The 72,089-nt window shown below is 43.1% G+C and overlaps 1 protein-coding gene and 1 long non-coding RNA gene across 3 annotated transcripts; one reads left to right on the top strand and one right to left on the bottom strand.

The window, feature by feature from the left end:
- Positions 1-17,071: 17,071 nt before the first annotated feature.
- On the bottom strand, positions 17,072-38,440 carry LOC130281966 (uncharacterized). Its single transcript, XR_008846182.1, has 3 exons — positions 38,160-38,440; positions 37,451-37,478; positions 17,072-17,090 (listed from the first exon to the last, which is right to left on the bottom strand). It is a non-coding gene; the product is annotated as an uncharacterized LOC130281966 (long non-coding RNA).
- Positions 20,636-69,437, top strand: KAZALD1 (Kazal type serine peptidase inhibitor domain 1). 2 transcript variants are annotated; one of them, XM_056529768.1, is made up of 5 exons: positions 20,636-20,844; positions 41,381-41,990; positions 52,544-52,704; positions 63,793-63,940; positions 67,895-69,435. In XM_056529768.1, exons 2-5 carry the CDS (start codon positions 41,489-41,491, stop codon positions 67,984-67,986), a joined length of 903 nt encoding a protein of 300 aa, XP_056385743.1. In that variant the 5' UTR covers positions 20,636-20,844; positions 41,381-41,488; the 3' UTR covers positions 67,987-69,435. The 2 variants fall into 2 exon arrangements, with proteins under 2 accessions (XP_056385743.1, XP_056385744.1); XM_056529769.1 differs by lacking the exon at positions 20,636-20,844 and adding an exon at positions 21,867-21,990 and having other exon boundaries at positions 67,895-69,437.
- The last annotated feature ends 2,652 nt before the right edge of the window (positions 69,438-72,089 follow it).

The raw sequence follows: 72,089 nt of genomic DNA, 5'->3' as shown, positions 1-72,089 counted from the left end.
AGTCAAACGTGGGTTTTGAATTGCTTTTCTCACAATCCTGTGAGCTTTTCTTGGTCTTCCAGATCTTGCTTTAACTTCCACTGTTCCTGATGACTGCCATTTCTTAATGACATTTCGAACAGAGGATATTGAATGTTTTGCTATCTTCTTATAGTCTTCTCCAGCTTTGTGAGCATCAACTATTTTCAGTTTCAGATTTCTAGACAACTGTTTAGAAGAACCCATGGTGCTGATTGTTGGGGCAAGGTCAGATGAGTCTGGGCATTTAAAACCTTTGAGATTGACATCAATTGGTCTTCCCAGATGATGATTGAGAACAATCCATGACACTGGCAGGTCTCAGCTTTGCAAAGGGGGCAGTGCATGCTATAAATTCTGCAGGGTGCCCAAACTTTTGCAGACGCCATTTTTTTTGTTTTCTGTTATTTTGAAGTGTAAATGATGGAAATAAAATCAACTTTTGTTGACATATTATAAGAATGTCTAATCTGTAATTTGATGCCTTTTGGAGATTTTTCCATCTTTCCTTGACTTCTTTATGCACATTAATACAAATTTTTACCTGAGGTGCCCAAACTTTTAATCCCCACTGTATGGTGGTGACGATTCCAATTTTTATTATTTACTAATTTATGTTTTACAGTGTTCAATTTATTTCCTTTGTTTTCCTACGGAATCAAATGTGTTTAAGAATGATGGATCTGAATGCCTTAGGGTCAGTCATATGACAACATAGTCCTCTGTGGTCTGTTGGAATAATACATTATGTGTTAACCAGCAGAGAATTATGCATACTTAGGTGGTGTTGCATAACCACACTAGGAATTCTAAGTGGAAGTTTCTTTGGTGTTGTAGGCTTCCTCCTGATTGTGTGAGGTACCTTTAAATTAGGAACAGATTGTCATCTGTCACAATAGTGTATACACAGCTTACTAGAAGAAATACATTACAGTAATATTAGTCACCAACCCATAGCTATTCTTCTGTCTCATAGGATGTAGAAGCTATATATTGTAGGTGCAAGGTCACAGGCAGGATTCAGTAAAGTACATCATCATCTGAAAGAAACATTTTCCAGGATGATTCAGAGTACATATAGCCTTGGAAGAATACCAAATACATACCTCTGCTCCCTATTTCATAAGCCTAAAGACATCATGAGGACCCCAGCACTCAGCAGCTGTCACCCCTGCAGAGAATGGTCAAGATCATCATATTTATGGGTAGGCAAGCTGAAAGAGGGATAACGTTACAAACATAGACATAACTGTTGTATGCAATAGAGTTCTTGTACTTTAGTTGTATGGAATCATATACTGTATATATATATAGTATACTGTATATACTGTACACTGAAAGACAATAGCCTATTGTAATAGGATCTAAGAATAGAGCTGAGTAAACATTTAAAAAGTTAGGTTTGTTAGGTTCAGAGAACTTTTAGTTTTAATCCAACCTGCAATGCAATACGCCTCAAAACATGTGCAAAACACTGCCTAAGAGCTCTATAGCCATGTATAAGGCTGGGTTCACATATGTCCGGTGTCCGGAACAGTTTCCCTCCGGTGTGCACTGGAGGGAAACTGATGCTAGAACTTATCCCATTTATTTGAATGGGACAGTTCACAATCCTCCAGCATCTCAATTTTGACGCTGGATGGTTGGACATGCCAGAGAGCACTGGACCGTTGCCCAGAAACAATGGACACCGGATTAGGGATCAACCGAATATTGGTTTGGCCGATATTATCGGCCGATATTCACGATTTTGGAAATTATCGGTATCGGCAATTATCTTGCCGATATGCCGATAATGCCCCACCTCCCTGGCCAGAGACCGCCGCTGCCCAATTGCCTCCCCCATCCTTGGTTTTATAATTACCTGTTCCCGGGGTCCGTGCTACTTCTGGGGGGAAATAGCCGAAAACTTATACCGGTATATCGGTATAAGTTATCGGCTATCGGCCTGAAAGGTCGCAGATTATCGGTATCGGCCCTAAAAAATCAATTTGTCATCAAGTTGTCATCAGTTGTGCAATCAGTTGCATCGAGATTTAGGCTGAGTTCACCTATGCTGGATGCCAGACATATGTGAACCCATTCTAACACTGCTAGAGTCGCCTAGGAATTTATTCAATTAGTTTTTAAGTAGTGATTTTGCGAACATAAAATTTTCGGTTCGCAAATGGCGAACTTCCGCAAATGTTCGAGAACAGGCCAAAACGCCATTGACTTCAATGGGCAGGCGAATTTCTGGCCACAATAGTGATTTAAAAGTTGTTTAATACCTGGACTGTGGCGTGCCTTGCGGGATCCATAGTGGGATTTGAACCCAAGGCCCCAGCGCTGCAAGGCAGCAGTGCTAACCTCTGAGCCACCATGCTACCCTTTCCATACATCTAATATGCACGGTTGCTAACATGGACAGAGATGTCAGCAGAGAGTACCAGAAAAATTAGGCATGTACACATGGCTCAAAAAGTTGGTATTTTTGCAGCCGCTGCTGTAGCAGCGACCAGAAAAATTGCAGCAGCAGAAAAAGTGCAGCACCAGAGGCCAGAAAAATTAGGCATGTACACTTGGCTGAAAAATAAGAACAAGCGCATATCCAAGAGTCCAGAAGACTCTAAAATGCAGGACGGAGAAACACACAAAGAAATTATTTTCTAAATAAAATTTTTCATCAAATAAAGAAACAGAGTTCTTCCCTGTCTGTATTTTACTCTTGAAAATTTAAGTTAAAAAAATCACACGCAACAAGCGTTCCTTTGTGTAATGGTTAGTACTCTTGAAAATTCAAGTTTAAATTATTATGAAGTCCAGAAGACTCTATAATGCAGGACGGTGAAAAACACAAAGAAATCCTTTTCAAAATAAAAGGGTCCCTCAACAGGCACGACAGCATGAAATACCCCATTTGCTCAAAGTTGGATGCCGAGCTACTCATGTCCCGTTCCTCGTCCTCAGTGATGTCAGGGAAGGTATCATCTTCTTCCCCCCAGCCACGTACAACACCACGGGAACCAGATAGGTGACAATGAGAACCCTGGGATGCCTGTTGTGTTTGGTCTTCCTCCTCCTCTTCAAAGCCACATTCCTCCTCTGACTCCTCTTCCTCACAATCCTCTTCCAGCGTTGCTGCAGGTCCAACAAGCGATGCTGATAAGGCTGTTTCTGGTGGTGATGGTGACCACAACTCTTCCTCTTCATGCTCATCTACTGCCTGATCCAGCACTCTTCGCAGGGCACGCTCCAGGAGGAAAACAAATGGTCTGATGGTGCCTTCGGTGCGACTGACTAGGTTTATCACCTCCTTAAAAGGACGCATGAGCGTCCAGTAACGTGGCAAAAAAAATCCCAGCTCCGCAGATGATGTCCTAGCACCTCGGTCATAAAAAATATTCGTTAACGGCTTTTTCTTGTTGGAGCAGGCGGTCGAACATTAGGAGTGTTGAATTCCAACGTGTTGGGCTGTCGCAAATCAAGCGCCTCACTGGCATGATGGACAGAGATGTCAGCAGAGAGTATCAGAAAAATTAGGCATGTACACATAGCTGAAAAATTTGGTATTGTTGCAGCCGCTGCTGTAGCAGCAGACAGAAAAAGTTTCTGTTTGTTTCCCAGCCAGAAAGTGCCCTAAAACATTGCGGCTTGAACCATAGTTGGTGGCGGATAAGTCATGCAAGTCATCCTTGGTCGCCACCTTACCCAGACGGAACATGATTGGTCGGATTCTTCAAAAAAGAGTTGCCGCCAATGCCTCTTGGGATCCTCCAAAGAGGAAATACACGTCTCATCCCTGATTGGTCACCGCCCGGACCTGCCCAGCAACGATTGGTCGAATTCTTCAAAAAAGATTTGCCGCCGATGCCTCTAGGAATCCCCCAAAGAGGAATTATACGTCTTTAACCTGATTGGTCGCCGCCCGGACCTGCCCAGCAGTGATTGGCTGAAAGATTTGAAAGACATCCTGCCGCCACTAGCAGCAAAGACTTGCAACCTGAACTCATTCGTCCCCTCTCTGATTGGCTCACTCGACATGCCGAACAGCCAATCAGAGTTAAGCCTACCATCCCCATGCCCATGTTTGGATGACATCCCCTCACCGACTTTTTCCTATGACAGCATAACTGTACACAGCCATGTAGAAATGACACCTTATTTTTATTCTGTACGCCCATACGATTAAAATGATACCCTACATATATATAGGTTTGAGTTTGTTTTACTTCTGGCAAAAATCATAACTACATGCATGAAAATTTCTATGTTTAAAAAGGTAATCTTCTGATCCCTATAACTTTTTTATTTTTCCACATACGGGGCAGTATGAGGGCTCATTTTTTGTGCCGTGATCTGAAGTTTTTATCGGTACCATTTTTGTTTTGATGAGAATTTTTGATCTCCTTTTATTGAATTTTTTTTACGTGTACGCCATTGACCGTGAAGTTAATTAAAGGGGTACTCCGCCCCTAGACATCTTATCCCCTATCCAAAGGATAGGGGATAAGATGTCTGATGGTAGGGGTCCCGCTGCTGGTGTGATGGCCCCCACACCCCCTCCCATAGACTTGTATTAAGGGGGCGGTCCATGACATCACGAGGGGGCGGAGCCGTGGCGTCATGATGCCTGGCCCCTGTATTGCCCGTCATTATGCACAGTGAGTTTGCGCTGTGCAGTAATGACAGAGGGGTGCTGCAGCTGAGATCCCGGGGGTCCCCCGCGGCGGTACCCCCGCGATCAGACCTCTTATCCCCTATGGATAGGGGATAAGATGTCTAGGGGCGGCATGCCCCTTTAATTATATATTTTTATAGTTCAGACATTTACACACGCGGTGATACCACATATGCTTATATATATTTTTATTTACATTGATTTTTTATGGGAAAAAGGGGGTGATTCAAACTTTTATTAGGGAAGGGGTTAAATCACATTTATTTACTTTTTTTTACACTGTTATAGCACCCATAGGGGACTATAATATGCAATGCATTGATTGCATACACTGATCAATGCTATGCCATAGCATCGCATTGATCAGTGTTTTCAGCGCTCGATTGCTCCAACCTGGATCTCAGTCATGGAGCAATCAATCAACGATCGGATGGCGAGGAGAAAGGTAGGGACCCTCCTTGTGTGTCCTCAGCTATTCAGGACACCGCGGTTTCACGGCGGTGGTCCCGATCAGCCTGATTGAGTTGCCAGGAAGCATTTTTTTACATTTTAGACGCGGTGATCAACTTTGATCGTCACGTCTAAGGGGTTAATACCGGACATCACCACGATCAGTGATGTCCGATATTAGCCATGGGTTCCGGCCGTTGCTCGGTGCCCGGACCGATCCTATATGACACAGGGTCAGCCCGTGACCCCGCATTATATCGCAGTAGCGGACGCAGGTTGCATAGGTACGCCCTGCGTCCTTAACAGGTCAACCTACATGGTTTGAGGTTATGACAGCTTCTCCTGGACCAGGTGCAGGATAATAAATACACCGATGCCAGGTTACAGATAATTGTCTCTTTACTTTGCTGGAGGTAGCAAAACTCAAACAATACAGACTTTGGTTGCAGAGGGATGGGCAGAGTGGAACCCAGGGAGCCTGTGGCCTTGCTGGGAGTTGTAGTGGCTGTTGAATGCAGCTTTAAGATTAGTAGCAACACACGCTGACTTGAAAGACTTAACTTGACTGACTAACTGAAGTAAGAGCTTTGCTTACCACCAGACTTTGACAATTCACCTGACGTAAGAGATTTGGAGTGGCTTTGGAATTTAATAGACTTCTTCTCCCTAGGCTTCTCCTCAGCCTGCTAGCTGGAACATACTCTCCTTATCCTCACTGCAGCTCACACTCCAACTGTACTCCAACTCACAACTGAACTCTCCTCCCCCTACACTACATTAAAGGAAAACTGTCAGCTTTTTCCCCCCGCACTAACCAGCGGTACTGGCTGGTAGTGCGGGGGATGCTGATCAGTTTGATGCTTACCGTGCCTGGATCCGCCGCTGTAATCTTCGATTTTCGGTATATGCTAATGATGGGCTAACTGGCGCTCTGACGTCAGCGCCGCTGGCCGCAGCGCCGCCCAGCTCATCGATATTCCTCCCCTCCCTCCGCCTCTCCCTCTTCATTACAGAGCGGGGGAAAGAGGGAGAGGGAGGGGAGGGAGGAATATTGATGAGCTGGGCGGCGCTGCGGCCAGCGGCGCTGACGTCAGAGTGCCAGTTAGCCTGGCCTGTGCCAGTAGGCACCTCATTAGCATATACCGAAAATCGAATATTATGGCCAAACGGTGCAGTGGATCCGGGCATGGTAAGCATGAAACTGATCAGCGTCCCCTGCACAACCAGCCAGTACCACTGGTTAGTGCGGGGGGAGCAAGCTGACAGTTTTCCTTTAAGGGCTTGGTTTGGGGGTCTACCATTGGGTGTCAGGGTCACCTTGTCCCTCTGCCACAATCCCTTTAAGATACAGAGCATAAATTAACACGTAACATGACACAGCAATAAATCAGATTACAACAGGTTAGACACTGGAGAAGTGGGCCCAACATATCGCCAGCAGGGATACCCAAGGCAATCTTTAGCCCACAGGACAGCATTTAGTGTTGCACGGTGTATACTGCTGAATTTCTGTGGTGGAAAAAGTCATAGCGCCAGCTTATTTAGTCCCCCAAAGCAGATGGAATCTCCACAAAGAGTTTTTCCAGGACGAGATTCCGTAGTATAAATGTACCTTTTAAGCCCCAATAAGATCTCAGCAGTCTCTATACATGATATGAAAGGTCGATTGAATCCTAGGAGTCCCCATATATCACCATATAACATGACATACACTTCTTTCTGCTTCATTCTCATCTTTATAAAGGTAATAGCTCTGATTTACGGTGTATATATAGAATTTATTCCGGTGGGGGTTAGGCATTCTACTACTTATCCCCTCTACAGGATAGGGGATAAATGTCTGATTACAGGGGGCCCGACCCCTGGGTCTCCCAAAACTGGGCTCCCTCTCTCTGCATTGAGCGGTGTGTCGGCTTTTTTCTTGATGTACACAATACACCTGTCAGTCCACAATCAAGAAAGCATACAGCCAGACATTCTTGCCAGCTTTTCCGAGAGCCCGCACTTGTTCCACCTCTGTCCTGCCCTGACTGTGACCCTCCTCTAGAAGGTTTTTTACTTAAGCCTACAGATGCAGCAGCATTGCTGTCACCTGCTACTGAGCTAATCATACCGACAGGCCTACGCCTGATACTTTTGACAGATGTTTTGGCCTTACGTTTGCTCCACTCCTCTTTGCTGACGGTAGCACTACCTCCTGCTCTGAACATGTCATCTCTTCATTTCCTGGTCTCATCCAGTCCTGTCCAAAACTGCATTGTCATCATCAAACTCCCCCTCATTGTCACCACCACTTCTATCACTATGGATTTTTGATGTCTGATCATAGGCTCATTGCTCCCCTCAGCATATCCACCATGATGCCTTACAATATCACCACTATGCCTACAAGCACCCCCTCTGAAACACAACACAACCCCAGAAAGAAGTGGACAACTTTGCTTGATATGCTACTACCACCACCAGGCACCTGGCTGCTGCTGGTACCGGCACTGTGCCTGGGCAAATGAGTGGTACCCACAGTGCTGGTACTGCCACCAACATGCTTACTGAGGACATGGCCGGTGTGCTCTTTCCTCTACCCCATCCTTGTCCAACCATTCCTTTACTATTCCTGTTTTCATTTAAACCCAGAAAATACAGGTAACATGGCATAAAAGGCCTAGTCAAATTTCACTTTCACAGCTAGAAATGCTGCTTTTTGTTAAATCTAACTAGAAATGCTCAGTTTTTGCTAAAACTCATAAATACAGGTAACATGGTGTAAAAGGCCTAATCAAATGTCACTGAGCATACATGTGTATGGGGAGACAAGAGAGATAGCTGCCAGCCGAGCAAGCTTGTCTGAAATGTATGGCCAGCTTTGGGCCCTTCTAGAACTAATGAAGACTACAGACCACAAAGATTTTTAAATGTAAGTTTCTGGGGAAATTTGTGCTTTATAACCAAGCAAGCACTGACCCCAAATATCCAGCATTAAAAAAAAAAAAAAGAAAAATGCATCATATAAATGAACGGTAAAATTCGTGCAAATTATTTAATTAGTATTATAAACTAGTTTTGCAATAGCTGGAGACATACTATTTGGAAAACACTGACATAGTAGAAACAATAACGAACTATGAAACTTGGAATCCACATATAAGATCACGTCACCTTTTCTTGTTTAGAATCTTGCCCTCTACATGGAGAGAAACCTGATTATTTATTTATTAAATTCTTTTTTTGTTTTCTTTTCTGTTATTCTAGGCAGCCCCCATGTGTTCCTGAATGTTTGCCTAATAAATTACGTAATAAATACCTCCCAGGTCGTAGTAAGATGTATGGTCACCACCAGTCTCCAAAATACCTCAACAGGATCATGTATATATATATATATATATATATATATATATATATATATATATATTAACATAGACTGTACCTTTTAATGTGTGCTAGTTGTAAAAAAATCATGCTTTAATGGCACCTCAGAAGAGCGATGAATGGAGGCCTGTACACCCATAGACCATGACGTTTCTTTCGTATGCATTCAGTGTTGCTTCTATGCATGTACCTTAACCTTTCCTATATTTATCTAGCACTCAAATATTCTCAGCCATGTAAACAGTATGACTTCACTTATTTAGTTTAAATAAAATTGTGAAAGGCCCTGGAGGAGCTGGATTTACAGTTGGAATCCAACAAGCACTTAGCTCTTCTAGCGTGACCATGTGGTGTTCCTCTCTATAATGCAGAGGGGCATTTAGCACATATTTATAATGCTTGCACACAGCAATGGCTTTTGGCCCGATCGGTAATGCCCGTCATTAACTTTGGGTCCTGGCTGCTGATAGCAATCGGGACCCACCGGGTTTAACGCATGCTCAGCCCGTGATTGTGTTTTAATTGCCGGTATCAGTACCAGGGCGTACATGTATGCCCTGTGTCCTTAAGGACTCAAGTGCAAAGGCGTACCTGTACGCCCTGCATCTGCAACAGGTTAAATCCATTGTTTATTCCCAGAGTTAGGCTTGTAAACAGCTTTATTTCTAATGTGCTCCCGAGTGCATTGGAGGTGGGGAGCCGGCTGGCCAAGCTCCCCTGTCTTCTCCATATTCCCCCATCAGCCCACCCCTTCAAGGTAAATTCTAGCAACTGGAATTTGACTTTTCTTGAAGCAGGCTTTAGCTTGAACAAGATGATGATCAGTTTGTGAGCATTCTTTATAGACCCGGACCATGACCATGTACAAGTTTGCCTTGTGTTCTTATGGGGTTAAAAAGAGTTGCAGTTATAGCAATTGAACATTCTCTAGAAAATAATAAATAAGTACGCGCTTGTGTCCTAGAGATTTTTAACTCTTTTAACAGCTGCTTTTGGCAATCAAACTCTCATTCAATGTTTTCATGGGGACACTATGGTTACATCCTCTAGGGATCATTGGTTTGTTCCTTCTTTAAACATTTGTGGAGTTCCTCTTCCTTGGTTTGTTTCATGTCCTCCATGTATGTTTTTCTTCCACAATCCAAAAATATTCTGCTTGACCGACTAGCTTCCAATTTACATGAAAGCAGCCCTTGGTCTGTGAATGTCTGTCATAGGGACTTTACATGGTAACCTGAGCTGCACGAGCTACCTTTGGGAGGAGTAAAGTCTCAATGTGACATAGTAATTGTGATGAGCATCAGCAAAAGCCAATGTTTTCTAGTTCCTCAAAAGAAAAATGTAAATATGTCACTATAAATAAATGCCATGAAGCATATCAATCTGGGCTTGCCACTTACAGTCATAATACTCCTATCATCTCTTCTTTTCCATTGACAGTTCCCAAACATGAACCATTATGTTGTGGATTTGTTTGCCTTATTATCTAATACATAAGGGGTAAAAAAAATGTTTTAAATCAACTGGTGCCAGAAAGTTAAGAAGATTTGTAAATTACTTCTTTAAAAAATCTTAATCCTTCCAGTACTTATCAGCTGCTGTATGATCCACAGGAAGTTCTTTTCTTTTTGAATTTACTTTCTGTTTGACTACAGTGCTCTCTGCTGACACCTCTGTCCACGTCAAGAACTGTCCAGAGCAGGAGAGGTTTGCTATTGGGATTTGCTTCTACTCTGGACAGTTCCTAAAATGGACAGAGGTGTCAGCAGAGAGCACTGTGGTCAGACAGAAAGGAAATTAAAAGAAAAGAACTTCCTGTGGAGCATATAGCAGCTGATAAGTACTGGAAGGGTTAAGATTTTTAAATAGTGTGGTATGGCGGGGTGTGAGGTGCAGGGCAGATGTTGTTACCCTAGGGGCAGATGGTATTAACCCCTTGTGTTCATGAACCCTGGGTGTGGTTTAGCCTTAACCATCCGATGGTATCCCGCTGGATCCTGAGCTAGGCACAGGGGCAATGAAGACACCGATGCCAAGTTACGGACAATGGTAGCTTTACTGAGGGTAGACAGTTGGAACAGTCTAGGGCCCAAGGAGGTGTCCAGTGACACAGAGGCCTCGCAGGCTTGCTGGGACTTGTAGTTGGATGGGAGAATTTAGTGCAGGCCACACTAGATAGACAGATGACTTGACTGACTTGTGACTGAAAGGACGGTGACTTTATCTTACTTGCACTTGACTTGTGGCTCCAGGACTTGACTTGAGGCCTCCACTACTCTGGACACACACACTAGGCACGACTTTACTGGACCTCAGCAGGAAGCAAGAGAGAGAAGTTAGCTCCACCCAGGGTTTATTTGGGGGAGACTAGCAGGGAGCCTATAGGTTACCTTTGAGGTCAGCAGGTCACTGGTACCTTCTGGGTAACAATCACATGCTACATTTTATTAAATTCTTAACACATCTTTTAACATACAACATATATACAAATGGGGAAACAACTACAGGGGGCCCTGGGACACTGAGGGACACTGCCTGACAGGGCAGCAAAGGTATGGGGCAACACCATCCCGTACTGGGCCACCACAATAGAAGTAATTCAAAAATCTGTTTAACTTTCTGGCACCAGTTGATTTAGAAAAATGAAATGTTTTCTGGTGGAGTACCCCTTTAAAGGAGTTGTCCCATCAAGATGATTCATGATCATATTCCAATCTGGAGCACCTCTTTGAGACAAAACAGGTACCCAGCTGACCAACTCAAGATGTCTATGTCATACATGGATGCAATTCATGTAAATCACTTCCGAGTAATGTTGCATTTCCTTGTAGTGGCCTTTCCAGAGGAAATGTCTGTCTGGTTGCAGCTTCCCTGAGTAAAATCAGCTATTTGCCTGGGGTCTAAGGAAATAGATAATCAGTTGATTGCCCTGGCAGAACCCACATTAAAGGAAATGTCTATGAGGAGATTACCCTTTTTAAGGACATGTTTATCTATTCTATTTCTATGTTTTGCTGCAAAATATTCAAATTAAACTAAATGTTTTGGTAGTATATTAGCAACTTAAAAATAGTGGTGCTATATGAATGATAATAATGTATAATTTCTTATTGGATAAAAGGGATATTAAAAAAAGTATATCTCAATTAGCAGCAGGCGGGATGTACAGTAGTCAATGGTGCTTCAAGTATTACACATGAGGTAGCCATAAAAGGAATAAAAAGGTATATGAAAATTTTTGAATGTGTATAGGGATTACATATGTCTATATGCCGATTATGGAGGCTCGTATTACATACCTATTTAGGTGACGGGCTTGTAATTCTGTGCATGTCCCTAGTTGGGTGGCTGCAGGCAGAAAAAGGTGCAAGAGTGCAGAATGAGTAGGGGATATGATTATGCAAAATTCATAATATGCACAATCAATAATATGTACTCATAATATGTACAATAAATACATGCAGGTTTCCATATTGCACTTCCTACCAGTTTGTTGTCTAAGGAATATGGGACAACAATATTCTTCTTGATTCTAAATCAAGAAGAATATCATTAGGAGTGCCTACGCCTACTAGGGGACACACAGACATATGGAAAAGCATGATTGACCAAAAGATTAAACTCAGGAATAATAAACAAAAAAGAGGGGGAGTACCTTATGGTAAATACACCCAAAATACCAGTTTTTTTTAATCAAATCCCCAAAATTCATTCAGCCAAGAAAAAAACCCTGGGGAGGCCGATAATAACAGGGGTTGACTGTCACATCAAATTCATCATGCTATGTGGACATTCAACTACAAAATTGTATTACAAAACTGCCCGCATACCTAAAGGATAAAATCTCAAGCTAGGGGCACTGAAGATCCAGCAGGGATGAAAAGGCGGAGCTGCCTAATTTAATTTTGGCAGAAGGACCAGGCACCAATCAGTGGTGCACTGGCCCTTTAAATTTCCTGAAGCCAACGCGCGAGCGCCCTAGGAGGCGGGGGGTGCGCCGGGAAGCAGAAGCCAGAGTGGAGGCAGGTGAGAAGCGGGTTGCGGTTCGCATGCGGGCACGTCCCGCAATAAGAATCACGGCCCGGTCGGGAGAGCGAGGAGGTAAATGCTCCCGGTCGGACGGAGTGCTCACCGTAACAGTGGGAAAAAGATTTTTTTTTTACCCTTTTTAGGGCAGGATAAGGAAATTCCCATGAAACAAGTGCAATATATCGGCGAGAGTATCACATTTATCCTGGAACATAATTATTTTAACTATGAAGGTCAATTTTTTTTTCAAAAATGGGGTACCGCCATGGGGACTATGCTCGCGCCCAGGTATTCTAACTTATATGTGGGCCAATGGGAGGAAAAACCAATATTTCCCAATGGCAAGCTGGACGCGAACCTGGCCCTATGGAAACGTTTTATTGATGATGTGGTTTTTTATTTTGAAGGGTACATTGGCAGAGGCATTGGAACAATTTTTAATTAACACTAATAAGAATTATTTTTATTTGAATTTTACCACTACCTTTAGCACAACGGAAATGTATTTTTTAGACTTAACCATTAACATTAAAGATAATAAAATTGTAACAAAAACCTTTTATAAACCAACGGACAGCCACAGTTATATACATCGGAGTAGCTGCTACCTACCACTTTAGCTACAAAATATACCACGTAGCCAATTTTTACGTCTCAAACACAACTGTACGCATGTGGAACATTATCAACAGGAAGCAGAAGCTCTAAAACTAAAATATCTGGAAAAGGGGTACGAAGAGACACATGTAGAAAAAATAAAAGAAGTGCTGATAATGGACAGGGAAAAGGTACTTATGCAAAAGAAGAAAAAAAAAAACAACAGCAAAACACAGAAGAAAATATATACAAACTACCTAAAAGATCCCAAACAGAGGAAAACCACATGGGACATACATCAGTTGAGGGGGATAACCCAATAATCACAAGATATAACAAACAAAGTCACATAGTGAAATGAATAGTGGCAAAACACTGGGATATTCTAAGAAGTGATACGGTACTGGGAGAATTTATACCAAAAGTCCAGAGATTTTTTTTTAAAGCACAGAATATAGGGAATTATGTGACCCCACCTTCGAAAAACCGCAGAAAATTTATAAAAAGAACACAGCAAATGTTTTTTTTTTTTTTTAGATATACCTAAACCCCAACACACTGGGGGAAAAAAGTGGCTTTTTCCCTTATAAAAACTGTAAAACCTGCATAAGTACACAAAAATCCTGTCCATTCATTTCTGCATCAGAGTAAAGAAATAAAAATAAAATAGTTTATTCACTGTAAATCAAAGGGTATAATATACGCTGTAAAATCTGCATGCAATAAGCTATATATTGGACAAACAAAAAGACTTCCATAAGAATCTGTGAACACTTGTATAATATAAACCGAGGATATGAGGGTCACCCCCTTTCAAACCACTTTAAAGGGGAACTCCGCTGCTTAGCATTTGAAACAAACTGTTCAGAACACTCGTAATGTCATAGTTCCGCCCCCCCTCAGGACGTCACGCCCTGCCGCCGGGCATGCTGGGAGTTTAAATTTGGCAACATCTGGAGGACCACAGTTTGAGACCACTGCTTTAGATGAAAGTTGGCCTAACCCACCGATTGTTTCGAAAGTGTATGGCGGCCTCCCTGCTCTCCCCCTATAGGTGATATTGGGGGAAAGAAGGATCAGCATGTCGGTTTCTAACTGCCAAACCCTATTGAAAAGATAAGCTGCTGTCAGAGCTGTCTAGCAGCGGCTTACTCCTCCCTTTCTTTATAGGAGGCGCCTGAATGCCTAGCAATATCGAATGTTCCTGTGTATGGGGAGGCGGGGAGACAGCTATTGTAAATGTTTAGTCCAACAGCTTACTATATGATTTCTTCCTACAATACTGACTAGTGAAGAGGGGCCACTGAGAGCAACATATGAACCTCAGCCATCCAGAATTAACCTTAAAGGCCTTCATTAGCATAATAATGAAGGGGCAGGCCGACGAGGGAATATGGAGCAGACAGGGGAGCTTGGCCAGCCGGCTCCCCACCTCCAATGCATTCTGGGGCGCATTAGGAATAAAGCTGTTTACATGCCTAACTCTGTGAATAAACAATGGATTTAAGTACGTGACTCTTCATTGTATAGCTCTTCACCAACAGTATAACTGAGGATACTGAGTTAAGTGCGGGTGAAATAGCTGTCAGATTCTCTTTAACCTGTTAAGGACTAAAGGTGGGGAGACAGTTATTGTAAATGTTTAATACAACATTTTACTTTATGGTTTCTTCCTACAATACTGACAAGTGAAGAGGGGCCACTGAGAGCAACATATGAACCTCAGTCATCTAGAATTCACCTTAAAGACCTTCATTAGCATAATAATGAAGGGGCAGGCCGACCAGAGAATATGGAGCAGACAGGGGAGCTTGGCCAGCCGGCTCCCCACCTCCAATGCACTCTGGGGCGCATTAGGAATAAAGCTGTTTACATGCCTAACTCTGTGAAAAACAATGGATTTAAGTACGTGACTCTTCATTGTATAGCTCTTCACCCACAGTATAACTGAGGATACTGGGTTAAGTGCGGGTGAAATAGCTGTCAGATTCTCTTTAACCTGTTAAGGACTAAAGGTGGGGAGACAGTTATTGTAAATGTTTAATCCAACAGTTTACTATATGATTTCTTCCTACAATACTGAGAGCAACATTTGAACCTCAGCCATCTTGTCGATGCAATTGCACCCACTGGTTTAGAGTATTTTTACAGGATCTTGAAGATATTAAAGGGACCTGTACTTCAGGATATGAAGTTGACTACAAAGTTGACTAAGAAATCCATTGTGCACTATGTATGTTGTATATTATGTGTTCAAAAGATTGACTGATTCTCTAGGGGCTCATAATCAAACTTATGTAATTCAATAGCTACAGGTCGAATGTTTCTTTGGCTGGCAGCTATATCTCTCATTCACCCCAATGTTTGGCTTAGCCAAATGAATTAGAAGAAAGGAGGTAAGCCACTGCCAGACACATCTGGCAATGGCTTCTCTCCCCCAGCATTATCTGTTAGGGGAGAATTGGGAAGTTCACTATACACATAAGAAAGTCGACCGCTCCTGCTAAAATGAGTTGGCATTGTATGGAGATATTCAGACCTCAGGATGCCCTGACCACTGTGACCCCAGCACCCATTGCCTTCCCACCCACCCCCTGGGATCTCCAGAATGTGAGCTCGCTCTCAGTGAGGAGCGCGTGCTGCAGACAGCACACGGTCCGTTCATTTCTAAGGGAGCACCAAAGAGACTTGAGTACAGCACTTGGGCATTCCTGGCACTCCCATAGAAATGAATGGAGCGCATGTCATCTACCAGTGGACGACAACCGCTTTTCTCTCACAGCCGGGGTCCCATTACGAACATCGTTGGGGGTCAGCTACTTATTCCCTATCCTGTGGATGGGGGCTAAGCTAGTTTTGGCTGGAGCTCTTCTTTAACATAAAACAGTGTACAATAACATGGGCATTTAACCGGTTGCTGTCTAAGGATGAGCAAGTGGTGTATGGCGCGGGCTCCCTACTCATCGTAAGTTTTTTGGTGAAATGATTGATGTCATTATAAAGTACAATTGGTGGTGCAAAAAAAAAGCCCTCCTATGGGTCTGTATGTGCAAAATTGAAAGCATTAAGATTTTTAGAAGGTTATGAGGAAAAAACTGAAGTGCAAAAATGGAAAAACCCTGCATCCTCAAAGAGGTAGTCCAGTGGTGATAAACTTATCCCCAATCCTAAGGATAGGGATAAATTTCAATATCGCGGGGGGTCCGACCGCTGGGGCCCCCCGCAATCTCCTGTACGGGGCCCCGGCTCGCTGGCCAGATAGCGCGTGTTGACCACCGCACGAAGCGGCGGCCAACACGCCCCCTCAATACAACTCTATGGCAGAGCCGGAGATTGCCGGAGGCAGCGCTCCGGCTCTGCCATAGAGTTGTATTGAGGGGCGTGTCAGCCGCTGCTTCGTTTGGTCATCAACACGCCCCCTTCCCGCGGGCTGTCGGGGCCCCGTACAGGAGATCGTGGGGGGCCCCAGCGGTCGGACCCCCCACGATCTGAAACTAAGGATAGGGGACAAGTTTTTCACCACTGGATATCTCCTTTAAGGGGTTAAACACACAATTTTGCAAATAAATCTTTGGTGCCACTGCCTTAAATCCCGATCCTATTGATTTCAATAGGAGCAGGTAAAATAGTCTAAAAATGAGGTGACATGCCATTGAAGTCATTGGTAGCATCATGGTCAATACGCTCTCCCCCTCGTGGTTCAGATAGGACTGTATGAATATACTCTAACATTCATATAGATACTTACATATCCTAAAAAAAACTGAAACTTTAAAACAATCCTTTTATGAACAATTTGTGACATAGAACATCCTGTTTCTTTTACCTGAAGCATAAATGTTTACCCCCTGTCATGCAAGCCGTCCTACTGTCTCCGCTCAAGGTGAAGTTGTAAGACATGTATGAAATACCATGCAACTTCCACAGATCTTCCGAAATCCTTTGCAGATGCTTTTCATTTTCGAAGAATCTACAGTGGAAACAAGTAAGTCATAAACATGATGCTTTTAATGAAGGACATAGCTTGATAGCTTTGGAGACTGGGGGGCATCTGCCAACGAATGGTATCAACAATATATATATATATATATATATATATATATGTGTGTATATTCGACTTGTCTCATTGCAACAGTAATGAAAAAAAAACAAAAAAAAACAACCAACTCTCCATTTCACTGAAAAAAAAACGAAAATGGGCGTGGCTGCAGGGGAAAGAGGCGTGGTCTCCGAAAAGAGGGCTTGTTCCCCCGATTTTGACAAAAAAAAATACATATTTACTAAGGTTACCACAGAAAATGTAGTGGATTTCAGCTGAGGAAAACCAGACAGATCAGAGCATGTGTAAAAAAAAGCAAAATGTAGGGAAAAGTGCAAATTGTAGGGAAACCTTAATAAATACCGTGGAAAAAAATTGTAAGGAATTAAAACCCACAAAGAAAACTACACAACACTCTTAGTAAATCGAGGCCACTGTGTCTAGCTGCACCTTTGTGTTTTGTTTTTGCTTGTTTAAAACACCATAGAGCGGTGTTTCAAAACTTGTGTGCCTCCAGCTGTTGCAAAACTACAACTCCCAGCATGCCTGGAAATGATCATACAGGCAGAAGTACATTGTCTATATATACAATTGTCTGCATTCTGTATTATTCCGTCTCTACATGTATGTTTTGATGTAGTTCCTTTATTTACACTCTGGACCCATTTTTGGCATTAACTTAAAAAATAAACAAATAAACAAACCAACAAACAAACAAGTAAATAAATAAATAACTGCATGTATAAAGTATAAGTTAAACCGACACTATGTATCTCAGTATTTCTCAACCAGTGTGCCCCAGCTGTTGCAAAACTACAACTCCCAGCATGCCTGGACATGAACATACAAGTAGAAGTACACTGTCTTCATATACAATCATCTGTATTCTGTATTATTCTAACTTCATAAGTAGAATTTGATATAGTTTCTTCATTTAGGAATTCCGCGTTGTGAACATTATCATCAGTGTGAATGGGTCTTCCGCGAGACCCCTTCACACTGCGGAATAGCGGCGGACTATTTCGCAGCTGAAATTGTTCTGTGCAAAAGAAAGAACATGCTCATTCTTCGCACGGAAGTCCACGAGCACTGCCAATGGTGACGGCGGAGTGCCGTGCAGTCCTACCGCCGAAGTATTTTCGCTGACGGCTGCCAGACGGGGTCTCCGCTCGCTGAATTCGGCGAGTGGAGATTCCGCTGTCTGAACATACCCTTAGGGGGTTGCCTGCTGCGGGAATCCCGCTGTGAGTTACGCTACCATTGATTTAAATGGTGTCAGATTTGCGGACTGTCCGCGTACCCATTCAAATGAATGGTAGCGTAACTCACAGCGGGTTTCCCGCAGCGGGAAACTTGTTGCTAGTTACTCTAGTTACCAGCCGGTGAACGCACCCTTAGGGTGCGTTCACACTGAGTAAATCAAGAGGAATTCACGCTGAAAAATTTACGTGCGGAAAAAAGAATTTTCTATTCGTGCGGAATTCGCGCAGAATTTGCATGGAATTTGCACGGAGTTTGCGGCGGAATTCGTGCGGAATTCGCGCAGAATTGCACGCAGAAATTTGTGGAGAAGGAAGTGAAGGGTTTTTCAGCCATTTCTGCGCAAATTCCATGCAAATTCCGCACAAATTCCGTGCAAAAACGATGTTGGGCGGAATTTTTTTTTACCATTGACTTCTATTGATTTCTACTAGCGGATTCCGCTTGAAGAATGAACATGTTCTTTCTTCAAGCGAAACGGAATTCAGCGTCGGAATTCCGCTAGCAGAATTACCGATGTGTGAACAGGACAGCAGAAATAACATTAAAGGGGTAGTCCAGTGGTGAAAAACGTATCCCCTATCCTAAGGATAGGGGATAAGTTTGAGATCGCGGGGGGTCCGACCGCTGGGGCCCCCGCGATCTCTCTGTACAGGGCCCCGGCTCTCCGCCCAGATAGCGGGTGTCGACCCCCGCACGAGGCGGCGGCCGACACGCCCCCTCAATACATCTCAATGGCAGAGCCGGAGATTGCCGAAGGCAGCGCTTCGGCTCTGCCATAGATTTGTATTGAGGGGGCGTGTCGGCCGCCGCCTCGTGCGGAGGTCGACACGCCCCCTTCCCGCGGGCTGTCGGGGCTCCGTACAGGAAATCGCAGGGGGCCCCAGCGGTCGGACCCCCCGCGATCTGCAACTTATCCCCTATCCTTAGGATAGGGGATAAGTTGCTCACCACTGAATCACCACTGGACTACTCCTTTAAAGTCAATGGGCAGAGGAGATGTGCATTAATTTGGAGCGGAGAATTCAAGAGGAATTACTCGAGTAAATTCCTCTTGAATTACTCCGTGTGAACGCACCCTTACACTCCAGACTTATTTCTGTTACTAGATTAAAAAATAAATAAATAAATAAACAAATAAATAAATAAATAACTGCATGTATAAAGTGTAAGTTAAACCGACACTCTCTATCTCACTGTTTCCCAAGCAGTGTGCCTCCAGCTGTTGCAAAATTAAAACTCCTAACATGCCCGGACAGCCTTTGGCTGTCCGGGCATGTTAGGAGTTTTAATTTTGCAACAGCTGAAGGCACACTGCTTGGGAAACACTGCCTAAAGGCTTCCCACCACATCAGTAGAATAGATGTAGGGGCTGCCAAGGTAACCATTATATTATAAATGGCGCATTGACGATAGATGCACTGTTACAGATTTTGCATTGGAGCCCAGAAGCTTCGAGTTATTCCTATGTCTATCAGTGCCAACAAAAGGTAAGACATCGACGCACTATTTATTGGTAGTATATGGATACAGTGGTCCCTCAACATACGATGGTAATTCGTTCCAAACAAGCCATCGTTTGTCGAATCCATCGTATGTTGAGGGATTCGTGCAATGTAAAGTATAGGAAGCTGTACTCACCTGTCCCCGCTGCTCCCGATGGTGACCCCGGGCCTCCCGATGGTGACCCCGGGCCTCCGCTGGGCTCTCCGCTGTCTTCTCCGGTCCTCTTCTGTCTTCTCCGGTCCTCTGCTGTCTTCCGCAAGGCCTTACTGGGCCTGCGTAGCGATGTCATTACGCCGCTGCGTACGCCATTCCTATTGGATGACGTGCGCAGCAGCGTATTGACGTCATCGGAGAGGGCCGAGAAGACACCGGAAGACCAGCGCTGGACCCGGAGGGCACCCCGGAGCATCGTGGAGGGGTAAGTAATACTTACCGCACCAACACGGGGAACATTAAGCTGCTATCCGGCAGCAGCTTAAGCATTTTGCGCTGCCGGATAGCACTTAATGCGATGGCCCCGACATAAAAAAGCATCGTATGTCGATTTGATCACATGTCGGGGCCATCGTACGTCGGGGGGTCACTGTATATGGATTTGAGATCCCTTCTGTATTCCTTTGTGCAGAGGAGAGAAGCACTAGTACTCTGAACAGTGGTCTGTGGATAGGGGGATGGGTCTGCGAAGAATCATATTTCAGCTTGACATCACTACTTCTCATTCAAACAGGAGACAGTATAAAGGCTATTGGGGAAAGCAAAGTCGCACACTGCAGAGGTTGTAACCCTTTAACACATGAGTGGTAAAACAAACTACTACTGACTGATTCCCAGCACCTTCTAACACACAGCACACTTCTGCTGCCAGAGGAGCACCCACCACGGTTGCCAGCTGTGCCTTCCTGGAGAGACTGTGCAGTAGGTAAGGGCACTCTCTGTCTCTGTCTCTCTCCGCATTTATTACTGTGCTACTTCTTTTATATTAATTCTATATCAAATAGAACTTTAGCAAATAGTTTTCTGCCTTTTTTATGCATTGATACCAAATGCATTGTTACATTATTACAATGGTCTTTTCTAGTCAGATGTAGAATCCTTTCTTGCTCCTTCCTACCTGCAGTGTTTTTACAGTGAAATTTACAGTCGATTTTTATTCATTCTATCAATTTATTTACTTATTTCTCTTATTTTCATTTTTTTTTTCAATTTCTGATTGCTATATAGACACATATTTATTATTATTTTTGTGCTTTTTTTTAACTTTATCATTATAATAGTAAATAGTATACATAAACATAGCGTATATATATATATATATATATATATATATATATATATACATATATATATATATATATATATATTTTTATGTATATATAATTTTTTTTAAATTTTTTTTTGTAGTGCAGCTAAGTTTGTTACTATTATTGCTTTGAGTTTGTCATCTGGTGTAACTCATCAGGATATGCAGATGCAGGGCAAACAAGCATGCCATTTGACTCTGCTACTTCTGTAGCTGTATGTGCTCAAACCATGACTTTTTAACTTATGTATATATATATATATATATATATATATATATGGCAGTGTTTCCCAGCCAGGTTGCCTCTAGCTGTTGCAAAACTACAACTCCCAGCATGCCCGGACAGCCAATGGCTGTCCGGGCATGCTGGGAGTTGTAGTTTTGAAACAGCTGGAGGCATCCTGGTTGAAAAACACTGACATAGGGGATGACATAAACATACAAGTAGAACTGTATTGTTCTGATATGAAGAAGAGGGCAAAAAAGCGGGGGCCTCCAGTCGTGGCACGACTAAGAGCCAGATTCGTCTCGAAACGCGTCGGTTACCTGCGCATCATCATTTTATTCAACATGGATATCCTTGGTTTTTAAAAGAATGGATTAAAAGTTAAGTTTTATTCACTTTTCTACTAATTTGACTTTTGGAGCAGCTGGAGGCCCCCGCTTTTTTGCCCTCTTCTTCATTTGTATCCGGGACACGGCCCGCTCTTTGCCTGCCTTGCTCTCCTACCTTCACTGGATCTTCAGTCATTGGACCCCATAGTGGTGAGCTGAATATTATATATATATTTTTTTCTCTTATTGTCCTGATATACAGCAGTCTCTTCTGTTTTATTCTACTTTAATATGTAGGTTTTTATGTAGTTCTATATTTACACTCTGGACCCATAAATAAATAAATAAAGTAAATAAATAACATAAATAAATAACTGCATTTTTACATTAAACCAACACGGTTTCCCAACCGGTGTGCCTCCAGCTGTTGCAAAACTACAACTTCCAGCATGCCTAGACAACATTTGGCTGTCCGAACATGCTGGGAATTGTAGTTTTGCAACAGCTGGAGGCACACTGGTTGGGACAAACTGCTCTATTTACTACCCCAGGCAGACATATTCTCTAAGAAAAGTTTTTAGGGACCAAATGTTACTATGCAGTGTATAGTAAAAATGGTGCCAGCTTGTTCTATTGGATGGAAGTTATTAATGCATTACATTTTCGGTGGACGCATTGATCCTACTGTGTGTATTCGCTTGGCTTGAGAAAGGACAGGACTATTAGGTTAACTCTTATTATTGTAGAAAAAGTTAGATGTCCTTTGGCAACAACAACAAAAAAATGGCTATGTTGTCAGTGTCATCTCCTCTTTGTCGTATGGACCACTTGTGTTTGATTTACAGCCTGTTAAAGGGGTTATCCAGGAAAAAGACTTGCTGGCTCCAGAAAGTTAAACAAATTTGTAAATTCCTTCTATTAAAAAATTGTAATCATTTCAGTACTTATGAGCTGCTTAAGTTGAGTTGTTCTTTTTTTTTATCTTAGTGTTTTCTGATGACACGTGTCTCAGGAACCGCCCAGTTTAGAAGCAAATCCCCCTAGCAAACCTCTTCTACTCTGTGCAGTTCCCGAGACAAGCAGAGATGTCAGCAGAGAGCACTGTTTCCAGAGAGAAAACAACAACTCAACTTCAGCAGCTGATAATTATTGAAAGGATCAAGATTTTTTAATAGAAGTAATTTACAAATCTGTTTAACTTTCTGGTGCCAGTTGATATAAAAAAAAAGTTTTTTCCTGGAATACCCATTTAAGGATTACAGCAATGCCTATTCTGGCCTGTTCTGCTGCCTTACAACAACAAAAAATGTGCGTTAGTTAGCAAACATGTGAACCTGGATATAATTGTATTTTATGGGTGAAAGGTTTATTTTTGTAGAAGAACGTAGACTGCATCACTGTAGCTGTAAAACTCGTCCGGCTTTGTGATCTTGAAGTAATCCAGAAGAATGTAAAAAGAACGGTTCACTTTTAACTAGCTCTTAAACCAGACAAAATAAAATCTGCCTTATTGGAAAATTCTGCTGCAGATAAAAAAATATCTCATAATTAAGCTTCGGTTGGAGTCATTTCCATTGGTTTTTCCAGATGAGGTGTTTATGACATATTAATTGAATGTGTGATTGGAGAGGTATGACAATCTGTTGCCCTCAGACTGATCCCAACAATGGGCACATGTGGTGGGGGAATGAGAGGATAAAGTCTTGTGGGAATGTAGGGTAGTTATGGTGTTGCTGTTCAGGGTAGTTAAGGGCGCTGTTAACCCTTGTCACTCGTGACGCCAGGGTGAGGGTAAAATGCTGTATTCTTGATAGCCCTATTGCCCCCCTTCCCAAGAGCAATAGGTGATGCAGAAATAAAGGATTGTCCACAACTGCTTGCAGGAACTTCTACTGAGGAATTTCTGTACATGTAGTAATAGTAACAGTCCAGATAACAGAGTCTCTATGCGTATAGCTGAGCAGCGATTGACAGTCAGTTGGGATCAGATGAGCTCAATTTAGCTTCTTAAGGATTGTATAGCAGAGATCCGCTGGATTTAGGGGTGCGTTTAGGTCCAGTGATGTTGCGATGAGTAGCGGGGAATTGATTAGTCTATCCGCTACGTTAGAGGCCTAGGCCGCAAGGCTTTGGCCTAGTAAATCATTTTGTACGCTGCGGAGGTCCTACCTCTTCCAGAGTCAGCAACCCAAGAAAGGGATCAAGATGGCGCAGGTCTCTTATATGGGCAGGGGCTGGCCGTTTTGTATTGGTCCGTAACGACTATCACTCACCGTCACAGTGCATTGTGGGTGAACACATCACGGGAACCTCCAAAGGTCCTGTAGCAAAACCATAGAGTTCTAACCTAATTATGTGACCCGCAGGTCCTGCTACGCTCCGAACAGGTAGATAACTAAATATATACATATATCTATACCTATACTTATATTGATAAGAACTGCTATATAGTCATCGACCAAGTGAGAGGTGACAAGGGGAAAACTACAAAAGAGGGACCCCGACGTCCTAGGGACTCTGACTATGGGGACCTCTATATAGGTAACGTATACAATACGGTACCAGGACACCACACATGCGCAATCTACTTCCCTACACCCAACATCAGAGTGGTTGGTCACTCTCCATTACTGTCTCTGATAGTTGTCCTTTGGATAGCCTACACATTTCTTGGGAATACGCCTTTATAGGGGTATTGCAGTGTAATACAACATATCCTCTATCCAAAGGATAGGGGAAAAGTGTCTGATCACTGGGGGGCATGTAAGACCGCTGGGACACACTGCAATCTCCTGCCGACACGCCCCCTCCATGCATTTCAATGGGAGAGCTGGAGATACAGCCCTCTGGCTCTCGCATAGAGATACATGGAGGAGGCATGTCGACCTGCATGAAGCAGTCTCCTTGCACGGAGTTTAAAATCCGCAATTTCGAATCCACAACTGTGGATTTACAATTCTTACGTATTTTTGACTGCTTTGTAAACTCCATCCCTTCACACACACCGAACCCACCATGCGAAATGCGGAATTTACAAAGCAGTCAAAAAGTACAGAAGAACTGACTTAAAAAATCTGTAGTTGCGCATTCGCAAATTGCAGATCATACAACTTTGGATCCTACGTGCGCGAATCCACCTTTAAAGAGCTTTTTGCAGGGTAACTATGTGGATATGCCTCCTCGAGCAGTAAAACAATAAAAGCCACCATACTACCCTTCCCTGTTCCTATGCTGCTGTCAGATCTCCCAGTTCCTATTGCAATCCTGAACACACTGCTATTCAGCTCTGTGATTGGCTAAACAGGAGCAGAATGTCTATAGAAGGAAAGAGAACAGGAGCATAGCAGGGATGGGAAAAAATCAGGGACATGGGAAGAGGGAAGGTAAGTATGCCAGCTTTACTGCACAGGAAAGTATATCCAACAACAATATATTTGCCCGGAAAACCCTGTTAAAGGAGTAGTCCGGAGCGCACTTTTTTAATTTTATCCTGTCCGGGCTGCAAAATAAAATAAAACAAACTTTCTCTTACCTGCCAACGAGCCCCCGGAGCTCCGGTACACTCCGGTACAGGTGTTCGGTCCCCGGGCTGTATTCTTCTTACTTCCTGTAACCCGGCACGTCATACGGAGCTTCAGCCTATCACCGGCTGAGGCGGGACATCGCTGTGGCCGGTGATAGGCTGAAGCTCCGTGTGACGTGCCAGGCTAACAGGAAGTAAGAAGAATACAGCCCGGGGACCGAACACCTGTTCCGGAGTGTACTGGAGCTCCGGGGGCTCGTTGGCAGGTAAGAGAAAGTTTGTTTTATCTTATTTTGCAGCCCGGACGGGATAAAATGAAAAAAAGTGCCACCGGACTACTCCTTTAACTGTTTTATTGGGCAATTGCATTATAAGTAAGTATACATAATTATGGAGGTTTTTACATTATATACTGAGGTATTCATTCTTCTATTGATTCCTAGAAGCCTGGAAATAGTGTTCTCATGATTTATTAATGAAAACAATATTACATTAGGAAATTGTTTATTATGAAATTCCTTAACATTGTAGTGGTGTAGAGTTACATCACGAGTAAACCTTATTAATTTGTCACAACTATTGTACAACTTTTTGAAGTTTTTCTAGGCCAGTGGTCTCGAAACTGTGGACCTCCATATGCAGGGCTGGCCTTAAGTGTTCAGGCGCCCTGTGCGAGCTAACCTTGTGGCGTTGCTATGGCGCCCTGTGCGGCCGCACAGCTCGCACACCCCAAAGGCCAGCCCTGTCCATATGTTGCAAAACTTCCAGCATGCCAGGACAGCCATTGGCTGTCCGGGCATGCTGGGAGTTTTAGCTTTGCAACATCTGGAGGTCCACAGTTTGTAGATTGCTGTTTTAGGCAAACTAGTTGTATGATAAAGGCATCATTGTGCTACAGAAAAACATGGTTACAATAAAAAAATAAAAAATAAAAAAAAGGCACAAAACCCTTGGGCATTGCGCTGGTCCCCACTTGAAAATCTTTAACAGGGACCCCCCAACTATCATGCATCATTTATGGTACCATTGTCTTGAAGAGAAGCCATTTGGGCCCACTCAGTTTTCAGGCCCTGGAATCTGTAGTTTACTCCGGGGTACAGGGGTACTCCGGAGGGGAAAAAAAAAATAAAAAATGTTATCAAATGGTGCCAGACAGTTATACAGATTTGTAATTTGCTTCTATTTAAACATCTTAATCCTGCCAGTACTTATCAACTGCTGTCTGCTCCAGAGGAAGTTGTGTAGTTCTCTTCAGTCTGACCACAGTGCTCTCTGCTCACACCTATGTCCATGTTAGGAACTGTCCAGAGCAGGATCAAATCCCTATAGCGAACTTTTCTTGCTCTGTACAGTTCCTGACATGGACAGAGGTAGCAGCAGAGAGCACTATGGTCAGACTGGAAAGAACTACATAACTTCCCATGAAGAATACAGCAGTTGATAAGTACTGGAAGGATTAAGATTTTTAAATAGAAGTAATTAACAAATCTTTCTTGCATCTGATTATTTGAAGAAGAAAAAATCCCTCCTGAATACCCCTTTAAGGGAGTCTACCACCAGTTTTGACAGAATTAGACTACTGGTACTGCTGAATGAAGGACATTATTGTGTAATGAATGCTACCTTTAGTTTCTTGGTGTGCAGAATCGTTGTCCAGGAATTTTTTTTTTATTACATGTGCAAACAAGCTTTTTGATGCACGTGGGGGATGGGTATGACTATCTCTAGGAGCATTGCTGTGCCCACCTGAACTCCTTACATCTTCTTCTTTTAATTTTTCTCGGTTAAGTGTGTCTACAGGAATAAATAGGAGGGATCTGGCCAGGCAAAGAGATGGTCCTAGAGATTTAAAAAATCAAAGAAGGAGATCAATGGTTGGAGGGCAATATATATATATGCAAACAATAAACCACCAGAGGTGGTAAAAAAAAAAACATTAGTTCCCAACTGTTACAAATTACTATTTACAAGACCTTAATATTAGGATCCAAAAAGTGAAAAAGAAAAGTGGAAGAAAGACACACACGTTTAAAACCACTGTGTGCAACGAACCTTGTTTCCATTTATGATTGTGGGCTATACTAGCTCCTTGTATCACAGGTTAGGTTTAGGGGACATTTCTGCAGTCTATGTCCCTTCACTACATTAGGATATTGCACACAGCACATTAAAATCAGAACAATGCCCCCACAACGTTTCACCACCTAAGTGGCTTTGTCAAGAGGCATGTGGGCAATGTAGGCATGTGTCTTTCTTCCACTTTTCTTTTTCACTTTTTGGTCCCTAATATTAAAGTCGTGTAAATAGTAATTTGTAATGGTTGGGAACTAATGGGTTTTTCTGACCACCTCTGGTGGTTTATTGTTTGCGTCCTAGAGATTTAGTCCCACCCCCAGTGCACTAAAGAGCAAATTTGCATATTGACTTAAAGGGGATGTTCAGCAATCGAAAAGCAGACGTATTTCTTTCAAAGACCGCTCCCTGTCTGTCTCCACTATGGGTGAAATATTACAACATGGCTTCATTCACTTCAATGGAACTGAGCTGCAGAACCAGGATAGACAGGGAGCAGTCTTTGAAAGAAATTATCTCTGTTTTTCGATTTCTGGATAACCCCTTAAAAAACAGTGTAACACATAAAGATATTAAAGGTAGTGTCTATTACACAAAAATGTCCTATACTGAGCATTACCAGTGGTTTACTTTTACCAAAACTGGTGGTAGAAAAATATATTCTAGACTACATAAAACCACACAGTGAAAACGAGCCCTAACAAAGCAGTCCTATGGCTGTACTATGGATGAGCTATCTACGTGTTACATAATATTATTTTAGCTTTGTTTTCTCCTCCAGTAGATAAGAAGATTTAAACACAAGTGCATTTTTCTTTCCAAGGCCTCAGACACGTTCCTCTGTATTGATATAATATGTTCAATTAGAAGCAGACTTTGCAGAGTTTCCTGAGCACGCTGCCAGTCATCTCACTTTTTGGACGTTCACGGCTTTCAATGCATCATGTGGTCATTTCATTTTAATTCTTGGAAAAATGATTTTCCAGCTCGAAGTCAAAGAAAAGATTCTTCTGTTTTAATCAATTAAAATCTAAAGTGTCAGGCTTTCCATCAATGAGCATTTCATTGGTTTTCTTTTAGTACACTCAGTCATAGACACAGACTATTCCAAGTATTTCCTGATTTAGGTTGTATAGGTAGAAGGCAGACTGACAGAAGAGGCCACCGTGAATAGTTCTGGTTCCTCTGAGACCAACGCCAAAGTCTGCACACTGCAGGATAAATAAACTGGAAATTATACCCGGAGAATGCCAATGAATAGGGAAGCCAACCAGACCATTTCCATTTTTAATTTTTTAGACGCTGCTTTGGTTTTCTTTGGACACCGCACCAAGGTGTCTTGCAGTCTTAGTCTGGCCATATGCCTTAGATAAACTAATATACGTGGTGGACTCTAGATGTTGGGGGAAGGGATCAGGCAGGTAGATTTCAAAAGGTTGATCCTTTTGTTCTCAGGGAGATAAGTCATCACTAGAGGAATCTGACAGCTGCTTTCTCGGGTCTTCTGATATAGAAAATATGCATATGGGAGGATCGGTAGTGATCAACATTCCGCTATCCTATGTGTTTGGCCACACTAACAGTGTAATAATGCAGGGTGTAGAAAGTGAGACTGGAAGAGCATGCACTGTATACAGGCACCAAGGATAAGAGGACACTGCCGTTGTGCTCCGACGACACGTTCTGGGTCCACTTGGTTCTTTTTTTGTGTGTGTGTGCCTAACGGACCTAACGGGTCGGAGCACAACTGGCACTGCTGACTCCGAATGGATCCCATTGACTGGAATGGGGTATGTCAGGGATATCGGAGATAAAAATAGGACATGTGGCATTTTATTCTCTGCTGAACCGCTTTCCTTCGTACAAACTGTTTGATGGGCCTCCATTTACCAGAGCACAACAGCAATGTGAAGGAGCCCAAAGCCGTGTCCACCCTATTTACATACAGTACTGGAGGAATTTTATTACAGATAAAACAGATGATGTGTTTTGGGGGTGCCGCCCCCTTCTTCATATCAGTGTTACTGATCTGAAGAAGGGAGTGGCATCCCCAAAACGCGTCATCTGTTTTATTGTTTTATCTCTAATAAAATACCTCCAGTGTTTTTGCATTATCTGCATCTCTGGTTTGATTTTTTCTTCATCTTCTGGATACTCGTAGCACCGCTTCAAGGGTCTTTTTTCTGTCTTCTACACTATGTTGCATTGATCAGGGCTGGTTCTCCTCCTTCTGGGACCCCGGGCACAGCAGTGGTACCACCATTTGTAACCCTCTATTTGGGTTGATATGCAAGATTTTTACTTGCTCCAGGTGAGCAGCCACTACCTAGGGGAGCTTTAAACCTCCCATCACTTCTACCTTCCAAGAGGTTAAACAATATCACACTAGGTGCCTTGGCATGGGTCTCTCTTTTTGTTTTATTTTCTACTGGAAGGAATTGAGTAGGAAGTAAAGCCTCAATTATACCTCTGGCTCCCTATAATGCACTTATAAAAATGTCTATAGAGATCAATACCAGATGACACCCATAAAGTAGACTTATACACAAAAGAATGTATTGAAACAACAATAAAAAATTACTTAATTCTAGGTAATATGGGAAATATAAATCCAGAACCTTTTACCAAAGCATCAAATGAAGATTATATTCCAGTTATATTCCAGTATATTCACGTTCCATTAGTTGTGACAACTTCTCGATTATGAAGCATTTTGTGATTTCAAATGAACGTCAAGTAAAACTACAGACACTTTTAAGAGTGAGAATTCATCCAAAAAACTGTCTAGTGAAAATGATGCGGAGCCTAGGAATGTTAATGGATCTCAAATGGACTTCTTTCCTAGATACAAACTTGTCTTCAAAGTTTGTGTCACAAATACTTTTCACATGGTGAGTTCTGTACGAAAAGGCAGGAAAACAGGCCTATTTATCTATTCATGTCTCTAGATATGCTGGGAGTTGTAGTTTTGCAACAGCTGGAGGCACACTTTTTGAAAACACTGCCTTATTGCCTCACCAGAAAATTATACTTGCAGCTTTCAGAGCACAAAGGCGCCTTTACCAGGCAAGTTTACAAATGTTCTCTGTATTGTGAAAAGGGGCAAATATAATTTATCTAGTTAGCCACTTAGGCCATGTTAACACAACGGAAAATTAACGCAATGCATAATATTCAGAATATGCTGGTGCTAGGACTGCTTATAAATATGCCATTTCCATAGACAGCAATACATTTCAGAGCAGATTCCGCAAAAATAAATGTCAATTTTTTTTGGGCAGAGGCCGGACTTTCTGTGGCAGATATTTCCACCCTAGAAATTCTGGTGTGTAAACGGTGCCGCTCAATCCCATTGAAAGCAATGGGACTCTGCCTCAACGGAATTTCTGAGCAGGATTTTTTCACTGGATTCTGCTTGAAAATTCTTTATTGACACAAAAGTATTTTACATCACTTAGGGCTTATGAGAATGAATTGGCGATAGTTAAAGGGCTACTCTGGTCCTAATCCATCTTATTAGAGGATAAGATGGGGACCCACGCAATCTGTCATTCAGCAGCACTGGAGGCTTTGAGTCTGCAGCGTGATGACCACGGGGCCGAAGTATTGTGGAATCACGACTCCGCCCCAGTGTGACCTGCCCCGTGGTCATCATGCTGCACACTCAGAGCCTCCAGCACTGCAGAGAGCCTCCCAGCGGCGGGACCCCCACGATCAGATGTCCTTTGAATAGGGGATAAGGTGTAATAGGGCTGGAGTACCCCTTTAAAGTGTACCTGTAATTTGCAAAAACTTTTCATATAATGTAGATAATACTATTATATGTATATTTGTAATATACATTGGTTAAAAAATGAGTATACTTTTGGGTACAAATTGCCGTTCCTGTAGCCATGTAGCTTGTGTCTCTGTGAGAAGACCAAATACAGAAATTGTGGATGGGACAAGCTGGGCTCTGTGCACTGAGGACAAGCAGGGCTCTGTACTCTGAGGACAAGCAGGGTTCTGTACACTAAGGACAAGCAAGGCGCTGTACACTGAGGACAAGCAGGGCTCTGTACACTGAGGACAAGCAGGGCTCTGTACACTGAGGACAAGCAGGGCTCTGTACACTGAGCACATTCAGGGCTCTGTACACTGAGGACAAGCAGGTGTGATAGCCTGGGGGATGTAGGGTATGGGGAGTGTAGCTGTGCAGTAATTAAAGGGTACTTGTTAACCCTTGCTATTCGTGATGCCAGGGTGGGGGATCCTCAATAACACTTGTCCTATCGCCTTCCCTTCCCAAGAGCAATAGGGAGGTAGAATAGAATAGATTGTCCACAACCGGAGAGTTTTCTGAAACAGTATTAACTTTTACTGAAGGTTTTCTGCAAGCTTCAATAAAATAACAGTTTTTAAGCATAACAACGGCTTTCCTTGGAGATTGACAAAGGTTGGGACTTTAGCATTTAGAGTCTTTTAGTACTGTGCATTGTTCCACTGGATTTAGGGGATTAAGTTGCGGTCCAGTAGTCACGCTAGCATTAGCGGGGATTTCAATTTGAACTCATGGTTTTAGTTCTGCTGAGGCCGGCAGGTTGTTGAGGCCTAGCGTGTCTTTGAAAGTTGCGCAGATCCATCCTGCTAGTCCGGCATCCACGAGAGCAGCAACCCAAGAGAGAGATAATTGGACGCAGCTCCATTATATGGGCAGGGGCTGGACTGGTGCTAATTGGTCCATACTGATGTCAATCACCATTATAGAGATTTGTGGGAAACACGTGACCCAAGGACCTCCTAAGGTCCTCAAACATACCATAGAGGTGACTAGCATGGTCACATGACCGAAGGTCCTGCAACGCTAAACAAGGTAAGTACTATACATTACTATAAAATATAAATAATTATTAAATATATACATATATTATTATTAGAGATAGACTTGAGGAGAGGCGACTAGGGGCTGTCCCAACTGAGGAACCCTACCTGAACGTAGTTACTCTGACTTTTGGGACCTCTACACTAGGTACGGTATGCAATACGGTACCGGGACACCACACAGGGCTCTCTGCACTGAGGAAAAGCAGGGCTCTGTACACTGAGGACAAGTAGGGCTCTGCACACTGAGGACAAGCAGGGCTCTGTACACTGAGGACAAGCAGGGCTCTGTACACTGAGGACAAGCATGGCTCTGTACACTGAGGACAAGCAGCGCTCTGTACACTGAGGACAAGCAGGGCTCTGTACACTAAGGACAAGCAGGGCTCTGTGCACTGAGGACAAGCAGGGCTCTGTGCACTGAGGACAAGCAGGGCTCTGTACACTGAGAACAAGCAGGGCTGTGTACATTGAGAACAAGCAGGGGTCTGTACACTGAGGACAAGCAGGGCTGTGTACATTGAGGAAAAGCAGGGCTCTCTACACTGAGGACAAGCAGGGCTCTGTGCACTGAGGACAAGCAGGGCTCTGTGCACTGAGGACAAGCAGGGCTCTGTACACTGAGGACAAGCAGGGCTCTGTACACTGAGGACAAGCAGGGCTCTGTACACTGAGGACAAGCAGAGCTCTGTACACCAAGGACAAGCAAGGATCTGTGCCCTGAGGACAAGATATGCTCTGTACACTGAGGACAAGCAGGGCTCTTTGCACTGAGGACAAGCAGGGCTCTGTACACTGAGGACAAGCAGGGGTCTGTACACTGAGGACAAGCAGGGGTCTGTACACTGAGGACAAGCAGGGTTGTGTACACTGAGGACAAGAAGAGCTCTCTACACTGAGGACAAGCAGAGCTCTGTACACTGAGGACAAGCAGGGCCCTATTTGTCCTCAGTGTACAAAAACCTGCTTGCCCTCAGTGTACAGAGCCCAGCTTGTTCCTCAATGCGCAGAGCCCTGCTTGTCCTCAGTGTACAGAGCCCTGCTTGTCCGCAGTGTACAGAGCCCTGCTTGTCCTCAGTGTACAGAGCCCTGCTTGTCCTCAGTGCACAGAGCCCTGCTTGTCCCCAGTGTACAGAGCCCTGCTTGTCCTCATTGCACAAATCCCTGCTTGTCCTCTGTGTACAGAGCCCTGCTTGTCCACAGTGTACAGAGCCCTGCTTGTCCTCAGTACACAAAGCCCTGCCTGTCCACCCACACTTCCTGTATTTGGACTCCTCACAGAGACACACAGGCAATAGCTGCAGGTAAAAAATACACACGTTTTTTTAACCAATGTATATTACAAATATACCTATAATGGTATTTTCTACATTATATAAAATGTTTTTGCTAATGACAGGTACACTTTAATAAATGCAAATAGTCCTGCTAGGTACTAGATTAGATTTTGGATAGCAGATTTTTTCTTTTGACAATATTCAGTAATTTCTTGCCTTTAGGCCATTGTTATAGTAACTAAAGGGAGTTAAAGGGGTACTCCGCACCCCTAGACATTTTATCCCCTATCCCCATTTTATCCCCTGCTGCTGGGGGCCCCCATGATCTCAGCTGCTGCACCCACCTTTACGGCTTCCACCTCACACCGGCAACGCTGGAGGCTTCGTAGACCGACCACAATGGCAGACGAGCGGGACGTCACAACTCCGCCCCGTGTGACATCACACCCCGCCCCCTCAATACAAGTCTATGGGGGCGGGGCGTGATGGGCAACTGGGCAAGTTTTCCTCTGGACAGGTTTTGATAAATCTCCCCCATTGTTCTTTCCAAGATACACTCTTTCTTAGCAACCTTCTATTTCTTTTTCTACTTTTCCATTCAGATTGTTTGGCAGTATTTTTGCCTTATTAAACTAGTTTTAGTAGTTACATTTTAATTGCGTTTTTTAAAGATAATCCCAGAAGTACCCTACCTCAGTTTCAGACATTTTACGTAAAAATACAAAAGGAATTACTTTTTCCATTTTTATTAATTTATGTAATTTCTAATTTGAAATCTGATAAGTAACTCTCAATATTTTTCCATAGAGATTTATTTTCCTCTCCGGACTACAGCTATGCTATAGGGGAGATTTATTAAAACATGTGTAGAGGTGCAGTTGGCAATTAGATTTCTTCTTTTTTTTCCAGCGGCCTTTTTAAAAATCAAAGAACCCATCTGATTGGTTGCTATGTGCAACTACACCACTCTTCCTCCACACAGTTATTGATTAATCTCCTCCTATATCTATCATTTTCCAATGCTGCAGCCTACTATTGTCTTCAATATAATTCTGCTGCACTGTTCACACTGCTGAATTTCTGGTACGGACATGTTAATTCTGCATTGTATTCAATGGGGACGGTACATGTCCGCGCGGTCATAATGCCGATTCATTCCAGTGGCATCTGCTGCACATGGATTTTCCACCCAGAGTTTCTCCAGGTGGAAGTTTCATAGTGTGCATGGGTTATAAGGCCATGTTCATATGGCGTAATTTTTAAGAAATGTCCGCCTTTTTTTGCCAGGCGGACATTCAGCAAATAGTGAGCGCCAGCAGAGTCCGGAATCAGAATTTGCACAGCAGAAATTCTTCCCTGTCCACTGTGCAACAGAATCTCGTTAAAAGCAACAGAATTTCCAAGCAGAATTTTTCTGCCAGATTTTGCTCTGAATTTCGTTGTGTGAACATGGCCTAAAGTTGACAAACCTTTTCTTCCAGGAAGCCCCTAACAAACTTTTAAGGAATCTTGCTTGAGAAATACTGAATTCGTGTAACTTTTTTTTCTTACAGAATAAAAAAAACAGACTTGGCATTTGTTTTGTTTTTTTACTTTGCCATGGGGCGTTATGCTTTATGCAATGCATATTTTTATTTTTATACTTGCCTCTATGGCTTAACACATTTAGATCCACCTGTTTTTAGAATGTTTAAGTCATTTATTTAGTTCAGGTGGCAGTCACACTAAGTTTGGGCTCATGGACCATTTGAAAAATCCAGCTGAATGTATGTCCCAGACATATGCAACACTATCACATACACTTCTCTTGAAAAAAAACAATGTCCACTTTTCAATACAATTCGATGAGCAAAGATATCAATTTTGAGGCAAGCACAAGCCAAAATGTTTGATTTATGATTAAGCGTTAGTGGTGTACACTGTTAGAAATTTTTCATTTTTAACATAGGCCCAGATTAACTGTTACAAACATGCCCAAATTGTGGTGCAATTTGGGCCAAAGACTGTCTTATATAATACAGATCTTATATAATAGTATTATGTTTTTTAGAATTTTCCTTTAAAGGGGTTATCCAGGTTTTATTAACTTTTCACTATCATGTCTGTGATGTCAAGTGCTTTACTTGCCTTACCTGAGTGGAATGGATCGACCCCTTTTTTGTGATTTCAATGTCCCCATAGGTTCAGCATTTCTCCCATGTCTGGATGACTGTTGTCTCGAGCCTTTCCCAAGATCCTGTTTGGCTTGAGACAACAGCTGATCACAGGGGCGGCAGTATGTACAGCTGGACTGCACATGTCATCAGGGGGCTGGCATGTCATGGAAGACAAGAAGAAGCCAAGCCCTCTGTGATTAACTGTTGTCTCAAGCTGAACAGGATCATTCCTCCAGTCATCCAGACACTGGAGGAATGCTGAACCTGGGAGAACCATGACATTTCAAAAAAATGGTCAATCCACCCCACACATGTAAGGAAAGTAAAGCACTTCAGACATAACTTGGCATCAAGAACACGATAGTGAAAAGTAAGTAAAACATGGATAACCCCTTTAAAATTATCTCTCTTGGTAAGTTTTAGCAAATTCCTAGATGTCATTGTGGTGGCCCAGTATGGGAGTTGTTACCCCGTACCCTTGCTGCACTGTCAAGCAGCCTCCCTTCTGTGTCCCCTGGGCCTCCTTATACTTGTTTCCCCCCCTGTACATATATTTTGCTGTATATTGTGATATATAATGTGTTGTTACTTTAAGAAATGTACCATGTGATTGTTACCAAGAGGTATCATTGACCAGGTGATCCCAGGGGTGACCTATGGGCTCCCTGCTAGTCTCCCCCATATAAGCCCTGGTTGGAGCTAGATCGCGCTCTTAGTTCCTGAGTCTTTGCTGAGGTCAAGTCGAGTCCTAGTGTGTGTGTCCTCAAGTCCAGTCTGCAGTCACAGTCAATTGCAAGTAAGCTACAGTCATAGCTTTGTCAGTCATCAGTCAAGTCAGTCCCTGTCAGCAACTGTCAAGTCAGCATAGCCTGCATTAAATTGTCCAGTCCTACTACAAGTCCCAGCAAGCCCTTAAGGTCTCTGAGTCAATGGTCACCTCTGTGGGCCTTGGCTGAACTTTATAGACTTTACCATCTGTCTACCCTCAGTAAAGCTACCAATGTCCGTAACTTGGCATCAGAGTCATTATTGCCCCTGAGCCTAGACCAGGATTCAGCGGCATACCTTTGGGTGGTATGGAGGATAAACCACGCCCTGCGCCACGAACACAAGGGGTTAATGCCATCTTCCCCTAGGGTAATTCCATCTGCCCTCATCACACCCTGTTACCACACCATGCAGACCTAGTCTAAAGCCTCCTGATTCTTGTCTGATTTGAGAAATTAGGGAAACAAAAGGGGTAGGGCATATTGGATTTCAACATGCCTGATCCTTCTGTTTTAGGGTAAGTACTGTACCTCCTTAACCCTCCCCTATTTGAAATACTTGCATCTGGAGATGGGGGGGGGGTAGATAGCTGTCATTAGCATGGATGTCAATGGGAAATGCACATGTATACGGTTCCATACGGGAAACCGTATACTGTTTTTACTTTGCACATGCGCATTTGCATCCTAAAGTCCCCACCCAACACCTCTTCCATTAAAAATGGACAACATTTCCAAAAACATATGTTTTTTTTAAAATAAAAACGGACGGAACCACATGCACTTTTAAAAACAGTAGACGGTTTAAAAACGCATACGGTTTACTTTTTCTCATACAGTTCCATTCATTTTTTTGCCATACGGTTTTCTTTAGAAAAATTGATTGAAAGCAGTATGACAAAAATGTGATGTGAACCCAGCCTTACCTGCATGTCACAACTTTGCTATGTGATATGGCCTATTGTTTATTTTTCTGCAGTCCGTAGACTCAGAGCATATGTTCTCAGACTTTACCTCTTCATAGTCATAGGCTCCAGGGAATCTGCAGGGGGAGTTAATAAAATGTTTTTTAAAAATTCAACACATATTTAAGACATAAATGCATTTTGTGATTTCAGATTTTTCTGAAGTCACTAATATAGGTTCTTATTAAAAATTTTAAACCATTTTGCTTTTCTATATCATAGTACATGGCACGCAGCAGAATGCTGATCACAATAAAAAACGATCAGTATCTGGATAGAACTGGGTGATCATTTAAAGGGGTACTCCGCCCCTAGACATCTTATCCCTATCCAAAGGATAGGGGATAAGATGTCTGATCGCGGGGGTCCTGCTGCTGGGGACACCCGGGATCTCGGCTGCGGCATTTCGATCCCCCCCGCCTCTGGCGATTCAGGACAGAGGCTCGTGACGTCACGGTCAAGCCCCCTCCCATAGACTTGCATTGAGGGAGTATGGCCGTGATGTCACGAGCGGGCCGTGACTGTGCTGTCCCCAGCGGCAGCCCCTTTGCATAGGGGATAAGATGGCTAGGGGTGGAGTACACCTTTAAGCTCAGGTATGATCAAATCAGAGTTAATAAAATTTCATACCCGAGCTTAGAGGTCCCTAAGTAGAGAAGCAGTGCTATATAGAGACTGAGCGGTCAGATGATAGATTTCACTGTAAACAGCATTCTGCAGCAATCCATGTACTGTGATGCATACTGTAAAAGATGTACCATGTAGATTTGGGAGTCTTCAACCCAAAAAGGTCCATCTAGGTCATCTTTGATAATGCCAGCCCATATCAGCACATCCACCTTGTTGACATCTGAGTTAAACTGGAGCTCTGTACCCATTACTAATCGGGCCACAGGCCCATCCATCTGTACTGGGAAGAGTCAATTTCATTTCCTCATTCCATTAAACCTTTGAAAAATCTGTCTTCAGATATGTCTTAGCCCTGTCTTGGTTTTTCAGCTTACGTGTCTTGTTCATTGGTGGTCCAGGTCTCAGAAAAGTTGCCCAGTTGCCCATAGCAACCAATCAGATTGTTTCTTTCATTTTTGAAAAGGCCTGTGAAAAATGAAAGCAGCAATCTGCCCAGTTGCCCATAGCAACCAATCAGATTGTTTCTTTCATTTTTGAAAAGGCCTGTGAAAAATGAAAGCAGCAAAAATGAAAGCTGCAACCTGTCCGGAGGAAAAGTTGCTGAGTTGCCCATAGCAACCAATCAGATTGTTGCTTTCAGTTTTCACAGGCCTTTTCGAAAATGAAAGAAACGATCTGATTGGTTGCTATGGGCAACTGGGCAACTTTTCCTCCGGACAGGTTTTGATAAATCTCCCCCAAAGGGGGAGATTTATCAAAACCTGTCTGGAGGAAAAGTTGCCTCTGTTGCCTATAGGAACCAATCAGATCGCTTCTTTCATTTTTGAAAAGGCCTGTGAAAACTGAAAGCAACAATCTGATTGGTTGCTATGGGCAACTCAGCAACTTTTTCTCTGGACAGGTTTTGAGAAATCTTTATGTTTAATTCTTTTCAAATCTAAACATGTTCCTTGCGACCTTGTTGACCGTTTGCAACAAAACATTCGACAATTCTCTGATCACACCACAATATTTTAGCAATTGAAAGAGTGCTGCATCCCTCTGAAAATTCAGTGTCAGTGAAAAGAAGCTGCCTAAAAATGATGCACAGCTTGATATAGGGTGTTCGCACCACCACTATTCTGTGCCCTACAGTAACTTCAAGGGCTTTACAATATATACAGCTAAGGCAACTCTAAGAGGTCCAATGTCATGGGCAATAAACTATTGAAAAAGACAACACAGTAACTAAATTCCTGTTATTGGATTCCAAAAATAAATGACTGTTTAAGTAGGACAGTGGAATTTAGGCCTTAGACTTGGCATGTATATTAAGTGAAGAAGAAGGGGTGGGCTATTTTAAGTACACTCCTATGGATAAAAAACAAATATATGTCCATCATAGTGGACTAATTATAGACTAAATATAGAATAGGCACCTATAATAAAACCATACATTTTATTGGACACTATAGCAGTGTTAAGGAATATACATAAAATTCAAAGTACAATTATATCACTTTGCTCTAGCTAATATTTGTGCATATTGAAGGGGCATAATAGATAACAAAAACATGGTCATGTACTTACAGAAACAACAGTCCATGGGTTGCGTCTAGCATTGCAGATTAGCTCCATTGAAGTGAATTTGGCTGAGCTGCAATATTACATATAAATGGGGGACATGACCCCTGGAGTGCAATTCAGCCAACAACACAAGATTACACCTTAAAGGAGCACTCCGCCCCTAGACATCTTATCTCCTATTCAATGGATAGGGGACAAGATGTCTGATTGCGGGGGTCCCGCCGCTGGGGACCCCTGCGAACTTGGCTCCAGCACCCCAGACATTCGGTGCACGGAGTGAACTTCGTTCCGTGCCGGATGACTGGCGATGTGGGGTGGAGGCTCGTGATATTACAGTCACGCCTCGCTCGTGACATCACGGCCATGCCCCCTCAATACAAGTCTATGGGAGAGGCATGACGGGCGTCACACCACCTCCCATAGACTTGCATTGAGGGGGCGTGACCGTGACATGACGAGCGGGACGCGGCCATGACGTCACATGCCTTTTGTGCACTGGCGCTACACCCAATGCTCTAAACGAACGCCGATTGCCGCAGGGGATAAGATGTCTAAGGGCGGAGTATCCCTTTAAAAGTCACTGAAGTAAGAGTTTTAATTTGAAGTGCATGGCCCAAATGTAAATTCTATTTTAGAGCTCTTACCCACAATGTACTGTTTAGGAAAGGGCTACATGGCAACCTTGGCCATGACACAGATCTTATCATCAAAAATCTCAGAATCGTGATATATCACAGCTAATAAAGGTAAATAGAGGCACATGTGGCCCGTATAGATTTCTTGTTGTTTTTAAATTACGACCACACACAACTCCATTCACTTTAATTAATTACGACACAGCACACTTCAGGGGGGGTGTCATGGCAAGTTTTGGATTTGTGATCCATGTTGCAGCCAAAGTTGATGTGTAACCCTAGCCTTGTAGTACTTGCATGTCTTCTTATATAACAGAAGGGCCAGTAGACATCTAAAAAATAAGGAACGTCTGCTATGTGACATGACTTTTCACCTGGTTACGCTTTAATTACTTAAATTGGGAAAGGGAAATAAGAACCTGCCGGGCCCCTCTGGTGGTGGCTTATTTCCCCCATGAACAAATTATCTGGAATGTTGTCATGCAAGTGTGCGTGGCTCTTCTATTACCCGACATCTGCCATCAGAAAACAAGGAAGCCCCCATATATATCATAGGCTGATCCTGGAATGATCCTGGAAAATGAAGAGTATACTGACTTTTATTTAATGCATATAGCCAGTTTAAGGCTGCATTTAAACAGCAGTAATGGGTCTCTGTGTGGGAGTCATTTAGATGTAGTACAGAAAACAAGATCAGACCCCATCATTTGTAATCCAGAAGGCCTTTTCCAAGGTAAATTTGGTAAAGTCTTTCCTGATTTTACTTAATGGGGTCTGATACTATTAATAGGGATATGTGGAATCAGCTTTATCGAGAACAAGACATCATGTCTTCTACAGAAGAGAGTTCCTGAGATTACTATTGGCTATGCTTGTTCAATATGGGGAATGTACCACACAGAATGTCTCATACAACAGTTTTCAATCCTATAAAGTGTTCTACATTGTCTGTACATTGTGGTGGTGTCTTACTCTTTCTTTGTAGTTATCCAAGGCTGCTGTTTGACCAAATATACTTCGTAAACAACTGTTTTGATGTCCCTTATTATCTGGTTAACAGAGCATCTGCATAGCGGAATTTAGATGAAATGCTATATAAAGATGGCTCTTGTAACAGGAAATCAAAGAAACATTTCTCTTCTTTTTAGATTTACTCAGCCAGAAGTCGGAATTATTGGCAGCAGAAAGGCAGAACTTCAAGTAATGACCCAGGAAGTGATGGGAATTAGCTGTGCAGTCCAGGACAACTCTTGAAAATGTATAGATGTGCCACATGGACCTGCCCAGAACTCTTCCTCTTGTTGTTATACCTCAGTTATCTTCAATTATTACCAGGCTTGGCACTACCCAGTGCCCCTGATTATTTACAACGTGGCTGGCAGAGGTTGCTAGAAGAAGGAGAAAGCTGTGTTGACTGTAGACCAGAAGAATGTCCTACACCGAGAGGATGTCTTGCTGGAGTAGTAAGGGACACTTGCGATTGCTGTTTAGAATGTGCCAATTTGGAGGGGCAAATATGTGATTTGGACAACACTAACCACTTCTATGGAAAATGTGGAGATAACTTGGAATGCCAGCTGGATATGGGGGACCTACGCCATGGGGAAGTGCCAGAACCTCAGTGTGTCTGCTTGTCTAACACAGCTGTGTGTGGATCTGATGGCAAGACCTATCCCCAGCTGTGCAAATTCAAGGAAATGGCGAATGCACAGCCAGGGAGAAATCTTACAATTGTCCATGAGGGGCCATGTGAATCAGGTACAGTAAACTTTGTCATTACACAACAGTTTGTAATTTTTAGTGTTCCACTTAACAAACAACAATGGAAAGTTCAATTGCCTTCTCAATGACAAGTATCATGTTCTCAGTTTGTTCAGAAATACTGAGCCTGGTCATTACTAGACTGTAAAGGACAATTAGCCGAAAGTAAGAGCCGTCAGCGTCATATAGATAACAACATGAATCATTTATACTACACCTAAATAAATAAGTACCTAGGAAAATATAAACATGTGGAGCAGTAATGTCAGTCTAGTGATGTCTCTGCTGCACTTTCCACAGCAAACGTAATATTTTGGTAGGTTGATTGAAATTGCATGTCTGCCTCTGAAAAATAATGCAGACATAATGGCCATGATTTATCAGCACTGTCAACCTGAAACCCTAATTGTCTGGTTTTTCCCATAACAACCAATCACAGCTCAACCTTCACTTTACCCGAGCTTGTTAAAATATGAAAGCTGAGGTGTGGTTGGTTGCAGTAAAATAAAAACAGGCAATTAGGGTTTCAGGCTGATTGATTAATCTCCCCAAATATTTTCAAATATGTTTTACCATGAAGATAAATAGGTCTAAACGGATGCATTATGTGAAATTAAACATATTTGCAAATACAAGTGTTTTTTCCTTGTTGCCATTAATCAATCAGACATGATTAATTCCTCATTTCTTCTCTCACACAGTGAATATGCAGCCAAATAGACTGCAGCATATACAGCTGTTACACTGCATACAATTTACTAATATTCTCATGTATGAGGGAGTCTGACTGAGTCTTCACTGGCCAGGATGAGTAAAATATAAATTATGCACTACTATAGTGTGGTCAGTGCTGTGTGTATACAAGGCTGTGGTGCCACTTATAATGAGGGTGTAGGATAAAGTTTGTGATGCCAGGGCACCGTTAACCTCCATGGTCCAAGGATGAGGTAGCTTCTCCTGGGCCAGACGTGCGGTAATGAATACACCGATACAAGGTTACGGATAACTTTCTTCATTATCACTGAAATGACTGAATCCTTGACAATACAAACTTTAGTGCAGAAGGATGTGCAATGGGTAACCCGGGGAGCCTCGCCCTTGCTAGGAGTTTTAGTTAATGTGGCTGCAGCTTTCATATTATTAGCAGCCTATGCAGACTTGAGAGATTTAACTTGACTGACTGACTGAAGATGTGATTTTCCCCAAGAGCATTACTTGCCGCCAGGCTTTGACATTCACCTGTGCATCGGGATCTTCCAGAGATTGGTGTGGCTGTAGTATTTTGAGGTTTTCTTCTCCCTAGGCTTCTCCTCACGGTTCCTCAGACACTGAACACTGACTGTACTTCAGCTTACACTGAGCTTTGCAATTCCTCCTCGACACATGTCACAACTCTCTCCGAACTGCAACTGACTAGAACTGCAAAGCACTGAACTGCAGCTTCTCACTAGACTGAACTTTGAACTGAACAGCTCCTCCCCCTACACTACATAAGGGCTAGGTTTGAGGGTCCCCCATTGGGGTGTCAGGGTCACCTGGTCACTCATCCATTAAAGGTTGAGTACATAACATAACACATAATTAGTACATAACATAACACAAAAATATATTACAGTAAAACAGGTTAGACAATGAAGCAGAGGGCCCAACATGGAGACAGCAGGGATTCCCGGGGCAATTTTTAGCACACAGGACAGCCTTTGGTGCTAGGACACCACAATAGCTTTTATATTACAGCCTGTGTGAGAAGAGAAGAGAAAACTTTATCATTATGAAGATTAGATTCTCTATGCAGCAGAAGAATTTGGACCTGCACTAATGACTGCTGGGAAATAAAGCAAATCAGTCAAAAGCTCCGCCCACCACACTAATTTTTTTATATAAAAAGGGGAGGGGATAAAAGAAGACAGAGACAAGGAAATAAGGAAATGTTTGCATTTTTCAGAGGTAGGTGTATAAGTCAATTCTACTTAACAAAATATTACGTTTACTGTGGAAGCAATATCATGGTAAAACTCCTTTAGGCGCACAAACTGATTTGCCCATACTTCAATGTAGTTTTTTTCTTCAATCAAAATTTTTTTAATTTGAAGTTTCAACTACTAATATACTTTGTACATGTATTTTTTTCACCTGCCCTGAATGCCTGCAGACTGCAAACCTCAAGAGATGTAATATCATTTGAATACAGTTGAATCCAGTCTAGGCTGTCCTCTTCACACATTAAAGGGGTACTCCGCTGCTAAGCATTTGGAAAAAACTGTTCTGAATGCTGGAGCCAGCGCCGGGAGCTCGTGACATCATAGCCCTGCCTGCCCCCTCAATGAAAGTCTATGGGAGAGGGTGTGACGCCCCCTCCCATAGACTTGCATTGAGGGGGGAGGTTAGATACCATGAGGGGGCGGGGCTATGATGTCATGATCCCTGGTGCCGGCTCCAGCGTTCGAAAAAAAATATATCAGTGAAAAATAGTACAGACAAAATACTACAGCACACATTAGATGTATCTGCGAGAGATTGCTACCGTTCAGCGTGCATGTGAAGTGATAGAGGGGCAGAACTCGCTCACTCTCTGCCTCTATCACTGGGCACGAGCTGAGCCAGGAGACATTGGAAGCGAGCACTTGCAGAGACATCTAGGGCGTGCTGTAGTAGAAGATGGATGGTGCACGTGCAGAGGCCCTGTGTGGCAATCACACAGCAGGCCAAGTGCCGATGTAGCCGGAGAGAGGTTGTAGAGCCCTAAGACATTGCATGGTCACACCTCTACGACTGTCTCTGACTGCAGACAAAAGGGATTTTGTGAGCACATAAAGCCACCAATTAGGCAGCCGAAGGTATGGCTACATTACATCAACACAGATTGTACACACTGTGCTAACTTATAGGGGGTATGATTTAGTGACAGTTGTGTGTTAACAAGTATCCAATTGTATCTACATCATAAAGATCAACCCACACAAAAGAAAACGGGATGTGCTCAAATACCTATACTAGGTATATAAGGTCCTTTGGCATACACACTAACTATAGAACCGAAAAGGAAAATAACCCACTTAAAGACGGACCATTTGTAAAACTGAATACATTTTATTTATGGATAGTTCCAATGATACATAAAACAAACACAGCGTGGACAAACATAAGTGGGAACCAGGGAGCAGGGGGAGACTGTAAATAAAGAAATTGTCCGGGTGCAATAGCCTATGGCATATGAAGCCAGGTAAGTCACAAGGTAGGTATATAAGTATGTAAACATGAGACATGTACAAGGGCAAAAAAACGCCTCAATAAAAAGGTGAACGTTTATACAGGTCTCATATATAAAGTACCAACATATGCAAAATGAACTATAATGCCGTAGGAAGTTATTAGCATGCTAACTGGACTGAAGAGAAAAGAACCACATGCAATGATGGCACACACCAGTAGGCTTCCCCCGCTCCCCAGCTACCCACCAGACCTCCGGGAGCGGGGGAAGCCTACTAGTGTGTGCCATCATTGCATGTGGTTCTTTTCTCTTCAGTCCAGTTAGCATGCTAATAACTTCCTACGGCATTATAGTTCATTTTGCATATGTTGGTACTTTATATATGAGACCTGTATAAACGTTCACCTTTTTATTGAGGCTTTTTTTGCCCTTGTACATGTCTCATGTTTACATACTTATATACCTACCTTGTGACTTACCTGGCTTCATATGCCATAGGCTATTGCACCCGGACAATTTCTTTATTTACGGTCTCCCCCTGCTCCCTGGTTCCCACTTATGTTTGTCCACGCTGTGTTTGTTTTATGTATCATTGGAACTATCCATAAATAAAATGTATTCAGTTTTACAAATGGTCCGTCTTTAAGTGGGTTATTTTCCTTTTCGGTTCTACATCATAAAGATGCAAAGAAAATTAAAAGGGACACCCGGGACATAAAATAAAAAAATTGCCAGGGCAGGTGCCCCTGGTGTCACTGGTGCAGCCGTTCTCTGGAGTGAAAGTACATCCCTCCTTGGGGTTTGCAAGTACCATAGTTTATAAGAAGCCAAATAGTACAGATTTGCCATATGAGTCAAACATTTTTATAAGGCATTTTATTCAATACAGTATTGGGTAAAAAAAAAAAAAAACTTGAATTTATTACTAAGCATTCTTAGCTATAAGTCCACAGACTCGCACATAATAAGTAACAGACCGTGCCTCACAAAACAACACTTTGTTCATTCCCTCCTGCAAGATTATAGAAGTAACTGGGACTAAGAAAGCAGTAGCCAGTGACTGTCAATCAACCCCAAAACACTTCATACTTTTTAGTAAGTGTAAAAGATACACAAACCATTGGGCACATATTTCATTTAATAGGGGAAATGGAATTATTTGCTTTAATCATACTGTAGATGCCTGGTGTCTGCACAGTGTAAAAAGTGGAGAGGGCCTTGTAATCGCTCACAGATGTAGCATTCCATATTCTACACACTTCTACTACTTTTCACTTTCAGTAACATCAGCTGAGGCAGAATGGGAATAGTGTCAGGATCTGACCCGTAATTCTCAGTACACAAATCACTGGCTAAAAGTATGTACGGGGGTCAAACCTCATATTACCCCTTAAGTAAAAACTGTGTATACCACCCAAAATGTATTGGTAACTGCCATGTAATGTATATATATAATGTAGGCCGCTGCCGACCTGCTCTGAGTGTTGTTATGATAGTTTCCTGCCTGCTGGCTTGTATGGGGGGCAGTGACTACATTGGTGGCCTTTAGGCTAATTACTTTCATGTGATGAGGATGTCTGCAGGCTATTGGGACTGTAGCAAGGTTGTCCAGCAGTGACCTCCTCACTAGTGTAATGGCACAGCAATAACTGCAATCCTTTTGTTTAAAAATGGTGGAACACTTTACTTAAAGGGGTTCTCCACTGGCCAGTGTTCGGAAATAAATGTTCCCAACACTGTTTTCGCACTGCGGGGGTCGGCCAAGCCCCTTCCATAGACTTGCATTGAGGGGGTGTGGCCGTGAAGTCACAAGGGGGTGGCCGACCCCCGCAGTGCAAAAACAGCGTTCAGTACATTTACTTCCAAACACTGGCCAGTGGAGTACCCCTTTTACAGAGGCACTTATAGAAGTTAATAGAAGTTCACAATTCCTAGTGGTTCTCACTTAGAGGCATGTACTTGAATACAAATGTCAATGGTAACAGAAGGCTTGTTATTTTGTGTGCTCAGTGGCGTCTCCAGCATTCATATTTAGAGGGGGGCACATGGGGGGCCAGTGACAAAAGTGGGGGGGGGGCAATTTTAAAACGTGTGTGTATGTGTGTGTGTATATATATATATATATATATATATATATACACACACACACACATATATACACACACACAAACCATGCAGAACATGTTTAATTTACCTTACCTTACCACAATACAGACCCCTGAATCATCACCACTTACCATAATACAGACCCCAGAATCAGATCCCTGCATAATAGACCCCATCCCCCTGCATAATAATTGCGCAATAATATACATACAGTTACATTAACTGACTCACAATTCACATCTTTTATGGTCGGCGTCATCCTCTTTCCTTCTGTTCTCCATCTGGCCGCCATGACGACTTCTTCCAGCCAAAATCCATCACTGCAGCATCTGCAAGACAAACATCTTAGTTTCTGCTTTTTTTCCAGTGCACTCCCCAGAAGTGCAGAAGTCAGTGGAGTTTATTCCATTCAAAACAGTGTTACAGAGCAAGCAACGTTTCAGCAACCTGTCTTCACCTTTGCCAAGCACTAGAAGCGACAAATCGTAGCCTGCTCTGTAACTCTGTTTAGAATGGAATAAACTCCACTGACTGCACTTTATACTTTGGTCTGCTGAGATTTTCCTTGGATATAGGTGGCTTGCTAGGTTGGTAGGCAGCCAATTAGGTAGGTAGCTATGTAGATATGGAGGTTCATAGGTAGGTAGCAAGGTAGCTAAGTAGGTAGCCAGGTAGGTAAGTGGGTAGCTATGTATGAAGGTAGGCAGCTGGGTAGCTAGCTAGCTAGGTAATTAGGTTGCTATGTAGGTAAGTAGCTATGTAGGTAAGTAACCAGGAGGCTAAGTAGGTGGGTAGGTAGCCAGTAAAAAGGTTGGAAGCCAGGTAGGGAAGTAGCCAGGCATGTAATTAGGTAGATTTTAAGGTAGGGAAATAGCCAGGCAGGTAACTAGGTAGGTTGCCAGGTAGGGAAGTAGCAAAGCAGGTAATTGGGTAGGTAGCCAGGTAGGGAAGTAGCCAGTGCTCCTTCACATCATCACCCCCCTCTCACCAACACCCCCCTCCCCTCCTCCACATCATCACCCCCCTCTCCTCCTCCACATCATCACCCCCCTCTCACCTGCACACAACCCCCCTCACCTCCTTCACATCATTGCCCCCCTCTCCTCCTCCACATCATCACCCCCTCTCCTCCTCCACATCATCACCCCCTCTCCTCCTCCACATCATCACCCCCCTCTCCTCCTCCACATCATCACCCCCCTCTCCTCCTCCATATCATCACCCCCCTCTCACCTGCACACAACCCCCCTTACCTCCTCCACATCATCGCCCCCCTCTCCTCCTCCACATCATCACCCCCTCTCCTCCTCCACATTATCACCCCCCTCTCCTCCTCCACATCATCACCCCCCCTCTCCTCCTCCACATCATCACCCCCCTCTCACCTGCACACAACCCCGCTCACCTCCTCCACATAATCGCCCCCCTCTCACCTGCACCCCCCTCACCTCCTCCACATCATCACCCCTCTCTCACCTGCACCCCCCCTCACCCCTCCACATCATCACCCCCCTCACCTCCTCCATATCATTGCCCCCTCTCCTCCTCCACATCATCACCCCCCTCTCCTCCTCCCCATCATCACCCCCCTCTTACCTGCACCCCCCCTCACCCCTCCACATCATCACCCCCCTCTCACCTGCACACAACCCCGCTCACCTCCTCCACATAATCGCCCCCCTCTCACCTGCACCCCCCTCACCTCCTCCACATCATCACCCCTCTCTCACCTGCACCCCCCCTCACCCCTCCACATCATCACCCCCCTCACCTCCTCCATATCATTGCCCCCTCTCCTCCTCCACATCATCACCCCCCTCTCCTCCTCCCCATCATCACCCCCCTCTTACCTGCACCCCCCCTCACCCCTCCACATCATCACCCCCCTCTCACCTGCACACACCCCCTCCACATCATCACCCCCCTATCATCTCCTCCACATCATTGCCCCCCCATCTCCTCCACATCATTGCCCCCCCATCTCCTCCACATCATTGCCCCCCCATCTCCTCCACATCATTGCCCCCCCCCATCTCCTCCACATCATTGCCCCCCCTTCCCCCTGCAGCTGATGCCAGGATGATTAAAAAATTAAAAATACACTTTTACTCACCTATACGCAGGCTCTCCTCAGCAGCACAGGGGGCTGCGTTCTTCTCCCGCTATAGTGCAGGCGCCGATGAGTGACGTCATCGGCGCCTGCACTGCATGGGGGCAGAGTTCACAGGTCTCCTCTCAGTGAAGCGGCAGGTCCTGCGGCTCACACTGAGAGGAGGCTTAGCTGTGTGTGCGTGTGTGCACACAGCTGAAAGCGGCGCTCGCTCGTCTGGTGATCTGGGACAAGTGTCCTGGATCCCCATTAGCGGAGTGAGCACCTCTCCGCCACGAACCCCTTGTGCCATGAGTGGTTGCCGACCCCTGACTTAGTTTATTTTAAATTGGGGGGGCACAAGGGGGGGCACGGCCTGATCTATGGGGGGCCATGGCCCCCTCTGCCCCCCCCTAGCGACACCACTGTGTGTGCTAAAGTTTCTTATCTCAGTCTAAATCTCCTTCCACCTTCCTTGACCCATGGTTATAATGTTTCAGTCCAATACTAGGCCCGACTGTGGTAACGGGGTGGGATGAGGGCAGATGTTGTTACCCTAGGGGCAGATGGCATTAACCCCTTGCATTCGTGACGCCATGGCGTAGTTTATCCTCGATACCACCCGAAGGTATACCGCTAGATCTTGGGCTAGGCACGGGGGCAATAATGACTCAGACGCAAAGTTACAGATAACGGAAGCTTTAATGAGGGTAGACAGATGGTAAAATCTATACAGTTCAGCCAGGGCCCATGGAGGTGACCAGTGACTCAGAGACCTTAAGGGCTTAATGCAGGCCATGCTGACTTGACAGTTGCTGACAGGGACTGATGACTGACAAAGCTATGACTGTAGCTTACTTGCAATTGACTGTGGCTGCAGGACTTGACTTGAGGTCTCCAATGACTCTGGACACACACACTAGGACTCAACTTAACTGCACTGGACCTCAGCAACAAGAGAGAGAGCTAGTTCAACCCAGGGCTTATATGGGGGAGACTAGCAGGGAGCCCATAGGTCACATCTGGGATCACCTGGTCACTGGTACCAACGGGGTAACAATCACATGGTACATTTATTAAAGCAACAAGACATTGTATATTATAATTAATGCAAAACATATATACAGGGGGGGAAACAAGTACAAGGGGCCCAGGAGACACTGAAGGGAGGCTGCCAGACAGGGCAGCAAGGATACTGGGTAACACCCCCCATACCGGGCCACCACACTACCATCACAGGCTCTCTTGTCACTGAAGGCCTCATTGAAGGCTCAACAATACTCAGTCTCTGCACTACCTCACCGTGCCTCACTTAGGTACTACCTAATGTCACTGATGGTACATAATACTACACTCAGACTTCTAACTGCAGCTGTCTCTAGAGTGGTCTCTCTTTGCTCTTATAGTCATTATTACTATCACCATCCTCTCTGTCACTGATAGGAATCACTATGGTACACTCTCTCTTTCACAGCCCAAATACCAGTCTCTCAGGTCAGGACTCACTCTCCATAGCCACAGAATTCTCACTTCAGTCCAGCTCTTTACATTCAGTGGTCCACTTTTCTCACATGGGCCACGTGTCAGTGTGGGTTTTCTCACAGGCCAGAAATGCTGCTGTCACTTGATTACTCCTTGTCAAGACATCAATACAGACCCAGGCATGTCCATCGGGATTGTCAAAAGTGTTCAATTCGCAGTAAACTGAAACAGCAATGGGTTAGTACATTTAAGGCGCTCTCCCCTGAGGGGCCATAAAGCAGTCTGTTTCCAAACAGGGAGCCTCAAGGTGTTATTAAGCTACATCCCCCAGAAACATAATGCAGAAGTTGACAGAAAACATCTTCAGAACCATTCAAAAGGATAGAAAATAATCTATTGCAAATGTCTTTACTTGTTGTGGAGATACTCTCCATTGAACCTATGGTAAATGGTGTGATAGATGCAATTGGACTGTTGTGCATAGCAATCCATCAGATTGAAGTTTTTCAACAGCATAGATTTGAAGATAAATCTGATACTCTAAAATCAATTTCTATGGAAAACTTTGTTAATTTTCTCCAGCATTTTCTTTTGTGTTAAATGTATGTAATATATTATAAATATAGAACAAAGTTAATACTTGTGCGTACTAGAATTCAAAATGAAAATGGAAATTTGAAATTTTATAGGTAATGTTTCAGAAGACATATAACAAAAGAGACCATGTAGCTCTTAGCAATCAGTCATTTTATTACATTATGATTGATTTTTGTATCAGTAAAGTTTAGAGCAGGGATCTCCAGATACAGCTTGAAGACCACTTTTTTAGGGTAGGGTGCGCAGCCTCCAAACCTTACTTCAAACACAGGGCTGCGTATTCTCCAATGAGCTGCTCATAGGAGAATACGCAGCAAATTTACCATATGTCGCACAGCGTGAAATACGCTGCGTAAATGCTATGTGTGACCCTACCCTTAGAGTATAAAAGTCTATATAGTAGCCATGGACAGGCTATCAAAGTGAATACTTAAAGGGGTACTCCCCCCCCCTAGACATCTTATCCCCTATCCAAATGATAGGGGATAAGATGTCTGATTGAGGGGGTCCTAGACACCCTAGACATCCGAGACATCCAGTACACAGAGCGAACTTTGCTCTGTGCCGGATGGATAACTGGCGATGCGGGGCAGAGACTTGTGACGTCATGGTCATGCCCCACTCGTGAGGTCACGGCCATGCCCCCTCAATGTCACAGCTGTCACGCCCCCTCCCATAGACTTGAATTAAGGGGGTGACGTCATGAGTGGGGCATGACCGTGACCTCACAAGCCTCTGACACTGCACCTGACTCTAGACGAATGCTGGCTGCAGCAGGGAGATCGCGGGAGTCCCCAGCGGAGGGGTGCAGTACCCCATTACTGTTTATAACTAAAATTTGAATTCCTACACTAGGACCCTTTACCCCCAAGAAGCGAAAATACACAACACAAATTGTTTTGAGAATGGTGTGGGGTATTTTCACATCTCTGTCACAAGTCAGAAAAAATCCATACACATTTCAATCTTACAAAAAAAGAAAATAGTGGTGAAGTAAAAGCAAAATAACTTGACTGCTCTTACAAAATGTCCAAATCCTAAGCATATTACATGACTTTTCTACAGCCCCTCAAATCCTCAGCCCACCCTACGACATCTGGAATGTTACCGGGAAGGACGCTATATTTGGCTGTGAAGTGTTTGCCTACCCCATGGCATCTATAGAATGGAGGAAAGAAGGATCAGAGCTGCTTCTTCCAGGAGATGATCCACATATCTCTGTACAGGTATTCACTTATATTGCAGAGAAACTATTTATATGTCTTTACATACACAAACGGCTCTATGGAATAAGTCATTTATATTTCATATGCCATAAAATAAATAATTCCCATATTCTTGGCCTGAGTCCTGAAATTAATTTTGGGTTTAAAGGGGTATTCCGGCTTTATACATCTTATCCCCTATTTAAAGGATAGGGGATAAGATGTATGATCGCAGGGGTCCTGCCGCTGGGGACCCCCTCGATCTCGGTGCAGCCCCTGGCATTCTGTGCCTCCTAGACTGGGATGTGACGTCACGGCCATGCCCCCTAGTGACCACGCCACCCCCCTTCCATACATGTCTATGGGAGGGGGCGTGGCGTGACATCACTACGGGGCATGGCTTTGATGTCCCATCCCAGTCTAGGAGGCAGCACCCGGCACAGAATGCCGGGGGCTGCACCAACATCACAGGGGTCCCCAGCAGCGGGACCCCTGCGATCATACATCTTATCCACTATCCTCTGGATAGGGGATAAGATGTATAAAGCCGGAATAACCCTTTAGTTTGACAAATGAACTATCAGATTTTTTTCAAGTAAAAATTTGAATGAGTTCCCCAACTGCTCTGCAAGTGCCCGACTCAAATAATGAAGTAGGTGGAACCTGTGTTGCATACAGAATGGCCGCTTACCTCTGGGCCACTCAGTGTACAGGAGATGGAAAAAATCACATCCAAAATGATTCACAAAAAGTTTAGACTCTAACAAATTCAAATTTTTCATGAAATTGCCGAATTGATTTTTTCATCTCTGTTCCGTACTTTATGTAGGTTGCCATCGCTGCTAAATACAAAGCTACATTACAGTTGGTGGAGAACCTTTGGAACTCAGGGTAATGCATAAACATATATGCTGACAGGGATGTAACTATAGGGGGTGCAGAGGTAGCAGTCGCACTGGAGGCCTGGTGTTGAAGGGGCCACAAGACCATAAATGACATATGAGGCCCTGTTGCAGATTTTGCACTGGGGCCCAGAAGCTACATGTTGGCTGGCATGCATACATGGATCTGTATTTTGCTTACCTACCCATTACTGCTGCTGCTCAGAATTGTCCCCACACTCTTCACCTTCCGTACTCTTTATGGTTCAAATGCCCACCTACACTTAAAAACTGAGGAACATATAACTCAGTGCAGCTAAACTGCTGGATCTGTCCATAGTAAACACAGAGTTCTAATTTTTCTTCGTTTTATTTTTGGAAGTAGTATAATGCCTGCAGATAATTTTTCTTCTCATATTGACATTGCACGATACTGACACATAGGGATGGGGAATTACAGCAAATTACAGCAAATTTTTAGCAAACTGAAATAACAAGCAATTTGGAGTTTGGCTCATTAGACGGATCTAATGTGATCTCTGACTCTAAATCTTGTTTACAAATTTAAATGAAAAACATGTTTGGCTCCCTTTTGTCACTGATTAAAGAGTTGTACAGTGACTATTTGAAACGCTGGTTGGCTTTCATTTGTAACATCTGATTCAAGCTTGGTAACATTTTAAAAAAAACTAAATAGAGTTCTTTCTATGTCATAAACAGTATTTACTGTTCAGAATTTGTAATTATTGTACCCATTAGAAATAACAAATCCAAGTACAGTATGTCTGGTTTTTGGATATACTTGGAACTGGCTATACAGACATAAAGATTTCTCTCCTATTCCTGACTATTTCTAGGTCGGTGAAGGTCTCTAGGTAAAATATTTAAGTGGCTAAGTCATTTGTAATTGTTACATACATCCCTCTTTAGGTCCTTAGTATATAGTGAGAGTAAGGCTCTTCCATTTTATCTCTTTGCCCTGGTGGCGGTCTGTGTGGCTTGAGAGGATTACACTTTTTGTCTGTGTTCTCCTCTATACTGTGCAGAGTGCAGTTGGAGGAGGATTTGTGCAGAAAACACTGCTCTGCGATATAACTAAGGTCCACATGACCGAAGCGCGTCAGATCCTAAGTAACTTACAGCTTTGTGTTTTTACTGTTTTAACTTTCATATTATAAAATAGGAATAGGTTTTATGGGACTTCTCCGGCTTGAACTCCTTTCCTGAAAATACTGCTGTGGTTCAGAGATGAGTACAGTAGAATCTCAACCGGGGACACTCACTGGGATTAAAAAGGTGTCCACTATTGAGAGATGTCCCCTATTGAGGAAAAAGGCTCAAAAATCTTTCTGAATGACCGAATACTGTACTGTACTCACCCAGAGTGTAAATACCTATAAAACATGATAAAAAGCAAATATTACAGTAGAATCTCCCAGTGCAGTTGAATCATCCCTTATCCCTCCAATTTATAATTTCATCCCCCTTTATACCCTGTGCCACCTTATCCCCCGTGCTTTGTGCCAAATTATCCCCCCATTACCCCCTGTGCCACATCATGTACCCTTGATTCCCCTGTGCTATATCATTCCCGTTTTATTATCCTCTGTGTAAATTAATCACCCCCTATTTATGAAGTGGCACAGGGGAATAAAGGGGAATGAAATGGCACAGGGAGATGAAGGGGAATGAAATGGCACAGGGATATGAAGGGGAATGAAATGGCACAGGGAGATAAACGGGAATGAAATGGCACAGGGAGATAAATGGGAATGAAATGGCACAGGGAGATAAAGGGGAATAAAATGGCACAGGAGGATAAAGGGGAATGAAAGGACACAGGGGGATAAAGGGGAATGAAATGGCACAGGGAGATAAAGGGGAATGAAATGGCACAGGGGGATAAAGGGGAATGAAATGGCACAGGGAGATAAATGGGAATGAAATGGCACAAGGAGATAAAGGGGAATGAAATGGCACAGGAGGATAAAAGGGAATGAAATGGCACAGGGAGATAAAGGGGAATGATATGGCATAGGGAGATAAAGGGGAATGAAATGGCACAGGGGGATAAAGGGGAATGAAATGGCACAAGGGGATAAAGGGAAATAAAATGGCACAGGGAGATAAAGGGGAATGTAATGGCAAAGGGGGATAAAAGGGAATGAAATGGCACAGGGGGATAAAGGGGAATGAAATGGCACAGGGGGATAAAGGGGAATGAAATGGCACAAGGGGATAAAAGGGAATGAAATGGCACAGGGGGATAAAGGGGAATGAAATGGCACAGGGGGATAAAGGGGAATGAAATGGCACAGGGGGATAAAAGGGAATGAAATGGCACAGGGGGATAAAGGGGAATGAAATGGCACAGGGGGATAAAGGGGAATGAAATGGCACAGGGAGATAAAGGGGAATGAAATTGCACAGGGTGATAAAGGGGAATGAAATTACACAGGGGGTGGTGCAGAGAGGGTGATGCATTTGCACAGAGGGTAATAAAGGGGGAAAAAAGGGGGGGGGAAATAGGACAGGGGGATCAAGAGGAAATCATGTGGCACAGGGGGGTAAAAAAGATTATTTGGCACAGGGGAAATAAAGTGGCACGGTGGGATCAGGAAAGAAGAGGGGTGAATGATGTGGCAGACATACAGAAGCAGGAGACCGCTGTTTAAACAGCAGTCTTCGGCTTCTGTGCTGGGGCTTCTGCAGGGAAGGGTGGCCTGGGCCCATCACTGGGGAATTGGCTGATGGCAGCCCTGTGTACAAGGTAGGGCCGGCACATAAGCCTGGTTGTCTTTTATTGGGAGTGCCATTGTCCCCTAATGGGGGTGTTTTGTCCCCTATTGTCTCCTTTTGGGTGTGTCCACAAAAGCTATTGGGAGTGTCCCCTATTCGGAGGGTGCAAATACATTAAGTCTTATGGGACTCTACTGGGGAATTAAAAGCTGTCCGCTATTGGGAGGAGTCCCCTAAGGGAGACTTTACTGTAGCACAAAGAAGAATCTGAGCCTGGACCTTTAGTGACAAGGGTGTGGTGAAGAGAGGTGCAGTAGAGCAGTAGCCTGCATATAACAGATGATAGAGCCTGCATATAACAGATGATATTTCTAGAAGTGCTGTGACCCTGCCGTCTGGTCCACATTGTTACTTTGGACATTAAGGGGCCTATAAATAAATCATCTGATATAACCTTATTGGTAAATTTCCAATGGAAGCTATACTTGGATAACAGACTGGTATGTGTGGTAAAGGGTGTGTGATGTAGGGCAGATGGAATTACCCTAGGGGCAGATGGCATTAACCCCTTGTATTCGTGATGCCAGGGCGTGGTTTATCCTCAATACCACCCGAAGGTATACCGCTGGATCCTGGGCTAGGCACGGAAGCAAAAATGACCCCGATGCCAAGTTATGGACAACTGTAGCTTTACTGAGTGACAGATGGAACAGTCTATACAGTTCAGCCAGCCCCACAGAGGTGTCCAGTGACTTCAAAGACCTTAAGTGCTTGCTGGGACTTGCAGTAGATTTGGACAATTTTAGTGCAGGCCACTCTGACTTGACAATAGATGACTGTGACTGACTAAGCTGTGACTGTAGGTTACTTGTAGAATTGAAGGCTTGTGGCTGCAGGACAGACTTGAGGCCTCTTATGGACTCCAGACACACTCTAGGACTTGACTGCACTGGAACACAGCAAAGACTTAACTGGAAATCAAGAGCATAAGAGAGCGAGAGCTAGCTACACCCAGGGCTTATATGGGGGAGACTAAGAGGGGTCCCATAGGTCACCCTTAGGTCACATGGTCATTGATACCTCACAGGGTTACACTCACATGACAACTGGTGATCACATATTAACATTTCTTAAAGCAATAACACTATTATATACTTTTTACAGTATAACACATGGCAGAAAATATATAATATACATAAGGGGACAGCTGTTGGGGCCCAGGGAACACTGCAGGGAGGCTGCCTGACAGGGCAGCAAGGGTACAGGTGTATAACTCCTGTACTGGGCCACCACATATGTATAGTGAGTTATCAGGGACTCATGCACTTGCCTGTACTTGTGAATGAGAAATTTTGTAACACCTCAACTCCATTCCCTGTTACAATTAGGTAGATAAGCCTGCTATACAAAGTTTTATTTAACAGTCCAGGTAGATGTTGCATTGAAGAATAGAACATAGAGAATGATGCTCTGACTCCATTTGCTTTACTGCTCAATAAAGGTCTTAAAGGGACATGGAATCAAAGACCCCCTAGGCAGAATTGGACTGGCTCATCAGGAATCCTCCAGGTACTGTAACGCTGTTGGTTGGCAACCACCAGTGTTCCATGTGTCCAGGTCCTTACCAGCATCAGGTGACATCATCTGTGCCATGTATCTGCCGTGCTTCCTGGTCTTGCTGCTCTGGAGTGTCGCCTGCTGCAGTTCCTGCTCTGTCCTCTAGGGTCCACATGTGAGCACTGGCTGAATCTTATAGAGACTGTGTGTACTCAGTAAAGGATCCTTCTCCTATCCCTGCATGGCACTCCCTATATAAACTTGTTCCACCTGTTTACTGATGCATCAGCAAGGTCGTGTTTCCCCTATTGCTAAGGTCCCTGAACCCTGTTTTCTGAACCTGAGTAAATGCAGCCCAAGGGGTTTAAAACTTCATCTCATTGAAAGTCTGTTTTTCAGCATACATGCAGTGCAGAAATAAAGCATAGCTCAGGTTGTTTGGGCCACAGGCAGTAATTGTCGGGCTTTTTTCTGCACCACTTTCCATTATTGTAAATTACCCCCTCCAATGCCTACATATAGAGCTGTTATTTGGACTCCAAGAATGTTTGCTTCTATGGGGCCCAAGGCACCCTAGTCTGACACGGCCTCTACGTCAGGGGCGGACTGACAGGCCGGTCCAATCGGCCCTCGTCCGAAGGCCCGGACGGGGGAAAGGGCCCGCTTTCCGCTGCCTGCCACATAAAATAAAAACAATTTTTTATCTAATTGCCCGGCACACACCCGGACCCGGGCCCGACACACACCCGATCCCGGAGAATGGTTCTGCTGGCTGCTGTTTGGCATCTCCCAAACAGCCACGGCAGCCCTGTAAGAGAACCGCAGTGGCTGCCTGGGAGATGCGCTTTGAACTCCGGCGTGGCACTGCGGCAAATGAGGTCACGTCACCGTGGGGGGTGACGTGACCTCACGTCTAAGCACCGCGTCGGAGCTCACTGTGCGCCCGCCGACCTGCTCGCTCTCTCGTTCAGGGCCCACTTGTCCTCAGGTACGGAACCCTGCTTGTCCTCAGTGTACGGAGCCCCGCTTGTCCTCAGTGTGCAAGGCCCCGCTTGTCCTCGGTGTACAGAGCCCTGCTTGTCCTCGGTGTACAGGGGCCCGCTTGTCCTCAGTGTACAGGGCCCCGCTTGTCCTCAGTGTACAGGGCCCCGCTTGTCCTCAGTGTACAGGACCCCGCTTGTCCTCAGTGTACAGGGCCCCGCTTGTCCTCAGTGCAGAGGGTCCCGCTTGTCCTCAGTGTACAGGGCCCCGCTTGTCCTCAGTGTACAGGGCCCCGCTTGTCCTCAGTGTACAGGGCCCCGCTTGTCCTCAGTGTACAGGGCCCCACCTGTCCTCTGAGGACAAGTGGGGCTCTGTACACTGAGGACAAGCGGGGCTCTGTACACTGAGGACAAGCGGGGCTCTGTACACTGAGGACAAACGGCGCTCTGTACACTGAGGATAAGCGGAACTCTGTACACTGTGTATGGAGCCCCGCCTGTCCTCGGTGTACAGAGCCCCGCCTGTCCTCGGTGTACAGAGCCCCGCCTGTCCTCGGTGTACAGAGCCCCACCTGTCCTCGGTGTACAGAACCCCGCCTGTCCTCGGTGTACAGAGCCCTGCCGAAGAAGTGCCCTGATCTCTCTGCCAGCTTTCTCAGTCGGCATCTGCATGGACACATAAACAGGTACCAGAAAGTTAAACAGATATTTAGATTATTTCTATTAAAATTTTATAATCCTTTCAGTAATTATTAGCAGCTGTATACTACAGAACAATTTCTTTTCTATTTGGGATTTCTTTTCTGTCACGGCCACAGTGCTCTCTACTGATACCTCTGTCCATTTTAGGAACTGTCCAGAGCAGAAGAAAATCCCCATAGCAAACATATGCTGTTCTGGACATTTCCCAAAATGGACAGAGGTGTCAGCAGAGAGCACTGTGGTTGTGACAGAAAAGAAATACCAAATAGAAGAGAATTTCCTTGTAGTATACAGCAGCTAATAGGTACTGGAAGGATTAAGAATTTTTAATAGAAGTAATTTACAAATCTGTTTAACTTTCTGGCACCAGTTGATTAAAAAAAAAGTTTTCCACCGGGGTACCCCTTTAAAGGTGAGTGGAGGCTGGAGCCAAGTTGGACTGGGTATCACAGACAGAGATCCCAAGTTGGCACAAAAAGGAGGAGTTCAGTGTTTTAAGGCACTTGGGGGGAGATTCATCAATACCTGTCCAGAAGAAAAGTTGCTGAGTTGCCCATAGCAACCAATCAGATCATTTCTTTCATTTTTGAAAAGGCCTCCGAAAAATTAGAGAAGCAATTTGACTGGTTGCTATGGGCAACTGGACAACTTTTCCTCTGTACAAGTTTTGATAAATCTTCCCCTTGGTGTAGTTAAGGTGATTGGCATTGCCATCCCTCAAAGTACCCCATAGCCTCAAGCGCACTGCACCCCCTATTCCTTTCTCTGGCAAATATTCATATGCATACTGGGCGGGAATAGGGGCGGGGCAGAGGTGGGGCCAAGGGTGGAGTCTTGCTGGAGGCCCTTGCTTTATTTGGTCCGGAGTCCCCGGGTGGTGTCAGTCCGCCCCTGCTCTAGGTTATGGGGGGGCCTGATCAAACACTGCTCAGCACTGCAGAATATGTTACATGTTTACATTTATCCACATACATTTTTCTTAGACAAAGGTAAATTATATGCCAAAATAACACATTGTGAAGCACAAATCTGATTATTTTTAACACTTATTACATTACTGACCCACTTTAGGCAAATCTCCTTTATCATAGGTTCTTCTGTTTAACTATCAGTTCCTAGCCCTGATGGTCCATAGAGTATTTTTGGTGAAAATCAGTGGCAGGTTATTATGTGGGGAGTTTAGGCGGCTGCTCGGAGCCCGAGGCTACCAGTTGGCTCATGGCCATCATAGCGCCCATATGATAATCCGCTCAGGTTTTTTCTCCAACAGATTAAAAGATTTGGGCCATGTGTCTTTTTAAGTTTCTTTACTTTTTTGACCTTGGAAATGTCACAAAATGTTTAATGCATTTACTATCAAATTAAATCTTTAAAATGATTTCTTCCTTGAATGGCAACTTCCTTCTGTAACTTGTCCCCAACTTTGGATAGAAGCCTCCTTTTGTAGCTTCTTTCTCATTTTGGAGGGAACCATCTCATGTAGCTCTTACAATTTTTAACGCTAACCCAGCTCTTTCATGGCTATTGTGATGGGGTTCCTGACCATTAACACCTGCATCATTCTCAGTCCATCCCTAAAACTTATATTCTGTCTACATTGCCTGCACATATACAATTATCTGCGGCATTAGTGGAATTATTGACATCAGAATTCTCCAAATTTTAAATGGCGCCATATGCATCATACTGCGGAATGCTTGAAATTACTTCACTTGACGTTAGATACAACACTGTTATTTTTGGCACCACATATGTATTTCCAGCAGGCTTTTGGCTATCTTCACACTGGTGACCACAATAATGTGAAAATGTACTGTTAACCACATGCTAGTAGTTTCCAGGTAAAAGTCTAAGTTTGTATCTTGGGCGTATCTACATATACAGATATTAAACAAAAATAGAGAACTGAACTTTTCCAAATAAATGTTTAAGTTAGAATACGTATCACTGTATGCTCTACAGCTGCTACTCTTCTGGGGAGTGATACTATGTCATTTTCTTGTAGAATGAGGACTTTATATAACAGGCTCTACTGCTCTTACTTAGGGATTTCCTGTCTGTCTAGAAATAGCCTTATACATTTCAGGACATTGGAATTGATGAGTTTTGCTTTCTGTACAGTTTGATTGTTTGACCTGGATCTGACTGAGATGTAAAGTCCCACTGGGAAATCTACTGTTGTAATTACATCCAACTGTTGAGTCTGGGTCAATGTAACGTATATAACATATATTTGCTTGGTATAACCTTTTGACTGCTAGTCTGCTACTTAAAGGGGTTATCCAGGCTTTCAAATTTGATAGCCTATCCTCAGAATATTGGATCAGTGGGGGACTGATGCTTGGCCCCCCCATCGATCAGCTGTTTGAGGGAGCCATGGCAGTCGGGTGAGCTCAGCAGCCTATTCATTAATGACACTTGGTTCTACACTGCTTTGTATTGCACAAAGAATGAATGGAACAAAGATACAAGACTAAACACAGCTGCTATGATAAACATGGCATTGTGCAGTACAACAACCAATAAAAACAATAAAGAGGATGCAACTCTTGTCCACATGCCATAGCCCCATTCAAACAGTTGATTGTCATATTAATGGCCTATCCTGAGCATAGGACTATAGTTTAAAAAGCCTAAATGGTTTTGACCGTCTTGAAATTCAAGACCATGGTGGATGTCATACTTATAATCAATCGTCTCCTTGCCTAGGTGGGTCTGCATCAAATGCCTCTCCATCCCCTAGATAGACAGACTAAAAGTTACCAACAACCAAAAGCCTTAAGTATACTATGGAAGGTTGTCGCTTTCCTTACCAGATTCCCCTCCCCATTACATGTTTCCGGCTCAGAGCAGATATTGCCAAATTAAAGGTATCTCCAACCAGAAACCAATGGATTTGAATGATTGGATCTGAATTTACAATAAGAAAACTAAATCAGTTAATTCATTGGCTATATGATGAGTGCCACCTTGGAATAAAATATAGGGGAAATGAGGTGATACATAGGAGGATAAGCTGATCATTTCAGGATCAAATGGAAAAAATAATCTTTTCCATTTTAGATAAAAAAAAAAAAAAAATTTAATCTTGCAACACATTGGAGCCTATTAGCCTGACAGTCTTTTCAAGACACATCTTCATAAAGCCTCCAGTCAGCATGTTGTCTACAGCTGTGGTGGGAGCCGTCCGGATGGCCAATTCATTTACTCATCTGTTTATTGCTCTGAAATCTGTTCAGTAGAGTTTGTATTTAGGCAGCCCTTTCTGGGATGGTACAATATAGAGAATACGCACTGAAAAGCAACGTGGACATTAGTGAATGAACAGCGCATAGTAGCTGCCGGTGTTGCTTGAACCTGTCTATTCACATACGGTGATTGCCTTGGGTGCAGTTTATTGTGCACTTTACCAAGAGGACTTGTCACAAAGCCAAATGTAGTGAAAATAGAAAGGGATATTTTCCTAAAGTTTTATGTATTTTTTTTTTTTTTTAAACGTATTTGTAAGTTATAGGGGTTCTCAGGGGAGCATGTTTTTATACATGTGTTCAGAAAAGGGGTAATTAAAAAAAAAACACTCAGTTACCTTCCCATCTTCCTATAATGCTAAGCCATATATTTTCCAACAAAGGCATTGCCAGTGTCAACCAATGCTGTTTAAAGCAGTTCTCTATTTTGGCTCATATAGAAGGATCTCAAGAAAACAGGGATAATCTTCATGAGATGACTAGTGTTGCTTGCGAATATTCGCAATGTGAATTTTATTCGCGAATATAGCATATTCGCGAATATAGCACTATATATTCGTAATTACGAATATTCTTTTTTTTTTTTTTTTCACAGTACACATCACAGTGATCATCCCTCTCTGCTTCCAGTTTGTGTGGTGTAAAGAAGGCTCTAATACTACTGTGTGAGACTGGCATGCAAATTTTCGCATATGCGAAAAATTGCATATGCTAATTTTCGCATATGCGAATTTTCACATATGCGAAAATAAAACGCGAATATTACGATTATGCAATTTTAGCGAATATATGACGAATATTCATCCATATTTTCGCGAATATTCGCGAATTCGAATATGGCCTATGCCGCTCAACACTAGAGATTACACCTGAAGTCACAGAAGCTATGTCATGTACAACCTTGTCTGTAGATCATACTTTATAGAACATTGCTTTTAATAAAAAATGTTGTCAATTCCTTTTCAAATTCGATATTTATTAATTTTTTTGTTAAATTTCTAGTTTAGAGGAGGCCCCCAGAAGTATGAAGTGACTGGATGGCTTCAGATACAATCGGTCCGTGTTACAGATGAAGGAACTTACCGTTGTTTTGCCAAGAACAAGGTTGGTGAAGTTGTGGCAGGAGCCACCCTCACAGTACTTACACCAGGTTTGTGTCCACAAAAAGACAATATAAATCACATTGCTATAATAAGATTATGTATAGGAGGAAATCTGCTATTTATTCTTTCTTTCCTAGGTCTGTTCCACTGTTGGTTTCTTTTGGATAGTTTAGTCTAGGGCTAGTGCAGGGATTATGGAAACAGAAGACTCAGTTTTCTAGTCATTTTGTGTTAGCTGAAGACAGGAACAGTTATTTAGATCATTCCAGTATTGTCTTTGTTTGTCATCTTCTGTTCCATTATTGGCTGTTGTCTATTAACCATTTGCATCGTTAATTATACCATCATCTCCAGTTCCGGTTGTCCAATCGTGAGCAGTCATGGAGTAAAGTGCACTTTGTTGCAAACTTCAACAACTTAAGACTACCAATCGCAGTGGGTCTCAGGACTTAGACCCTTTGCGACCAAAACTTTTGTAATTTTAGAAAATTACCTATTGTTTTGTGTTGAACACATTTTTTTTAAAGGGGTATTCCAGGCCAAAACTTTTTTTTATATATATCAACTGGCTCCGGAAAGTTAAACAGATATGTAAATTACTTCAATTAAAAAATTTTAATCCTTCCAATAGTTATTAGCTTCTGAAGTTGAGTTGCTGTTTTCTGTCTAACTGCTTTCTGATGACTCACATCCTGGGAGCTGTGCAGCTCCTATGGGGATATTTTCCCATCATGCACAGCTCCCGGGACGTGACATCATCATTGGAAGGATTAAGATTTTTTTATAGAAGTAATTTACAAATCTGTTTAACTTTCCGGAGCCAGTTGATATATAAAAAAAAGGTTTTGCCTGGAATACCCCTTTAAGAATTTTTGTGGTGTTTTCCTAGTTCTTCATGTTACTATCTTTTTATTTTATTTTATTTTTTTAAATAAATCTTGCCGTTTTCATTCAGACCACTATGTACCACATAGCTTATCATTTTTCAGCATTCAAACCAATAATATCACAGGCAAGATTACAATGAATATTGATACTATTATTTAGATAGGACATATTTAGATCCACCACAGACAACAAGTGATGGTCACAGCTCACCTCCTTCCTCTTCCTGCAAAATTATCTTTTCACATGTCACAGAGCATGCCTAGAATACTTTTTCATAGAAGTCAATGTAAGCAATAACAATATGAGTAGGTTCCTATGGTCTGTGTAACTGCTGTTAAGAATGTCTCTAAATTCTGTTAAAGAATCAAAAGCATTAGACATTCAAATGTAACAATTTGGTCCTTAGGACCTTTGTCAGATACTGGAACCACAATAACAAAATGGTACAAATCAGACAAAAAGACTATGCTTAACTGTAAACAAAATCATATGGACATATATAAAAATCTCATAACCAGATATAAAAATAGTCATCAAAAATCCGGCAAAGTGGAAATAGTCATGTATATCATTAGATGGATCCTAGTGAAGAATGTAGACACCCGGGATAAACAAGTCTAGATCAGAGCACATGATATCCATTAGATATAATTGTGCGTGGCTTAACAATAAATACTGGTGTCAACTGGAGATAACATGACATACATAGTATATCTATGGAAAGTTTATGAAAAAAATCTAAAATCTGAAAATAAAAACAGAATAGAATGAGAGAAAATGTATTAGTCAGTACCTGGCTGTGATTAGTAAAACAATTAGATTATTTAGTGTAAGTGTATAGTAATAGGGTTATATGTCCTTGTAAGATCTAAATACCCTTGTCCAAAAATCATCACATTCTAACTTAAAAATGATTCTGTTTCCAAGTTTTTAGTGGCTGACTACTTCCAAGAATATTTAGTCAAATTTCCATGTGGTGGAAATGAAAAGTCTAGGGTGATGGAGCAAAGAGTAGAAGCTTCATGGACATACAATAGGAACAGAGGCTCTGCAGGCATCAGGCTTACGACTGCAATCATCAGTAGTTGTATGTAATGGCTGGGATCCAGCTGAAAAGGACATTTTACAGGAAAGTCGTGAGAACTGCCCTGTCAACTGCTTTCTACCAATTGCGCACTCCTGATTATGGCGCACTCCTGATTATGGCGCACTCCTGATTATGGCGCACTCCTGATTATGGCGCACTCCTGATTATGGCGCACTCCTGATTATGCAGATGATTGATATACCATATACAGCAGAATCTCACAATAGTGGACACTCAATAAAAAAAAGTGTCCATTATTGAGAGATGTCCCCTATTTCTAAATTACAGAATGCTATACTGTACTCACTCCAGAGTGTAATTACCTATAAATCATGATAAAAAGCAATATTACAGTAGAATCTCCCAGTGCCATTTAATCACCCCTTAGCCCTCCCCATATCATTTCATCCCCCTTTATACCTGTGCCACCTTATTACCCTTATGCCTTGTGCCAAATTATCCCCCCACTTACCACCTGTGCTACATCATTTCCCCTTGCTCCCCCTGTGACATTTCATTCCCCCTTCATTAGCCTCTGTGTAAATTCATCACCCCCTCTTTATGAAGTGGCACAGTGGAATAAAGAGGGAATGAAATGGCACAGGGGGTGGTACAGAGGGGGTGATGAATTTGCACAGTGGGTAATAAAGGGGGAATGAAATAGCACAGGGGGATCAAGAGGCAATGATGTGTCACAGTGGGTAATAAAGGGGGGGGTGATTTGGCACAAGGGAAATAAAGTGTCACGGGGGATCAGTGAAAGAGGGGGTTGAATGATGTGGTCGGTGGACGTACAGAAGCAGGAGACCATTGTTTAAACAGCAGTCTTCTGCTTCTGTGCTGGGGCTGCTGCAGGAGGGTGCAGCAGGGGCCTGGGAGCCATTACTGTAGTATTGACCAAAATGGTCGCACAATGTACAGTAAGTCTATGGGACCATCTCAGTCACATAAATACAGAGCTGGGAGTGTGCACTTCTAACGGATCATTTTTGTGATCGGTTAGTACCTAAACACTCAGACCCAGATCGGTCAAAGCTTTGATGTGCCTCTATGACATATAATAATTTTTTTTTTTTTTGAGACTGTGTTTTATTAATGCTTGGTATTAAAGTCTATGGAAAAGTGGCCATCAGTGTACACACTGTATAAAAAAAAACTTCTGTAATGTCAATGTTGGAGTTACAGCCATTTTTATACATTGTGTGCACTGATGGATGTTTTTACATAGACATTATAGCTATGTTACTGCTGCTTTTTTGTTTTCACTTTACAATGTGTGAACCCAACCTTGAAGGGGTATTCTGGCTTTATACATCTTACCTTCTATCCAAAGGCAAGGGGATAAGATGTATGATCGCAGGGGTCCCGTCGCTAGGGACCCCTACGATCTCGGTGCAGCCATCGGCATGCTGTGCTGGATGCTGCCTCTGAGACGGGGACGTGACGTCATGGCCACGCCCCTCCATTCATGTCAATGGGAGATCGCAGGGGACAAAAAGATATTTCTTTCAAAAAATTCCAGCTCCCCAAAAAAGGAAAAATATAAAAATACAAAATTTATTTACATGATTAAAATATGAGAAAAACAAACAAATGGTATAAGCTAGGTAGAAAAGCCAAAGGCGTTGGGGAGGTGGAATTTTTGGCAAGAAATATCTTTTCCCATTTTTTAAAAATCTGTTCACACAAGTATGCGGCTTGGATTATCTTTCGTGCTTCCTGACTTCCATGGATGTCTCTGATTTCACCATTACGGCTGTATGGCGGTGAGCTGTTTTGTTTTCTTATTCCTTTGTTACTCCAGTAATATAATTGGGGTGAAAAATGTTGTGAATTATATACTTAAGATAAAACAGGGCATTGTGTAAGTAGGCAACAAATGGAAAGTATTTCCTTGTTAAAACCTATGTCTGTGTATTTTATGTGCCTTTTTATATATTTTCTTCAGACTATTTACATTTTACTGTTCGGAACAAGAAATACTTCACACGTATTAAACTGCAGCGTCTGCTCTTTCAATCCTTAGATCAACTGAACATGACCGGACTGATGCTGCCAAAATTCCGAAACCAGTTACAAGAAGACGATGCTGACAGCGAGGATTCAGATTATTATTGAATTCCATAGTAACAAAGACACAGAAATCTGCTATCAATAAAAAGAAAATCCCATTTTTACAAGGGAAGAAATCCATCAAGAAAGTATATTTTGTGACAAGGGACAAATAGAAAGCACTTTACATTTCTCGGCCCGCCTTCGAAAGCTTTGTAGAATAGCTTCTTGTGCTCATAAAATTTATGAAGAAGTTTTGATCTTTTTCCAGTATTAATAGGACATTTTTTTGTAAATGGAGACTGGAATGGACACATGTTCTATGTGCTATTTGTACATACAGATTGTCATCTTTTTTTATTGTCTATGTTTATATATTGTCTGTAAGGACCATTCTGTATTATTTACAACCAGATGCTAAGCCTAAACCACATTGTTTGTGCAATTTGTATTTTTGGCAATGGATGTGCAAACCGATCTGATACTCAGTGTTACTATATATGAAACCTATCATTTTCTGAAATAGACTTCATGCTTTGAAGTGCAATTGTAGAAAAATATAGCTTGGTGGAATATGAAAGGGCATTGAGCACTTTGTAACATGAGCCGAGTCCCACTAGGAAACCTCAGGCCCACCAAAGGGAATGTGTCTCCATCTGTGTGAAACTTGTTCAGTTCCCTGCAAAATTTTTGTTATCATTGTACATACAGGGCGTATTATCAAGGTCTAATAGGTTATTTGTTAATCAACCAATAAGAAATGGATCCTAGTGGCATGTGATAGGCTCACAATGTTTTTTTTTCTGTTGGACCTTTTATCCTCTTTATCCTCTTTATCCTTTTATCCTTTTATCCATGTGTCAGAGCTGGAGATGAGCGAATATCCTGAAATCTGTTTCAGATCCTGATCATTTTATGTTACAGCCATAATGGAATGTCACACGGATTTTAGTGTGGAATCTGCACATATTTTGTGCCGAAATCCAAGTGAATTCTGTCCCAAAACCATGTCCTATTGGGGGAGATTGAGCAAAACCTGTGCAGAGGAAAATTTGTCCAGTTGCCCATAGCAACCAATCAGCTGACTTCTTTCATTTTTAACAAAGGCCTCTGCAAAATGAATAGCCTGTAAAAGAGAAAAAAAAAAGAGACCGGAGGGAAGCGCCTCGTGTGATAGCGTATGGGTAAGCAACATGAAAAACTTGGGGGTCAGTTAAGACACACCCCTAGGTAGTGGCTGCTCACCTGAGAGCAAGTGAAAACTTGCGTGTCAACCCACAATGGGGTTACCAGAAGTGGCAAAGATGGTAGGACTGCTGCCAAGCCGGAGGTCACAGGGGAGGAAAGACAACCAATCCTGATGAAACTTTAGGCAGGTAGAACAAAAAGACCCCAATAGGCGCTGCAGATTCCCACGAAGTAAACCAAACCAGAGATGAAGTGGTAATAGTGCAAAACACTGAAAGGTTTATTGTAGTAAAAACAATAAAATACAGATTACGCATTTCGGGAGAGCCACCCCCTTCTTCTGATCTGAAGAAGGGGATGGCTCCCCCGAAACGCGTAATCTGTAGTTATCTGATTGGGTGCTACAGGAAACTGGGCAACTTTTCCTTTGCACAGGTTTTGATAAATCTCCCCCTTTATGTTTACTTGGAATTCACCTACAGGTCATACACTGATGATTTGATAATCTGCATAAATAAGTGAAAAAAGAAGTGACATTTTTTCACAATGGTTTGTGGTTTGAACATAGATTAACCTCTACATATTGGGCTTATCCATATCCAAAACTACTGCAAAAACCACAACTTTCAGAGTTAAAATCGTCATGAATCCAAGAACATGCCCTCACATTTCTGAGGTGGATATGTAATGGATTTTTCTAATGGAAAAATCTGTTTTCTGCACAGGCCCAAAATTGGATTGACCTTTTTTTCCCCTTTCAGGTGGGATACCACTGCATTTATGCTGGACATCACAGGTATATGTGTGTATCCCACAAAAAAAGAGATTACAACATATACTGTGGTGTACTGCAGCAGGCCCCATTCATTTCAATGGCCCAAACATAGTCATCCTATGACTATGTTTTTGTTGCTTTCTGCTGGTATATCTTAATTCAACTCAAAGGTGCAGTGGACCAATAATAGACACTGCAGTACTTCACAGTATATGTTGGCATTGCTTTTTTTCCAGGATGCTGATGGATGCCAGTGCCATATATAAAAAAAAATTAAAAAAAAGTACTGAAGTCACCCATATTTGGATAGGAACCTTGAGATTCCTATCCCCATGGTGGGGTGAACCTGGTACTGTAAAGTGATAGCATGGTAGGGGGGCAGGATGTCCTTCAAAACTGTCTGCCAACATAGCAGTGCTGCAAGGTGCCCTACTCCACTCAATCCAAAAAGTGGAATAAAGTCATTTTCCCATGGTATCCTAAAAACCGCAACAGGCGTTTTTTCATTTGTGTGGAAATTGCACCTTGGCAGTTTTTTTTGGTACCCAAAATTTGCTGGGTGCCAAAAAAAAAAAAAAAAAAAAAAGGATGCAGCAGTGATGGAAATTTTTTTATTAAACGAAATGTATATATTTTATAACAACATTTTTATTATTTTTTAATAAAGTTTGTGTTTGTTTCACTTTTTTTAGTTACTAGGGCTACTATTCCCAGCATAGAACACACTGTTCTATGATGGGCGTAGTAGTACCTGTACTATAGACATATTGCCCTGTGTGTCAGTCCTGACACCCAATGCGATCGTCCATAATATAGCAGAGATGCGGTGCAGCTCTATACAGAGCTCACATCTCTGCTCTGTACTCCAGCCAGTGATGTGAATAGTACATCATTCACATTTTCCACCCAGAGTGGTGATTGGCCGGATGGTTGCAGCCAATCACAGCTCTCAGAGGGAAATATGAATGAGTGAGTGGCCGGCCGGAGTACAGAGCAGAGATGCGAGCGCTGTATACAGCCGCTCTGCATCTCTGCTATAGACAGGACGATCACAGTGGGTGTCAGGAGTGATACCCGCTGCGATCTTTCCTTAACTGCAAGTACTACTACTCCCAACATGGAGCACACTCTGCTCCATGCTGGGAGCTGTAGTACCTGCATTAATAGACAGATCGCAGCGAGTGTAACTTCTGACACCCGTTGCGATCTGTCTATCAATGCAGGTACTACAGCTCCTAGCATGAAACAAAGTGCGCTCAGTGTTGGGAGTAGTAGTACCTGCAGTTAAGGAAAGATCACAGTGTATGTCACAACTGACACCCGCTGTGATCCTCCTGTATAATGTATAGATGCGGCCGCTCTTCTATGGTCCCATGCACGGCCGTTTATATACACATATTCATATTTCCCACAGAGAGTTGTGATTGGCTGGAACCATCTGGCCAATCAGAGCTCTCTGCAGGAAATATGAATAGGTGTATATATACGTCAGTGCAGGGGACCAAAGAAGAGCGGCCGTCCGCATCTATACATTCTACAGGAGGATCGCAAGGGCGATCTGTCTATTAGTACAGGCACTATTACTCCCATCATGGAACAGTGTGTTCCATGCTGGGAGTAGTAGTACTACCTTAAAATGTTTTAAAAATTAAGGAAAAAGTGAAAAACACACACACACTACATTTTTATTATTGTCGGCTACATTTTTAGGTCCCCGCCCGCCCACATAAATTGATCTCTGTTTAAAAAGTAATAAAAATGTTGTTATAAAAAAGATACATTTCGTTAGGTAAAAATGTTTCCTTCACTACTGTTTTATTTATTTATTTTTTTAATGGTACCCTGCGAAATGTAATTAAAAAAAGGTATCTCCATCACTTTTTTGGATCGCTAAAGTCCAAAAAAGAATAGAAACCGTCAGCAAAAATGCCAAAGTTAAAACCCACATATCGTTTTTCTTGGGGTTTTTTCCCTCCCATAGACTTCTATGGGATAAAAACGCCACGATTTTGACAAAATAATTGCCAGTGGCTCAACATGCTGTGACCAACGATCTGAAAAACGCCAAAAAGAGTGAAAAAACGCCAAAAGGATTTTAAAAAATGCCACAGTGAAAAACGCCAAGTGGAATAAGAATTTTGCGATTTTTCTTGACGTTTAAAAAAATAAATAAAAAAGTAGAAACTTAGCCTCTATGTTTTGATAA

This window comes from Hyla sarda, chromosome 7, assembly GCF_029499605.1.
Source record: "Hyla sarda isolate aHylSar1 chromosome 7, aHylSar1.hap1, whole genome shotgun sequence".
Classification (NCBI taxonomy): Eukaryota; Metazoa; Chordata; class Amphibia; order Anura; family Hylidae; genus Hyla; species Hyla sarda.
Note: the sequence above shows the minus strand (reverse complement) of the source record. Positions and strands in the feature narration are given on the sequence as shown.

Excerpts from the sequence above, each read along its gene's own strand:
- KAZALD1 (XM_056529769.1), top strand. The coding sequence starts at position 41,489 with ATGTATAGATGTGCCACATGGACCTGCCCAGAACTCTTCCTCTTGTTG. Across the intron at positions 41,991-52,543 it reads TGAGGGGCCATGTGAATCAG|CCCCTCAAATCCTCAGCCCA; the intron begins GTACAGTAAACT and ends ACTTTTCTACAG. Across the intron at positions 52,705-63,792 it reads ATCCACATATCTCTGTACAG|TTTAGAGGAGGCCCCCAGAA; the intron begins GTATTCACTTAT and ends TTAAATTTCTAG.